At 49.7% G+C, this 66,262-nt stretch overlaps 1 protein-coding gene across 2 annotated transcripts; it reads left to right on the forward strand.

Annotated features, from left to right (window-relative positions):
* Positions 1-3,573: 3,573 nt before the first annotated feature.
* Positions 3,574-48,145, forward strand: FAM167A (family with sequence similarity 167 member A). 2 transcript variants are annotated; one of them, XR_013446579.1, is made up of 6 exons: positions 3,574-4,112; positions 10,323-10,424; positions 22,882-23,667; positions 42,688-42,935; positions 46,763-47,064; positions 47,756-48,145. XR_013446579.1 is itself a non-coding variant. In XM_036092330.2 (4 exons), exons 3-4 carry the CDS (start codon positions 23,299-23,301, stop codon positions 42,949-42,951), a joined length of 633 nt encoding a protein of 210 aa, XP_035948223.1. In that variant the 5' UTR covers positions 3,576-4,112; positions 10,323-10,424; positions 22,882-23,298; the 3' UTR covers positions 42,952-45,951. The 2 variants fall into 2 exon arrangements, 1 of the variants encoding a protein (XP_035948223.1); XM_036092330.2 differs by lacking the exons at positions 46,763-47,064; positions 47,756-48,145 and having other exon boundaries at positions 3,576-4,112; positions 42,688-45,951.
* The last annotated feature ends 18,117 nt before the right edge of the window (positions 48,146-66,262 follow it).

The raw sequence follows: 66,262 nt of genomic DNA on the forward strand, positions 1-66,262 counted from the left end.
ATCCTCATCTGGGCTTACACGGTATCCATCACCTCCCTGACTCCAGTTCTAAGGTCAAAGCTTTGTTAATTATCGTCCTACACTCATCAGCTACAGGCACCGTACCCCAATGCCTAGCACCCGGTGACACAGAGTGAGCCGCCCACGAACACTCATTGAACTAATGAGTTCCCCATAAGAGGGGACACTGCCCACCCCCCTCCCATCTCCCTTCTGTGTTCAGTCTGAATTAACCCCTCCGGAGAGGTAAGGGCAGAAAAGAGCCATTACTGTTGCCAGCGTCGATGCCAAATGACTGACACTTCCTGGATCCTCTTGACACCCTGGGCCCCCGGATGGGAAAGTCTCTCCTAAAGGCAGACGGTGGAAGCTGGTAGACTCTGGCCCAGGACCGCAAGTCCTCATTGCTGCCTAGAGCAGGAGAGGGTGTGGCCATACAATCCGGCCAAACAGAAATTTCTTCCTTCCTTCTCTCAGTCAGTGAATGGGGACCGAATCTGAATCACCCTGAGGGATCCGCAGGAGCCTTAGACAACGGAGTTTGCCCTTGAGTAGCTTAAATACGCCAGCAGGCCCAGGTGAGATGAATTTAGATAAAGCTTTGCCATGTGGGAGGGCCGAGCTGTGCATCCTGTGCATCCCCTTGGGAGGAAGGTGAGGCCTTACCATGGTCCAGGTCCACAGGATCTTCCCCAGTACCTCCACCGCGTCACCTCCCTGGTGTCAACCCCCACAGCTCTTGTCCCACCCCTCTCGGGACTGCTGGAAAGGAGACGGCTCCGTAACCCGTAAAGTACTGGGCTGATATCAGTGAGGCTGCTATCAGCCGGCATATGCGCTCACGAAGGTGCTCCAGACACTGGGGCCGGCCAGCTCATAGATCATCACGTCTTGCCCCAGGAAAGTCAAATCGGATAACCAGACCACCCCAAAAGGCAGCCCTAGAACGAGCGTGCTGTCCTGACTCATTCTCGCAGGCTTGGCCCAGCGTTCCCTGGTCCATGTGGCCAACTGCGGGGAAGAGCCCCAGATGGCCCCGCCGCTCTGGGCCCTGGGGATCCCCGACCCATCACCGGGCTTCAGCCTAGCCTCGCAGTGCCCCACGTAAAAGGCATAAAAGGCCGTAGAAAGCAGGAGACTTCAGCTACCCTAAACACAGGGCCGTTTTTAGTTCGTAGCGGTATTTCCTGATGTTGCTACTCACAAAAACTATTCATTATAGAAAACACAGAAAAAATTAATGCAAGTCTAGAGAAGAAATTTTAAATCCTGTTAGCCTACCACCCAGAGATATCCACAGCTCATATATGCATATACCCTCCTAATCTTTTTTCTCCACATATAAAAAAACTAGACGTTAGATATTAGAATTAAAGCTTTCATAATGTCTTACTTACTTGGACGTTTGGTATCCCTGCCCTGTTTACTTAGCATGAAATCAGTAGCATTTTTCTACATCATCAAATATTTTTTGAAAATATTTGTATGGCTACATACTACCCTATGCTAGAGCTCTAAACATAACTCATTTGACCACTGCGTAGGGTTAGATATTAGGGTTGAGACTGTTCCAACAGAGACCCGGTTCCTCCTCTTCTCCACGCCCCTCGCTGACTCTCCTGGTCTTCATCACTGACTACCTTCCTGCCTAGGCATATGCCAGGCTGAATGGGAGGCACAGGGTAAGACCCCATCGCTGCCCCGGACAGGCTGCCTGGCTACGTGAAGACAGAAGACAGTGCACTCATAAGCAGAGCGGGAGTCCCATGCCGACTGAGGAGTTAGGAGGGTAAGATGGTAGAAAAAGTTTCCAGATGCGGTGGGATGGCTCCACCAAGAAGATGCTGGAGCACTTACCACACGCTGCGGCCAGAATACTGGACAGCAGTGGGCCAAATGCTCCGTATTCAGCACAGGCCCGTGTGGCCAGGTACACCCAGCCCAAGAGAAGGCTGAGTCCCTGAGTCTAGACCAAGCCCTCTGCCTGCAAACATGGCTCCTGTCCTGTTCAGCCGACAGCCTCGGAGGGAGACAGATATTAATCAAATAACTTCACAAATAAAGATAAAAATTACAACTGGGCCACGAAGGAGAGATAGGTAGGGCTATGAGGACATATAACCTGGGGTTCCCGCAGGGGGCAGAAGTGTGGCCAGCCCCATGTGGAAGGAGCAGGTGTGGAGAAGGACCCAGAAGAACGTCTGTCTGGAAAGCAGAGCAGCAATGCAAGGTGGAACCCAAGGGGAATCCAGAGCCAGACCACGCAGGCCTGATGGGCCATGCTGGGTTTTAATCTTGGGAGGAACGGGAGCTGTTGGAGGGCTTTAAGCAGGGAGAAGCCAAGGTTGGATTTCCATTTGGAAGAGTGTGCTCTGGCTGTGTTCGAGTCCTGGCTCAGGGGCGGGGGCAAGAGTGGGTGCAGCACAGTCAGTAAGAGGCTGTGCTGGAGCTGGGGCAGGCTGGCGGTGACTTGGGCCGGGGTAGCGGCAAAGGGCATGGGAAGAAGTGGAGGATTGGATCGGTATTTCTAGAATCAAGGTGGGGTCGATGATGTGACTTTTCAAAAAATCCCTGTTAAGTACACTTTTGAGCTAGAAACATTAACCTGCTAGCATGAAGAGGTGCTCACATGAGCAGGATGTCTCCTCAGGCAACGTCCCTTGGCAGACGTCCTAGTGAAGGCAGAAAGGAAGAAGTGGGAGAGGGCCCAGACGGGGAGTTACGGTGAGGGACGGGGCACCAGGGGGCAGCACAAGGGGCTCAGCCTCTGAGTTGCCACGACCAGACCAGCCCACGGAACCGGGGCAAGTCACTTTACAGCCCCACACCTCAGTGTGTACATCTGTTAGCAGGGAAAACAACGCCTGCCCTGCAACCCCCCATCCCATGTTGTTGTGAGGATGGCAGATTAGATCATTTTGAAGGATCCTGCCAACCTCAAGTGTCTTAAGAAAGGAACTTGGCCATGTCCCAAGCCGCCCTAAGAATGAAGCCAACTGCCAGTAATCAGCCCTGGGGTCAGAGGTTCCAGGAGCTCTGGACCAGAGCCCTGGGTCTCCGGGCAGGACTGACCCTAAAGGCCAGGATGGGGCAGCCCTGGCTGGGTCCCGTATGCGTTGTAGGTGCCTGGAGCTGTAGGCTCTGGTGCAGCAGGGACTGGACCTTAGAATATAATTATCTCTAGTGGCTGACACAGCCCAGAGAAGTACATGCCGTAAGGCATCCCGTGGTTTGTGGGGAAAACACGTGCTCTGGGACAGGCCCCTCTGGACTACTCCCAGCTGGTCTGGGAGACCGATCTGGAAGAACGTCTGTTTCTACTTAACCTCTGGTTTCTACGGAGCCGCTCTGAGCCTCAGTTTCCTCATCCGTAAGCTGGAAATGCCCACGCCTGCCCTGCAGAGTCGCTGGGATGGTGCGGCATATATTAGGCACTCAGCAATGGGACGTGCTGCCGGGAGTTTGAACTCAAGCCGCCTGTGGATGGGGTGTAGGCTCTGGGCTTGCTCACGCGAGCTGCAAGGTCGTTCTTTTGCCCCCTCCACGCAGGCAAACTGCTGACAGCGGCAAAGCCACGTTGCCATGCTTGGGGGAAAGACTGCCTTGGTTTCAGGTTTAATAAAAAAAATATATATATATATATGGATATTTGGGTTTGGCTTCGTCTAGGTTTGGCAAACGCGTGTGGTTTGCTTCCCCTTGCGGCTGGGCGGGGGCTCCGGTTCAGGTCCTGACGGGAAGGAGCAACTAGCGGGGCTTTAGGACCCGGCTGCGCGTCTGCTGGACCCCGCGGGTCCCGGGTCCCCGGAGCAGCGGGCGGAGAGGCTTGAATGAGATGCTGGCGGGGATCGGACTGAAACCGCTCGCGGCGGAATAGCTCCGCCGTCGCCAGGCAACCGCCCTGACGCAACGCAAAAAAAAAAAAAAAAAAAAAAGTCCCTTAAAAAAAGAATAGTGCCGAGAATTCACGGGAGCAGAGAGAAAGGGAGGCAGAAGCCGGCTCAGCCCCCGAGGCCGGGGCCAAAGGCTGCGGCGGGCGCCGGGAGCCCGCGTCCGGAGGAGGCGGGGAGCTCGGTGACACCCTTGGAAAGGGCCTTGGCGCGCCTCGGAAGGTAGGTTCGCGACAGGGGCGGGGACGTTCCCAGGACTGGGGTCGGGGTCGGGGCTGGGCGCCCCGCTGGGGGTGGTGCGGCTGTGGCCCGACGCACCCGCAGGGGAGGGGGCTCGGGGCCGCAGGTCCCCAGAGCAGGCACTGGCAGAGAACAGCCTGGTCGGGGCTGAGGAGCACCGATACCACCCTGGAGTGGACACCCCGCAACCCGCCCGCAGGAGAGCAGGGTCCTGCCTCACCTTCCCTGGGGGGGCTCACTTGTCCCATGGGGAGTGGGACAGCCTGCTGGACTCCATCTCCCACCTCCTTGCTGGCCCGTTCCACGGCTAAGATCTGGCTGGAGATTTGGGGTACACCGTCTGAGAGGGAGGAGCCCCACTCAGTCTCTCCAGGTCTACTCTCAGACTGCTTGTCATCTCTAAGGCCACCCTGTCCCCTCCAACCTACTTCAGGCACGGTGACATCAAGTTCCTGCCCGAAGGAAGCAATCCCTAACTCAGAAGAAGTGACCCAGGACACTTGGGCCCTGGGTGTTCTGAAGGGCTGAGGCCAGTGTGATCAGAGGGAACTGCACAGCCCAAAGGGCCCCAGGGGAAGGAACAGGTCAGCCTTGAGACTGCCCCTGGCCCCCGGGGGAGGGGGGAGGTGTCACTAAGAGAAGGCAGGAAGGTCTATGGTCCTTGGCCAGGGCACAGGTGTCTCCCTCCACCAAGTCAGGTGGGATGTTCTGCTTTTAAAATAATCCCTTATTGTCTGTATCTGGTTTTCATTCTCTGTGGCGGGTGGTTCCTCCTGAGAAGGTCTGGAAGAGAGGCTGATTCTAGGTTGGTGGGCCACAACCTCCTCTTAAACCCACAGGCATGTTCTCCCAGATTAAGTTGCCATCCACTCCCAGCCATTCCTGGTGAATCCCAGGTGGGATGAGCCCAGGTCCCCATCAACAGGGGAATCCCCTAAGTGCCCAAGGGAGCCAGGGTCCCAAAGCAGCTTCCCTTCCGATGCCCCAGAGATGGTCCTGCCGCCAGCCAGGCAAGGGATGGAGAGGGGAGAGTGCTGGGCAAAGTCCTGGAAGGCGCAAGGCGACCATGGCGCCTCTAGCCCGACCGCGTCCGCTCGTTTCTGCTAGCATGTTTTTAAGAGGTTTGGCAAAGCAGCCCTGAGCTGTGCTTAGAGTGGATAGAGATGATAGCTCTTTTCTGAGTACATTTACCGAGCAGGCACTGCTTGAGAACCCTTCGCATCCACTGGTCATTTTATTCTCACCATGGCCCTCGGAGGAGACACTGTATCCCCATTTTGCCGATGGGACTCCAAGAGACTCAGTAACTCTGTTCGGCGCAGGTGGCTAGTGAAAAGAACCGGGAGAATCAGCCTCATGTGCCTGACTCCTAAGACAGTGCTCTCAAATGAAGGCTGCTTTAGGAGATCAGAGGGGAGAGGCCCAGAGAGGGGGAAGAAACCATTTGCACCTGGAGAAACTGAGCGCTGTGTGGCAGGGCTCATCCTGTGTCTGGGGACCGTCCCTTACCATCCTGAGGGACCCTGTGGAGCCCAGAAATTCATTTCTTGCATCAGGAGCCTGAAATGCTCTGCAGTCTGGCCTGGCTCACTTCATCGGCGCTTGCCTGAAGTGGAGAGAGGGGTTCTCCCTCACCCCCTTCTCCTCCCTGCCCACCCGAAGTCCCCCAACTTTTCATGCACTTGTTCCTGTCTTGTCCTCCCAAATACACGCATGGATTTCCACAAGATGAATGGTCCCGTTTCCGTATCTACCAGCTTGGCCTCCCTCCAAAAAAGGACTCTGGCAGGGAAGTAAATTAAGGCAATGTCTAACTGTCTGCTGAGAGAGACCCACAGAGCCCCAGGCCAAGGGGGAAGAAACTGCTTGTTAGGCTCCCCACACACTCGGGTGGTTTTCTCTAGGTAAATTTGGCTAGTGGAAAACTCCTGTGCCCCCACACGAGCATCTGGAATTTTCAGACCCCTCTGGCAGCTATGCTCTAACTGACTCTTTGCTTAACAGGGATGTTGAGCTACTTGCAAAGCTGGAAGATGAATGATAAGCTGAACGGTTTGCTCCCTGGTTTATAGAATAGGGTTGAGGGAGTTCTTACTAATTGGAAATCTCCTAGGATTAGCCTGGATGGCTCTCAATATGCAAATGTACCCTGGGATGTGGACTGGGGTGAGGAGAAAGGAAGGAAAGGGCAAATTCTGAAGCAGTGCTCAGGCCCACCTCGAAGGCCCAGGGAGGGGCTACAGAGAGGGTGGGAGCAGGGAGGATGAGCCAGGAGGTGGGAAAGGGGTTTAGCCAGGAACTTGGCAATCAGCCTGCAGAGTTTGGGCTGCCCTAGAGGGCCGAGTTGCCAACATGAGTTTGGAAGGCTGCAAATGTCAGCGTCTCCATGGTCAGCACAGTTGCCCTGGTGTGTGAAAGCCCAGAGCTACCCTACCGCCCACCCCCGTTTCTCTCTGGAGAAGTGTGGGAGAGAAAGGAAAGAAAAGGAGAAAGAAGGTGGGCAAGAGGAGAGGTTAGAGGCTTACACTCCCCACACCATCTGCTTTCCCCCTGAATGCTCTCTGATCCTGCAACAGCGCCCACCCAGGAAAAGCCCTTAGAGAAGAGAGCGCATAGGGCAGCCCCCACCTCCCTGTGGGCACCGCTCCTAGAGGAAGGGCTCTCATCTCAAGGGGTAGAGGAGTAGCGAGCACTCCAGCATCAGGGGCCTCCTCACCCCAGGACCCCTGCCCAGCAGCCTTTGCAGAGCCCCAGGAAGGGGCCAGGCTTCAGCTTATCAGGGCTACAGACTGAGCGCCATTTCTTCAAGACAATCTCTCCAATATGGCCAGAAATTACCCCCCATAAACACACCCAGAATCTGATCTAATTGTGGGAGCTAGTAATGGGTCCCAAAAGACTTCCTCGTAGGGCTTGTCCCTTGAGACCTCAAAGGAAAGGCCCAGCTCAGAGCTGGTTTTCCGGGTACATAATGGGCCCAGACCGTGGCCTCCGCTGCGGCCATAGTTTCGGGGCTTACTGAAGGCCGAGCAGCATTTCCTCATTCCAGGAAGCCAACAGAGCCTCTGAGCGTGAGCCGGCCACTTGGGGCCCAGAGGCCAGGGAACTCTCAGGGTGATGCGTCCTGGGTCAGGATCCTTGCCTGGGAGGACTCTCGGAGCCCTGACTGTCCCCCTCCCCTCACCCCCCTAAAGTGAAAAGTGACACCACCTCCTCAGTCCTGTGAGCATTGACATATGCTGTGCCCTGGGGACACTGAGTTAAGCCCCTTCGGTCATGACTCTAGGGTTTGGCTGGTTGTTGTTTGTTTATTTGCTGGACGGCAACCACTGCAAACTTTGAGGAAGGTGAAGGTGAACCTCGTTAGCAGGTTGGATGAAAGCAAGCCTCAGACTACATTCTGCCACATATGTAGACATTTTTTTTTTTTAAAGATTTATTTATTCATTTGAGAGAGAGAGAGCACAAGCAGGGGGAGAGGCAGAGGGAGAGGGAGAAGCAGTCTCCCCACTGAGCTCAGAGCCTGACATGGGGCTTCATCCCAGGACCCTGGGATCATGACCTGAGCCGAAGGCAGAGGCTCAACCGACTGAGCCACCCAGGTGCCCCTATGTAGACATTTTTTGAACAACTATTTGCAGACAGGCCCAGCAGAATTTATACAGCTTGCTCTGTGGACTCAATGAGGTGGCAGCCATCTGTCTCTCTGGGTGTCCTGACCCCCCCTCCCCTGAGGGCTCACTAGATTCTTTCACCCTGCCTTTCCAGGTCAAGAATGTCTCAAGTAATTCTGGCCAACCCACATATCTTGAATACCTCTGTTTTCACCAAGGAGAATGCATTTCTAACACTTACTCTGTTAATTATCAAATGCCTGGTGTTAAGCAGAGAGAAAGACAGCCAAAGCACCTGCCATAGCCCCCTCTGGAGCGCAGACCCTCTGCCTGAGGCTGCTGGCCGGGAGTGGGAGTCCCGATTTGAATGCACCCTTATTGCGGCTAGCCTAATGAAACCACACAGAAGGGTTTTAAGATCAATCATAGACATTGTATCACAGATAAGACAATGGTCTTGCCCTCAAGGAGTGTGTAGTCTGATCAGGGTTGCAGGTTAGAAAAGACAATTGGAAAAAAAAAAAGAAAGAAAGAAAAGACAATCGGAGCAACCCAGAATACTGAGCTGACAGGAAAGTGATATTCCGAGCATTCTGGAGCACACAGATGTACGTGAGCTAACTCGAATGGTTTGGCAGCCGTTCCGCCCTCCCTTTGATAGGCCAAGGAGAGGCGCAGCCGAGTGTTGTCATGGACGGGAGGGGACAGTCCTACTAGAGGCGTGACTAAGAATTCACGTACACTCTGTCTCATTGGGACCTTCCAAAGCTTTGAGGTAGTATGAACCCCATTTCATGGATGAGGAACTGGAGGCCTAGAGGATTAAACCAATTACCCAAGGTGGTAGAATTAGTAAGTGGTGGGACTGCGCTGTCAACCCCTGTCCCCCAACACTCAGCCCTGCCCCATCCCTAACCTGCTCTATCTCTTTCTCCCGCTACCGATTCCTACCCTCAGCTACGTGCAGCTCAAGTTGACATGAGTGGGGAGAAAGGTCACACATCCCACTTCCTGTTCTGCCTGAGCCAGCTGTTCCCTCCAAACCCCGGTGTGGGCACAGTCCTGCCCCTCGGGTTAGCTGCAGGCATGCTGGACATTGCTAGGCGGGCTGAGTTCAGGCTAGAACCACCCCCGCCCTCCATGCCCAGCTCCTGAGGACGGACAGGCCCTGCCCAGACACAGGGAAACTCTAAGGGCCCTTCAATCCCTGGAGAGGTCAGCACACCCAGACAGAGTATGAAGGTGAAGCGACTTGCCTAAGCACAGAGCACACCATGAAACTTTTTAGGAAGTCCTTGCTAAACCATTAGGCTTTGGAACTTGTAATGCAGAGCAAAATAGAAAGCCCATCATCAAAACAAATTCCCATTTGAGCTGGACTTTGTTGATTCTGCTTATTTGAAGTTGAAGCCAATTATCCTGTGGATTTGGATAGTTCTAAATCTGCCTTGTGTAGGGGCTGAGACACATCCTCGTCGGGAGACGCTTTGGTGGGCCGAACCCCACAGGGGGACGATGTACACCCCAGCGCCCCTAGCTGTGAAGTGGCACCCTGAGTTTCAGTCAGCTGTGAAATGTTCCCTGCTTTTATAGCCAGAACACCCGCCTGAACTGCATTCTACTTTGATGTCTGCAGATTGCTTTAAAGGCCACTCTGTGTCTGCTTTCTACCCCCTAATCCCCAGTGCCATGGCCTTTGGCCAGAAAAGTGCTGTGGTCACATGCAGCGGTGGGCTGGGGCGGCAACGGGCTGCCTCAGCCCCCCTCCCGGGCGTCTCTGCCTCCTCCCTGGAGGAGGGCCCCTGCTTCAGACTCTGCATTTCCCATGGCCCCTTCCCCCTTCCCCCCGCACTCCTCCCCCTCATGGGACTTGAGGATTCTCAGGCACCTTTCTCCCTGCCTGTCAGAGCAGAGCAGCCCTTTCCCAGGGCCTCGCAGCCTTGGAGGGGACACTGTGGCCTCGACCCTGGGCGGCCCAGCAGCCCCCTCCCTGCAGCAGCCCTGCGCTTTCTCCTCTCCTTTCAGTGAGGCAGTAAATTAGATCTGCAGGTCCGAGGAGCCGAGGAGCCAGGGCCTCTCCTGGCAGCAACAGGGAGCACAACTCTTTCTTGGTGATTTTCTGGGCAACTTCTTTCACTGGACAAAATGATAGGAAAGGTTTCCACGTTCCCAGCCCTGTGTGTGGCAGGAGGCCTGTGCATCTGCTCTGAGCAGCCCGGAGCAGAGCCCATCAATTATTCAGCACGGGCCGAGCACTTTAAATGTGCAAAGGTCTGAACAAGCGTTTTTTATAGAATCTTGCCTCACAATATCCCAGTGGGATGAAGCAAGGTTTCCAGGTATTCTAGACAGTAAAAGCTCAACTTGGAGTCAGAAGAGGAATCTGAGCCCAGACAACGCCACTAATGAAGTTGTGTGACCCCAGGCGAGTCTCGAGATGTCTCTGGTTTGCGGTTTGTCTGTGGTTGAAATCTCAGGAAGGCCTCTCCAGCCCAGACCATAGTGTGTGGGGAAAAACTCGTGAACTTTTGTGTGCAGGGTGATTTCAAAATCATTGTGATTGTTCTTGCTATTCCAGGTATGGAAACAGAAGCTCTGAATGATAAGTGAAGGTAACAACCATTAGCACTGGACGCTGGAAACCGAGCTTCACCGGGAGACACCCCCGGGGGGAGTGTGGGTAAGTGGGTTCCTCTGCTCCCCTACTCTCATGGGTGCAGCTCGGGGACATTGTGACCACCCACCAGCTGCTGTGGTCTAGACTCTGTGCATGTCAAGGTGGAAGGAAGTGCAGAGGCCACTGCACCCACATTGCACATTTTGCAGGGGAGAAGCAGAAGCCCTGAGAGGGGAAGTGAGTCACCTCAGTCACTCGGGATGGGACAGGGTCCCTGGAGCTGACTCTCAGGCCAGGGGCTCTTTTGTCTCCCACCCTGGGCTGGGTCTGTCGAAAATGACTGTCTCATTCCCATCTACCAGCAGCAGGGCTTGGACCCTGGCTGGGAGGCTGCCTGGGGGTGCCTGGAGCAGGAAAGTCCAGGGGAGTGAGGAACCCAGCCCAGTGAGCCTCCCTGCACCTCCCGGGATCCCAGACTGGGCCTCACCCCCATCAGCTCATCCTCCCACGCCAGCAGCCTCAGGTCTGGGCATCCCAGCTGCCCCTGGGACCGGCCTGGGAGCCACCAGGCCCCCAACAGCAACACCATGGTCAAAAGAAATGAGCTCTGTCTCCCATGCCAGGCCCGTCACTCACATTCCATGAAGTCATGTGACTTGTCCAGAAGGGTATCGCAGTCATGAACGGCAGAACTGTCCTGAGGCTCGGGTTCCCTTACTTGCCAGGCCCTCCCTGGAAGGCAGGCTCTCGCGCAGGAGAGAGACCCTCATGCGGCAGCAGTTTGGCTTCCCAGTGTCAGCTGGGCAGGGCGGGGGGGACACTTCAGTCTAGCTGCTTGGGTCTTTTCCTCCTCGACTGCCCAGATCGGTTTTATAGGAAAATGAAGCATTGCCATAAGACTATTTAAATGGCATTATCTGCCCCTGGGATTCCTAAGAACCTGGGCTTTAAAACACTGAAACCCTCTAAAGCGCGTATCCTGTTAATTTCTACAAATGAAGCCATTTGGGGGCGTGGCCACAATGGAGGAGTTGGGAAAACTTGGGCTCAAATGGTGGTTTCTTCACTCACCCGTATATGACCTGTCAGGCAAGGAGAACACTATTCCTATCTCAGGGCCATTTCAAGGGTTCAACTAGATGTTTGCACAGTGCCTGGCCCATGGTAGCCACTAGAAAATGCTTCTCTTCCCCTCTTCCTCTTGATTCTAGGATTTTGTATTTTTATTCCTGTATTCAGTCAGAGAGGAAACGGCCATTTATATATTTCTTTTATTTTCACCGAAAATATGTGTTAAACTTGAACTGGTGATGTATTCAGTCAGAGAGGAAATGGCCATTTATATATTTCTTTTATTTTTACTGAAAATGTATGTTGAAATTGAACTGGTGATGTACTCAGTCAGAGAGGAAATGGCCATTTATATATTCCTTTATTTATACCGAAAATATGTGTTAAAATTGAACTGGTGATACCAGACAAGTAGCTGTAAGAAGTATGGGGAAGATTTGGAATCAGACTGTTCCTAGACAGATCCCAGTTAGTACAGAGAGGTGGCTTGGGCCCCTCTTGATGACAGGGGACAGAAGTCCAGCTTCAATTAGCCCAAGCAAAGGAGAGAATGTATTAGTGCATAGAAGTGGGGGAGTTTCTGTCTTTGGGCACTGTTGGATCCAATGGCTCTGAAGATGTTGACTGTCTCTATCTCTGCCTCTCTTTTGGTTCTCCTTCCTAAAGGCTTATTCCTTTTCAATGTAAATGAGTTTTCTCCATGAGGCTGAGAAAGATGCATCCTGGAAATTCCAGGCTGAAAAGCCACCTTGTTTCTTCAGATGCCTATATTTAAATCCCATGAAAATATTCAGACTGGACTTGCCTGGCCGTGCACACATCCATTGGACCAGTTACTCTTGCCAGAGTGAGGGCTAAAACAAATAAACTTTAGGTCTGGGTCACGTGAGCATCCCTGGGGGTGGGGGTGATGGGCAGGGAGCTAGGACTCACAGTCCCTTCCAAACACTGAAATGACACTGGGATAGGCCTCACAGAAGGGATGCTGAAGACATCTGTCCACCTAACAGGTACATCAGAAATGTAACTAACTAATGCGATCCAAGCTGAGAGAAATGGCCAATACCTAGACTAGTTGGTGCAGAAAAGTCCTAAAAAAAATTTGTTAGGGGAAGAAGCAATCGGTTCCATTTGGAAAGAACATAGAAGGCTGTAGAATGAGGTGGTGTTTGAAGTATGCTCCAAGATTTGGTCATATTCAAACATGAGGTTATGGAGGAAGGATAAAACATCAAGTTGAGGCCAGCCCCCCCCCAAGCCACCCCACTTCCCAGCTCAGACTCATTCTGACCTTGAAAGTCTTACCTATGAACTTGCAGGAGGTCTTCTGCTGGGCAGATTCGGAGGTAGAACTACTCCAGCTGGAATGTGTTCACTAATTCACAGCATCACCATGCTCAGCATTTATTGAGCATCTACTATTTGTAGAGCCTTGCGTTCAGGACACAAGAGAAAGCAATGCTCTTCCTATTGAGGAGCTAGACGTCTGGTCAGGGAGGCAGGACACTCCCTGAGGAGTGTCGAACAGGCAAATGTGCGGTGAGCATGATGGAGGCCAGTCCCGGGGGAATTCAAAGAATGACCTGGTGGGCAAGGCATCCTTGGGGACTTTTGAGTGGAAGCAACCCCTTAGCTGAGCTTGAAAGCAGAGCTTTAGTCTTTGGGAGGAGCAGGGAGGTCCCAGACAGGCCATTCATCCATTCAACAAGGTTACTGAGCACCTAGTGTGTTTTGAGTGCTAGGGTCACAGGAATGAGCAAGAGAACATCACTGCCCTCGCGGAGCTTACGTTCTAGGGGGTGAAACACACCATAAACAAGTAAACAAATAACACATAACATCCGAGTTGTATGGTGAGTGATAGCAGCTACGGAGTAAAACGAAGGAGGATATCTCGGTACAATGGTCTCCGTGTGGAGGGGACATCTGAGCAGATGTGCGTGAAGTGGGTGCCTGCAATCAGGCAGAGGTCAGCCGACCGGGCCGAGGCTTGAGGGCAAGCAGCGGCGCCTCGGACTCTTAGACGAAATGGCTGGATTCTCACCGTGACTTGCTGCCAGGAGGAGTCATCCAGGCAGCAGAGATGACTTCCAGGAAGTGGGAAATGAAGGGTTCTTCTAGGGGGGCAGCATGCAGCCCCTGCAGGTGGGCTGTCCCCTGAGGTCTGTAGATCTTGGGGGGGGCATTTGAGGAAGATCCCACCTACATGCACAACCCTGGTACCGTCCCCCTTCCCTTGCTATCATCCCCCACCACACACCAAGAGCACACATGCAACAGTGTAACCCACCACACACACACACACACACACACACTGTCCCAGCGCAGTTCACCCACACCAGGGTCCAGTCTCTGCAAGATGTCATTCCCCCATCTCAGGAGCTCCCTCCCACACCGGCTCAGACCAAGACATGGAATAAAGATGAGCTCTGTAGGGCCAGACCAGCGGGTGTCCCCTCCTGCTTCGGTCACCATAGCAACCTCTGACAGGAGAGAAAACCCGCTTTCTGGCAGCTCCTCGAAGCTCCCTGGCTCCTTTGGGCAGCCCTGTAGGGCGCAGGGCTGTGTCCCCCCGCCTACACTAGAAATTCACAGCCTGCATGGGCCACCACGGGAGGTCAGGCCTGAGTCACCCCCCCCAACCCACCCCGGCTCTCCATTTAAGATAAGCATTGTGGGTTTATGATTAAACCTGGCTGGAAAAGCCGCCTTGTCAAAGCTCCGCCTCCACGCCCCAGACCTATTGACCCCTCACCCACCTGGGGGAAAAAAAAAATTAGTTGCTTTAGAAAAGGAAAGAAAAAAATTCAGGTGTGAGTTGTGGCTTGAGCTGCCCTGAATTTAAGCTTATAAGATGCATGATAGTCCTCCAAGCCCTTTCCCCTCACTCTCTCTTCTCATCCTTGCTCTATCTCTTCAGGGTGGACACTGCAACAACCCCACTTTCAAAACGGGGGGGCCCTGTGATTCTCAGCTGGAGGGGGCCCCACCCGCCTCTCAGGGGCACGTGGAAATGTGGGGAGGGGAGAGTGTTTTGGATGCATGCTGTTTTAGGATATTGCTGAGCCCTCAGGGATGGATTCTGTCTCCCCAGATGAATTATACATCCCCCTCTCCTTTCAGTTGGGGCTCTTGGTCTAAGCACCAGAAAACAGTGTTGCTGTAAGGAGTTCACAGAATTGGCGGGAGGTAGAGACCTAAAGGAGAAAACAGGCAGAACCAAGGCAGCTCCAGAAAACAGAGAGTGGGAGGCAAGGCCCTGTGAATTAAATGGTTTGTCTGAGACCGACTACGTGGGGTGCTAGGTTTTGACTCACACAATAGCCCCCAAAACACTTCTGACAACAGATGTGTGATTTTTCCACACCAAACAGCCCTCTGGCTCTCTGCAGATGCCAACTGCGTGTCCTACGATCTCCCTCAATTTTGACACCATCGAGCTAAAGTCAGTGTCAGACCCCGCAAGTGAAGGGGTCAGTCCCGCAGACTGTCCCCGCTTCCCACGCCAACTACAGGTCCCGGATTGTCACTGGTACCTCTGATCTACTGGCTCTTCATTGGGAATTGGCCCCCAACCCCCTCCTCTGATTCACTAGTTTGCTAGAATGGCTCACAAAACTCAGGAAGCATTTACTTTCATTCACCTGCCAATGAAGGGGTACATAAGGCAAGGTAGGAGGAAGGGGTGCAGAACTCACATGCCCTCTCCAGGTGCTCCACCCTCCCAGAATTTCCATGCGTGCACCAACCCAGAAGCTCTCTGAACCCCTTCGGGCAGGGTTTTTGTGGAGGCTCATTACATAGGTGCGATTGATTAAATCATTAGCTATTTGCGATCGACTCAATCTCCAGCCCCTCTCCCCTGACCTCCCAGGGCAGGGGCGGGGCTGCAAGTTCCAACCTTCTCATCACAGAGTGGGCTTTCCGTGAGTCCCCTCATTAACATAAACTCAGGTGTGGTTGAAAGGGGCTTGTTATGAATAGTAAGACCCTCCTTTCATCTCTCTGGCTCTAGAGCTATTTCAAGAACTAGGGACAAAACCCAGACATTGCAACAAGAAATATTCTTACTGCTCTCATCACTTAGGACATTCCAAGGGTTACAGGAGTTCTGTCTCAGAAACTGGGGTTGGAAACCAAATCTATATTTCTTATTATATATCACGTCCTCCAACAGCCCTTTAACAGGGATGATCTGGCTAAGATAGTGCCACCTCCCCTACACTTCACATCTGCCTCCAAGGCTCATGTGGCCACAAATGAATCCTAACCATTTCTGCTTCTGGGCCTCATGCACACCACATTCTTTTTTTTTTTTTTTTTAAGATTTTATTTATTTATTTGACAGAGAGAGAGATCACAAGCAGGGAGAGCGGCAGGCAGAGGGAGAGGGAAAAACAGGGGCTCGATCCCAGGACCCTGGGATCATGACCTGAGCCGGAGGCAGACGCTTAAACAACTGAGCCACCCTGGCGCCTCACACCCCACATTCTGAGGCCTGGGCCTGAGCATCTGACTGGTCAAGCTCAAGTCGCATGCTCTCACCTGGGTGTCAGGGCGTGGGACAGGAAGGAGGGAGGATCTGATCCTCTCTGCTCAGAGGAGAGGCACCCAGCCTGCTGTCCAGCACAAGATGAAGAGCCCCCTGAAAGCAGTGTATGGTAAACAAACAAGACAAATGCCAACAAATATCCACTGTGTTATTTTATATTCTCTGTCCAACACATGCTTATGTTGGTTATAAACGTCAGAAACATAGTTTCTCCCTGTGGTGACCAAGATGGCCCCCAAGAGCCCCAGGTCAGCATGGAACATGGCTGGTTTCTGGATAATTCTGGTACAGAAACCTAGGAGGACTCTGACTGGCCCGGCTGGGGTCATGTGACCATCTACTCAGGACGGAGAAGGCATGCCCGTCTTGAAAGGGTTTCAGGGTTCTTGTCTCACTGAGTCGAAGAATGAGTCTCGCAGACACAAAAGGGTGAAGTGAAGTGAAAGTTTATTCAGTGAAGGTGAGAACAGAGAGGAAAGAAGAAAAGCTCCCTAGAGTGAGAGGGGACCTGAATAGGGACCCCTGAAGGCTTTTATGGTCTGTCTCTTATAGAACACTGGCCAGGGACTTGAATCTTCTTGATGTCACCCCTGATAGCGCCATGATTACTTCTCCTTTGACTATCTCGGCTCTGCTGTTTAAGACAAACGAGGTGGTGTGGTTCTGTTCCCTTATCTCTGGTTCTGTTACTCCTCAGCATTTCTGGGATTTTGGGTGAGCCTGATCACCTAGCCCCCTACCTATGTCTCCCTACCTAGCCCCACCTGTCCCTTACTCAACAGGAAGCACACAGACAAATGCTCTCTCCGGAAGAGAGAAAGGACACGGGGTGGAAAGCACCTCATGACGCTGGACACAGAGGAGGTCCTCCGGCTGTACCCGTGATGCTGGATGGCCCGGCGTGCCAGCTCCCCGTCCTGGCACTTGAAACAGGACGAGGCTATTCCTGTCTTCCTAGGGCCTGACAGCCTGTGTCTGGGACTCGGAGGTCAGGGCAGGTCTCATGAGGACAGGTGGTGAGGGGAGCAGGTCCCCTCTGCTTCTGTGAGCCTGTCCAGACCGGCTCAGACTGGAGCGAGCACAGGCCACGGTGCATGGGGGGGGGGCCCAGGGGGGAATCTGTTCTATTTGCTCGTTCATTCTACAGACGTTGAGAGAGAGCAGCACGGTGCTAAGTGCTGCGTGTTCTCACCCTCGTGAAGCTCAGAGTCTGGTAAAGGAAGCATCAGGAAAGTTCCTTGTAGCAGTGCTATGGCTTGAGAGGGCCGGTAAGCCCAGGGCTTGACGAGCCAGCCCGGAGCTGGACTGCAGAGGTGAGATCCCCGCTTTCCCATTCATTAGTTCTGCTACTCAGCCTCTCTGTGTCTCTCAGTCTCCTCATCTGTGTAATGGATACAGCGCTACTTGCCTTGTAGGGTTGTTGGGAGGACTCCTGTGTTGGTACATGTAACACTGCTCGAACAATGCCTGGCGTGGTCTGCTCTGAGTAAACATTAGCTAATATTGTTGTGATGAGATCATTGTTTCTCTGACGTGCTCTCCTTGCATCCCAGGCACACGCAGCTGGGGCGAGTCAAGGAACACTTCCTGAAAAAGAAACCACCTGGGAAATGAGGGGTAGAGGGAGGGAAGGGTGTTCCAGGTGGAGGGAACAGCTTGTGCAAAGCCCTGAGGGGCTGAGAGAGCGTGCTGCTCCATGGGACAGGAGCGGTGGGGAAATTGCATAGTGTGGAGAAGAAATGAAACAGTTCTAGCGAGGAACCCCAGACAGTGGGGGGAGCAGGCACGAGCCTGGGGATCCAAACAGGGCGAGGGTGGCTTTCGAGTGTCTTAGAACGTAGAGCAATAGGGAGTGAGTGCAGTCAGGGAACGGGCTCATCTTCATGCTACCTTCACCCTTGAGAGAGACAGAGACAGGGAGAGACAGAGAGAATGGGTTAGCAGCCCCTGCACGCTCCCCTGCCCATGGAGCCCATCTAGGAAGTGGGTTTGAAAGTGGTCCAAGTGAACAGACTAGGTCATGATGACACAGGGCATAATTGGCCGATGACTGAGCTGCACCCACTGGCTCGTCCAGCAGCCGGGGAGTTAGCTCACGGCTGGCACAGCCTCCTTTGCCGAAGCCACCCTGGGCTGGAGTGAGCCAGGAGCGTGTTCGGGCAGCAGTCCTCCCAGGCAGCGCAGGTCCCCGGGCGCTGGCTTGTCTCTACCACAATAAGGTGGATGCGCCCCTGAGGCTTGTCTTCTGTTGCGGGAAATTTCGTGTCCCCCGGCATCTGGGTGGCCCGCCTGGCAGAGCACGCCCGGGCCTGGTGGGATTAGGGTCTGACCTTGTTTTTCTGGGCGCCTGGTTCTGCCAGCATCCTTTGGCTTTCCTCCCCGGGCTGTCCGCCTTTGCAAGGCTCAGAGGGAGAGAAAATGTGTTCCCCAGCAGCAGGAAGGACTTAGGTTAGATATAAAGCAAGCCCCTTCGCCCAGGTGTTGGAGGGCTCTTCCTCCCAGTGCCTGTGCTCCCAGATCCCTGGTTTGTGCAGAGGAAAGGGAAGTCCCTACTGCCCTTTCAGACCAGGGAGCCGTCCAGGGCTGGCTTCTGCTCCCTGCACCCAGCTGAGTGCCCACTAAGTGCCCACATCCCTGTGGTGACCTGAGTCGTGACATTCCAGCTCAGCCCTGGCAGCCTAGCTGGAGGGCAGGGGGAGCAACTCCACAGGGGCTCTCGGGCACCAGGGCATCCAGAGGGCCAGCGATCCCTGGGACACCACCTGAGGACCAGGAGAATGGAGAACGGATCCTGTTTCAGCAAATCCGCACCACCTGCATGTGCTGGGGGCCGTGGGAAGCAGTCTAGGGCTCCGTCCCTGCCTGCTACAGGTGACCACGCACCTCAAGTGGCGAGTCCCTGACTCAGGGTGCTCCACACCCCACACATGCCTTGATGCTAATAATAATCCTCAGGTGGGTACTGATCTTCAAAGGTTGTGGAGAGCTTTCATGCACCAGATTCCAGCTGATCCTCCCAGCATCCTCATGAGGCGGGTTAGGGTAGGAAGCCCCCTTGTACAGAGGAGGAAACGGAGGCCGAGAGGAGAGAGCTGAGCCCCAGCACTGGGTTCCTGGGGAGCACATCTGGGGCCAGAGTTGAGGCATTTAGCCCCCCTGCCTTTGCTCTTACCATGTGGATAACACACTGTCAAAGCTGGTCACTCCCGGGGCCCTGAGCTGTGGACAGGGGTGTTTAGAATAGGAGCAGGGAGGGAAGGGAGTGGGGCTATGGAGAATGGTGTTTTCCTAAGCTGGGCTTTTCTTCTCCTTCCTGTGGCAGACCTGCTAGTCACCGCTGCATGATGAGACTCTGAGGGGGAGACCTGAACATCTGGGGGGAGGTGGGGCCGGTCGACGTCATCTCAGTCAGCTTCGAGGGAAGGATGCAGGGTGCAGGGAGTGGCTCAGGCCACCCAGCAGGTCTGGGACGAACGGGGTGACTGGTCAGTGCAGCGCAGAGTAGTTTATCTGGTCACATGACTGATGTAGCACTGATAGGTTTCACCATCTTAAGAATAATAGTTTTAAAGTATAACTTTGTCTAGGGCTTACCGTAGAGCAGGCACCATGGGAAGGGCTCGATATTTGTTACTTCAATCCTTGAAATGGTTCGTGAAGCTGATATTATTACCATCAGGGCCGGCTTCATGAGCAAGGGACCCGGGCAGCCCCACTGGGCCCCATGCCTACATAAATGCTCTGCAGTTGCCATCTTGAAATTCTTCATACTTTTCCACAAGGAGCTCTGCATTTTCATTTTGCGCCTAGCCCAGCAAATTATGTGGACGATCCTGGTTATCCCCTCTTCTTAGAAGAGGACACAGAGGCACAGAGTGGTCGAGAAGGGACATGTCCAAGATCACAGAACGGGGTGCCCTTGCGGGGGGCTGTCTAACCTCTGGAGTAGACAGAGGCCAGCCAGAGTCCAAAGACTGTACCCAAATCCGGCTGCCAGCACCTGTCTGTGGTCAGGGGTGACTCACTTCACCTCTCCCCACCTCGATTTTCTCATTTGTGAAACGGGCCGATCCCACCTGCTCCTCGGGGCCACTGGGAGGCTTGAGAGAGAGGATGCGTACACGGGTTCTTTCACACACTCCCTGAGCTCAGCAGATCAAAGGATCATCATTAGCTGACTCACAGTGCATTGGCGCTCCTGTTAATGCCTCCACGTCTTTCTGACACCGTCTTCACAGGCCTTCTCTGGATTGCTTTAGAAACTGCCAATTAAAATAACTCCCCGTACCCTTGGAGGCAGCCTCATAAAGTCATGGAGTCATAGCTCTTTCCCACTCCAAAGGGAAGACCCTTCCCTAACAGGTTCTCCCTCCAGCCACAGCTGCCCCTGCCTTCTGCAGTGAAGTGTGCAGCTCAGGGAGAGAACAGTCCGTGTCATCTGCTCACACAACTGCGGTGTGGAGGGAGCACTACTTACGGTTTGTCTGCCATGAGATCCTCTCCACAAAGCTTCACTGGAAACCATCAGAGCTCCCCTGCCTGGGGCGGGGAAAGAATCCTGTAAGGTAGAGCCACCCCGAGGCACATTCAAAACATTCTGGCACCTCAGCAAACAGGCCTCCGGCGCCTGGGAGGGGCTGCTAATAGGTCTTTAGATTCTGAGAGATTCTAAAGAAGCCTGTGTGACCTTGAAACTGCACAGGAAGCCCCTCCTGAGAACACCCAGCATTTGCAAGCATGCTACACCTGCAGAAAGTGTGTACGAACCTTAGTTCTGCCAATCCCCCAAACCTAGGAGATTGGTATTATCACCCCCATTTTATAGGCAAGGAGACTGAGGCTCAGCAAGCCTGACAGCACCTACAGTTCGGCCATCTGATCCCTAGTCTAGTGTTTCTAGCTCAAGACCAGTGGTTCCCAGCCCTGGCTGCTCACTCACATCCCCTGGGGAGCTTTAAAAACACGCTGATGGCCAAGTGCCGCCCCAGATTAATTGAATCAGAACCCCTGGGAGTGGAGCCTGAAAATTCATTTTTGTGGAAGTTCCTCTGAGGATTCCCATCTGGGTGGCTAGAGGTGAGAACTAGGTTTCTCTGCCATTAGTTGGGATAGAATATTCCTCCTCATTCCTCAGGGATGCCCCCAAATGGGCCAGGCTCAGAGCATGGGGAGGACAGCCAGACTTCCTTTGGTCAGATTGAGTTGCAGGCGGGGATTATAGAAACAGTCCAAAAAACCAGCAAGCTCTGTTCTTCTTATTCATCTTCTTTTTTTTTAAGATTTTATTTATTTGAGAGAGAGAGAGAGTGAGCACAAATGGGGTGAGGGGCAGAGGGAGAAGCAGACTCCCTGCTGAGCAGGGAGCCCAACATGGGTTTCGATCCCAGGACACCCTGACCTGAAGGCAGACACCTAAATGACGGAGCCACCCAGGTGCCCCCAAATTTTATTTATTTGAAAGACAGAGAAAGGAGAGGAAGAGAGCATGAGCAGGGGCAGAGGGAGAGAAAGAGGAGTAGACTCCCCACTGAGCAGGGAGCCTGATGCAGGACTCAATCCCAGGACCCTGGGATCATGACCTGAACCGAAGGCAGACGCTTAACCGACTGAGCCACCCAGTCTGTTCTTCTTGAACATCTCCATTGCTGGGTGGGAGAAAAGCCCCAGAGCTTCCCTGGGGGGCTGAGTCTATGTTTTTATTTTGCCCCTGCCCAACTCTCTGCCTCTTCCTATGTCTGTCCACCAACACCCCGTGCCCAGTTCCCATCACCCAAACAAGTAATCAGAACTCTTAGTTTTAGTTTTTCTCCTTGCAGAGATCTTTTCAGGCTCATAGAAGTCAATAAAAATCTGTCCCTTCTCCTCCTTTTCCACACCAACAGTGTACTCTCCAGACTATGAATGTCTTGTTTGTTTGTTTTTTTCATGTTAGCTTTATCTTGGACATTATTCCACATGAATTCATTCTTTTTCTGCATGCCCTCAGCACATGTTTTTAAAGATCACCCTGAGAACCAAGGACTTCTCTCCTTGGTTCAAGTCAAATGTCCTGGACCCTGTGGGCGCGGGGATGAGGCTGGGAGGCTGGGGTCTCTCACTCGGACTCGGAGTTCCTTCTCTACCCTGTGCTCAGACCACCTCCCCAGAGATGGGAAGGCCAAATCCGATGAGAGCCGTGCCCTTGTCCATGAGGCGCTGCAGTGCGGGCATTTTAGGTAAATGTGGGAACCATCTTTCTAGAACGGTGAGTCACAATCCTCGCTCGGTTTAACAGTCCTCCTTGAGGGAGTTCGGCTCTTCCCTTAGCCGTTACAGGTTTATTTGCTTCCTCCTTGGAAGAAGTGAGGTAAGGTGTTGTTCTTGGAGGAAGAAGCTGAGAGTGTGCAGTAAGACCTGGAAGAGCCAGCGCCTGAGGACAGGGGCTGTGGGGGGCGGGGCGGGGCGGGGCCAGCTGTGTCGGCCTGGGGACCCACAGGTCACTGTCCCTCAGAGGAGAGACCTGACCCTTCAGAATCAGACAACCCAGCCTTGTCCTCGCTAATCGCCAAGAGCTCTCTGGTGAGTCATTCAACCTCACAGAGCCTCAGGTTCCTTGCATGTAAAATGGGGACAGAAAGAAGTAACTTACAGACTTGCCTTGGGGACTGAATGTGATAATGGAGGTGGAATCATTTCATTAGACGGTGAAACACTGTACAGAGCATTGATTTATTATTAACTTCTCTGCGTTGAGTTAAGGCTTGAACTCGCCTCACTTCTCGTCCTGAGTGAGCAATCGGCAGCCCTGTCACCTAACCTCTCTGAGCCTCAGTTTCCCCTCCTGAGGAGCTCAGGAACGTTGCAGGCCTCCTGCCAGGGGAGGGATTAGGACTGACATCATTTGCATCCTTCCTGCAGGGCCTCCTCCAACCAGCCGGCAGCCTCTCACCGCCTGCCCTTGCCCGTAAGGAGGGAGCTGAGTCCTGCTTCCCCCCCTGATCCGCCCGCACCTCCAGGACTTCTTGGCAAATCTGCCCCCAAAGATTCCTGCTGACGCTTGTCTGTTCCTGCCCTTTTGTGAAACATGGCACCCACAGGACTCCGGGAAGAATCTTAAATCCTGAGCCTCCACAGCGGCTCTGGAGGGCACTCCGTGTGGCTCATCCACCGTCTCTGTCAGCTCCGGGAGCTGCTCACATCCCAACAATGCCCTCAGGAGCCCTGACCCCAGCTGGATGAGACCATTCCTGAGTGGGACCCAACCTTGCCACCCACCAAGATTCCCACACCGCCCCCCACCACCTCCCACGCCCGGCTGCCCCAGCAGACTCTAGAATGTCTGTGCCTCAGATCCAAGTAGAAGAAGTGGCAGGTGGGCAAGAAGAGACGGCAGGAGAAGCCCTGCCTCCCGATGACCACCTCCGGAGCCTGAAGGCTCTCACTGAGAAACTGAGGCTGGAGACCCGAAGGCCCTCCTACTTGGAATGGCAGGCCAGGCTGGAGGAGCCAACATGGCCCTTCCCGAGGCCAGCTGCTGAGCAGGGGGAGCGTGGGGAGGAGGAGCCCTCATCCCCGGGGAGAGAGCCCAGGCAGCATCCCCCACCTAACGGGAGTGCCAGCCAGGACACTGGGCCCCAGCCCACCGGCAAGCTGGAAGGCTTTGAAAGTATCGACGAAGCTATAGCCTGGCTCAGGAAGGAACTGGTAAGAACCCCCGGAAAAGATGCTATTCTCTCTCTCTCTCTCTCTCTCTGTCTCTCCCTGTCTCTTCTGTCTTTGTCTCTCTTTATCTCTCTCTCTCTCCCCCATCTCTGTCCTTCCCAACTGCACGTCTGTCATTGTCCTATTAAATCCAGGGTGGACCTCATTACTATGTAGTTATAGGAGATCCACATGCCAGTCAGCCCCTAGTCACAGGTACTTATGGAGGAACTGTGTTTAAGGAGCTGCCCACAGGTTGGTGTGGTTGGATGGGGCCTGAAAGCTTTGGGCTAGGTCTCGGAGGCTGAGTGGGAGTCTGCCCAGAAGTCAGGAGCTGGGGGGGCATCCGAGGGAATGAGCATGAGCAATAGGTACGCTTGGGGCTGGGGGCCAGCAGCTTGACCTTTTCTCTGCCCAGGGGCCCAGCAGGCTCCCAGCAGGCTCCCAGCAGGCTCCCAGCAGGGACATGTCTAGCATGTGGGAAAGGGAATGGGTGTTCAGAGCTTTGTGCCCATAGCCCAGGGGAGAATCACTGGTCCCAGGCATAGGGCTCCTCGGCAAAGTTGGGCACACTGCTAATGCTCCCCGTGATCTCAACTCCTGCCCCTCCTCATCACCTGTGGCCCAGGTCACACCTGCCCAGCCAGGCCACTCTAGCCACAGGTGAGCCAGCAACCAACGGCCAACGGCCTTCGAGAGCCACTCATAACTCCTGTGTCCACAGGTTAGGCAGAGGCCTCCCGGTTTGTTCTGCAAAAGCCCGAAAAACAGATCCCATTTGGGACCTAGAATTCCTCAGGGGTTGAAATAAATCATTGGGGCAGGGGGAAGGGGAGGCTCAGGGACTCAGGTGTTCTGATGCATTGGAAATCTTTTTTGGTTTTCATGTTTAATGTTTAATGTTGAAACTACTTCCCAAAACACACCACTCCACGACGTCTGTCTTTAGTAACTGGAGTGTCAGTTGGCTTGCATAGCAAATGGGGCATCTGTGGATTCAGGCTGGGTCTCTGGACACTCCACTGCCACGGGGTGCTCTTGGGGGGTTTAAGAGGTGAGTCGAGAGGGACACGCGGTGGGCCTGGCTCTTTAAAGCTGCTCCTTAAACTCCTGAGGCTGAACTGCTTTAGTTGGTTTTCACAAAGAGAGCAAAAATATCCCCATCAACCAAGGATTCAATTACTGGGCTCTGGGTCCATTTGAGGTTTTATTGCTTCTGGGAAGGGAGGCCTTTGCTTTAGAAATAAATTAGCATTCCTCGTGGGCCCCCTTTTGGGGTAGAGAGTAGAGAAGGTATTCCCTGCGTGTGAACCAGGAGGGAGTTCTCTAGAGCTTGTCCTCCTCATCCTCTAGATGAGAGAGGTGTCTCTCAACCCCCGCTGCATATTAGAGTCACCTGGGAAGACTTAAAGTGTCCCAGAACCTAGATGCACCTCAGATCAATCAAATGAATGTCAATGCGTGGGCCCCAGGCATCAGTAGATTTTAAAGTCCCCCCCCCCCCCACCTCCTCTCTACCCCTGGCGCTTCCAAACACAGCCTAGGTTGAAAAGCATTGCTGTAGATCTGCAGGCTGTGCCCCTTTTCCTCGACCAGCCATTGCAAGCTAAGCCGCATGAGTGCGCAGGCCGGACTATATGCTGAGAGAAAGCAGATGGGCCAGGTCAAGGACAACCATGGGTAATGTAGAGAGCAATGCTCTGTAGGCAGAGAGAGAAGCGCTAATTGTCAGGACTAACTCAGCTGCCAAAGGCTGTCTGAAGTAAGTACAGGGAATGTCAGCATTAATAATGCTTTATATTTGCATGATATTTTTCTTTTTTTTTTCATATACAGTGTAGTAGGTTTTTTCCCTAAGTTTTTATTTAAATTCCAGTTAACATACAGTGTAATATTAGTTTCAGGTGTATAATATAGTGATTCAATACTTCCATGCATCAGCTGGTGCCCATCACAAGTGCCCTCCTTAATCCCCATCACCTATTTCGCCCATCCCCCTAACCCCTCCCGTCTAGTAACCATCAGTGTGTTCTCTATAGTTGAGAGTCTGTTTCTTGGTTTGCCTCTCTCTCTCCTTTTTTCCCTTAGCTGGTTTGTTTTGTTTCTTAAATTCCACATATGAGTGAAATCATATAGTATTTATCTTTCTCTGGCTGACTTATTTCACTTAGGAGTATACTCTCTAGTTCCATTCATGTCAAGATTACATTCTTTAATGTATTTGTATTGTAATGTAATGTATTACAAATGGCAAGATTACATTCTTTTTATGGCTGAATAATATTCCATTGTATATATACATTCACCAGTCAGTGGACACTTGGGCTGCTTCCATAATGTGGCTATTGTACACAGTGCTGCTGTAAACATCGGGGTGCATGTATCCCTTCAAATTAGTGTTTTTGTAGTCTTTGGGCAAATACCTAGTAGTGCAATTGCTGCATCGTAGGGTAGTTCTATTTTTAACTTTTTTTTTAAGATTGTATTTATTTATGTAAGAGAGGGAGAGCAGGGGATGGAGGGGAGTAGGGGGAGAGGGACAAGCAGACTCCTCGTTGAGCATGGAGCCCAATGTGGGGCTCAATCTCCCGACCCTGAGATCATGACCTGAGCTGAAACCAAGAGTCCGAGGCTTTAACCGACTGAGCCACCCAGGAGCCCCTCTATTTTTAACTTTTTGAGGAAACTCCATACTGTTTTCCGGAGTGGGGGCTGTGCCAGTTTATTTGCATGGTATTTACCACCCTTCCCGCCATTTCTCTGTGCTACCGGGGATGGGTAATAATAGTAATAATAATAATAATAATACCGAGATTTGTCACTAATTGAGTGTGTGTTGTTTGCCACACACTTCACATGCATTACTTACCTCTTTTGATTGTCACATCACTTTCCTGTCAACCCCATTTTACAGAGGAGAAAACCGAGGCTCAGAGAGAGAGTCAAAATTTGAACTCTGGCCCATCTGGTTGCGTTGCCCATGCTCTTCTTAGCCACCATGCTATGTAGTATCTTCGAAAGGCAATGGATCTTGCTGGGTGATTCCTAAAAATGTACATTCACAAAGATGCCAGCAGTGAAGAGAATGCCTGGGAGTGGGGGCCAAGGAAGAAATAAGACTGAACGAGAGTCCCAGTCCTCACACCATTTTTTCTTTGTCTTACGTCAGACCTATGTGATTGCTGTCACTGTCTCCATTTTACAGATGAGTAAAGTGAGGCTCATAGAAGTCAGATGCCCTGCGTAGGGTTGTATGACTAGGAAGTGCCAGAGCCAGAGCTTGAACTCAGCCTTCACCATTGAGGGTGGAGAGCTATGGGGAGAGAAGCAGGAGAGCTGGCCCTCCCGCAAAGGGCCCAGTTGGGCATGCTGAATGAGCAATGACAGGGGTGGATTTGTGCTCCAGAAATTCCTCTGGAGCACTTCTTAGAGCAGTGACTCCCAAACTAATGTGCATACAGATCACCTGGCTCTCCTGGTAAAATGAAGATTCTGATCCTGTTGGGTCTGGGACGGGGTCCACGATTCCAAATTTCCAACAAGTTCCAAGGTAATGCTATACTGCTGGTCCACGGACCACACTTTGAGAAGCAAGGACTGAAAGGCAGGCAGGACTGGGGCCAGGGAACCAACAAGGGACCTCAGAGGGAAGCCCCAGGGATCCCCAGGCCTGCACCCTGAGCTGAGCTGCTGCCATAGCTGCCCTTTTGGCTCAGGGCTTAGTCAGTCATGGGCCTGTGGGAAGGAAGTCCCAGCATCCCACACCGAGTTGTCCAAGAACCAGATTCCATCAGAGATTGTATGTCTGAGGTCAAAAGCAGCTCAAATGCAGACTGGCAGGCTGGCCAACTTGAACATGCAGTTCTGCCCACTTCGCTTCCAGATTAAATAGTAACAAAGGCAACTCGTAAAATCCTTGGACTGGATGGAAAACACGGAGTTCGATATCTGCACAGCAAACGCATTCTCACATTTTTAGAATTTCAGTCAAAACACTTAACTTCATGTCATTTGTTTTCCTAATTTGTCATCTGTCAACTCACTGCAGGTGTCGTTAAAAATTAACCTGTTTTGGGGGGCCTGGGTGGCTCAGTCGTTAAGCGTCTGCCTTCGGCTCAGGTCATGGTCCCGGGGTCCTGGGATCGAGCCCTGCTTTGGGCTCCCTGCACAGCGGGAAGCCTGCTTCTCCCTCTCTCTCTCTCTCAAATAAATAAATCTTTAAAAAAAAAAAAAATTTAACCTGTTTAAAGAACCCAGTGAAAGTAGTTTCAGATAACCTTTGTTTTATTTTAAGCCCAGAGTTAAGTTGTCTCTGTAGCTGGGTAGGCTCATAGGCAAATTTGTCTTTTCTCCCCATGTGGCTAAGGTAGCAGATTAAAAATCTGTAATTCAGACAATCGGGTGGCTGCTTTCCCTCCAGGAGGCCAAACCCTCAGTTTGTTGGAAGTTTTGGCTCCGGAGTAGGTTGTGCCCAGTAGAGGGCAGGCCCGGGACAGCTCTGTGATTACCACAGGGCTGTCCCAGGAGCTGTTGATAAAACCAGTGAGGCCTTGGTTATCATTGTTGACCCTTTCAGAGGCAGGCCAGGCTGGGTCTGGACAGACAGGCTAGTCCACCCCCTGTCTCCTACGAGGCCAGCTCAAAGGCAAAGAGTGACTGCCTGAATCTTATTTCCAAGGCAAGAAAGGATCCTAAGAGCTCCCTTGGGGGTTCACTCTCCCTCTCTGCTCTCACCACAGGGAAAATGACTAGTCACTCCTGACATGCTCCAGGGACTTAGAAGTAGGGCAGACACTTCCTCCAGTCTCATGTGTTGGAGGATATGAGGAAGGTGGAGATCCTCAAACCCTGTTGGCATTACTCCTCCAAGCAAGGAAGGCCTGACCTTTGGCTTCCCCAAGTATCCCGGGCCCCTGTCTCCATCTGGCTATGGCAGGCGGGGCTACGGCCTCTGTGTGCAGGGGACAGACCCGGAGCTCAGTCCAGTGGCCGTGGTGCATCTCTGCTTGTTCCAGACTGCTTATGTTGGCAGAAAGTCCCAGCCTCCAGCAACTTGCCTTTGGGGCGGCCTTACTAGGTGGCCAAGGGGTGGGGGCAGTCCTTCAGGAAAGAGTGAGCTAGAAAGGGCGTACCCCAGATGCTGTGGGACTCAGTTCTCTAGCTGAGTCTGGAATTCAGAACATTTCACAAACCTCTGTGCTTGGTCTCAGAACTTGCAGCACAAGGGGGAAAGGGATGCTCCCTTGTCTCCTCTCTTCAACCCTGCTAAAATGTTCCCCTTGCCAATCCAAAAGATAAAGAAAGGGGAAAAATCTTCCACTTGGCCTGCGTGGTGCCAAAACTAAAAACAGAACAGTCCAGCTTCCTAAGGGGTTGTCTTTGGGGCAAGAATCCTCGGGCGTGAGCAGATACGTTTCTTTTAGTTTCGTGCAGGTGTTTAATACCCACAGAAAGCCCCCCAAAAGGTGTTTATGGTTGTTAGAAAGAGGGAAGAGGAACCTGACAAGTTTTAATAATTCTAGGGCCTGCCGTGGCAGGAGGTCATGGACCTGAACTCAGCTGGCCCTTCTGTGGCCACAGCTTGATTTCAGCCTCTCCTGATGAAGCCTCTCTTGCCTGTGCCGCTTGGTTGGCAAGCACATGACTGGTGTGTCCCAGGCACGGCCAACAAGGCCAATGTTCCCTGTTTCCACTGAATGATACAGCCAAGCGGCAGTTCAAACGCACCGAGCATCGTCTGATGACAGCCACAATGCTCCCATCTGGGGAGCATGGTATGGTCCCCAAAGCACTTTTACATACAGTATCCTGGGAGAAGGCTTGGAGGTACTTGCTACTCCCATTTTACAGAAGAGAAGACTGAGGCTCAGAAAGACACTAAGCCTGAGAGCAGAGAGGTTAAGTGACTTGCCCAAGGCCATATGCAAGGATATGGCCAAATCAGGACATAGACCCACATCTCCTAGCTCTGGATCCAGATGGCTTACCTTTTGTACTAGGTATAGGTACTGACACTCAGTGTTCTAGTCAGTGCGGCCAGGAGTTGTCAAAAAGCCTGTATTTAAAACCCTGCTGGGCTCCTGGGTGGTCAGTTGGTTGGGCATCTGCCTTGGGCTCAGGTCATGATCCCAGGATCTTGGGATCGGGTCCGGCATCGGGCTCCCTGCTCCGCGGGGAGCCTGCTTCTCCCTCTCCCTCTGCCCCTACCGCCACTTGTGTTCGCTTGCCCTCTCTTTCTCTATCAAATAAATAAACAACATCTTTAAAGGAAATAAATAAATAAAACCCTGCTAATTACAGATCAGGACACGGGTAAAGGGTGAGCGATGCCTCATAACCACCCTATGGCAGGGCCTGGGACAGCTGTGGCCATTTTATGATTAGGATATGCTCAGAGCCATCCAGGGAGGTACTGGCTGAGCTGGGATTTGAGTCCCCAGTTCCTAGTCCAGCTGTTCCTTTGCCCGACTCTGAGTCTTCTCAGTGTAGCTGGGAGCTTTCAGCCTGCCCGGCACGAGCAACCTGCAGGAGGAAGGCTCCTGGCTACACACTTTAGTAACCCTTCAGTCCTTACTAAAGTATTTATAAGCAAAGGCACCAGCAAAGGCAATAGGACAAAACATCAGTGACCTTTATTTCTGAGTGCCAGTGTTATTCTTTGGACTTCTCTGTAGCTTCTGAGGTTTCTAAAATAGGAATACATTATATATCCTTAGGAAGGGAAAAGATTTAAAAATGAAAGGCAAAAAAAAAGAAGAGTTCCAAGCTCCTCTCTGTCTTGCCAGTGTAATTGGTACACATTCCATACCTTGTAATCTACAGGTTTTAAAAAAGGCATAGACTCTCCTAGACTAAGATAAGAAAATTGAGGCCTGGATCCCCAGAAATTCCCCCCTCACAGTGAGAGCTGACGAGGTGGGGACCGTTGGCCAGGGAGATGAAGCCGACTCCAAGAATCTGGTCCTGCCTCTTTCCTTCCCTTGACTGTCTTGCAGTTGAAAGGAGATGGAGGTGGGAGACAGAGGCCTGATGGGGTACCCACTGAGAATAGCAAGAGAAGGCAGCCCTGGAGCTGTAAGAGACAGGCGGGGGAGACCTTTGATCCAATCCTCTGTTCAATCAGTATGGCCAGAGTTCACCGAGTGCCTGAGTTTAGGAGCTGGGTGCAGGTGGGGGCCAGGGTGAATGGGACAGGGTTCCTGTCTTTATGGGGTTCTCCCTTTTGTGGAGGAGACAGACACAAAACACGATGACATGATGTGACAAGAGCCATACTAGAGGTATAAGTACAGTTCCAAACGGCTTTGGGGAGCTGAGGTGCACGCTGAGTGGTCACTGTGTGCCAGGCACAGCAGACAATGAAATTAACCAAAGGGAAATACACAAATCCCTGCCTTCTTCAGCAACCAGATCCATGTCTTTAAGTGTGGTTGACATTAGGCTGCTCCTTATTTCCCATCACATTTTTCCAATAATAAGGAAAACCCAATTCCTCTGATGGGCACCCTCTAGGTTATAATAACTACACAATATGTTAGTGTGTAGTAACTGCTGGAAGAGGTACCCAGGGCATTTGTTAAAAATACAGATCCAGGGACACCTGGGTGGCTCATTCGGTTAAGCCTCTGCCTTCGGCTCAGGTCATGATCCCAGGGTCCTGGTATCCAGTCCCCATCGGGCTCCTTGCTCAGCGGGGAGCCTGCTTCTCCCTCTGCCTGCCGCTCCCCCTGCTTGTGCTCTCTCTCTGACAAATAAATAAAATCTCTAAAAAAAAAAAAAATACAGATCCCTCTCAACCCTCCGTGGAAATTCAGATTCCATACATCTGGGGCGGTGTCTGGAACTTAACAAGTGCCTGTGGGTGATTCTAATGCAACTGGATCACTAACCAGTCACAGGTGGAGTGGGGAAAAGCATAGAATTTGTAACTAAACTAGACTTCCCGTCAGGTTTTACTATACCCTAGCTGTGTGACTTTAGGAAAACCGATTAACCTAGCCCCAGGTTTTGTTATTGTAAAATGGATCTAATAAATACCTACCTGGCAGAGTGTATATAATAAATACCTACCGAGAAAGTCAGGGATTCTGTACTAAATGTCCTGTGCACATTTATATTCATCACATCATTTAATACAGCGCTCTTTTAAGGTAGGCTCCATCCCCATTTTGCAGATGGGAAAACTGAGGTAAAGTAACTTGGCCAAGATCAACCAGCAGAGCGGGGGTTTGAACCCAGAGCTGCCCGACCTCAGAACCCCTGCTTTGAAAGGCTGCTATACAATCAATTGCTCTTGGAATCGAATGAGCATGAAGCCACTTTATATTTCATGAAGTTTTAGGCTCATTCAACACATCCTCTCAACCCCTGGAACTCTAGGCTGTTATTTTCCAAAATTCGCTTGATTTTGCACTTTTTCCAAGAATTCCCCTCTCCCTCTGAGAAATCTTCATTATTGTAATACAAAGGCCGGGTCTGGTCACACAGAGGTGCAGAAGGGACTGTTCAAGCCTGAGACATCCCCCTGGGCTGAACTTCCCCTTTCTGAGGGATGTACTATTTTATAAGCTTCAGGACCCACCCCTGTTCCCAAGCTGCCACCAGCCCCACCCCCCCCAAAAAAATCTGAGCACTGCCCAGAGGCTGTTGTTGGTCATGTCCCTGGGCTCAGGCCTGAGCCAGACACAGCCAGTGAACAGGCAAGAGCCAGGGAAAGGTGACAGAGAGGCTCACTCAAGGCAGCTGAGCCCTCGGCAGGGGAAATGGTTTCCAGGTCTGCACCTGAGTGCCTGGCCCTCAGGAGCCACAGCAACCCTGGGAGGAGAGTCCCAAGCCAGTGGGAAGTCCTGGCCTCCCGTACGGCACCCCTGCAGGGCAAGCGCGCCCACCAGCACCAGCGTCTGAGGAGGACCCCTCTGATAGAGCTAGTTCTAACAGTGCTAGCTAGAAGGATGCACAGAGCCCCCACATGCTAGAGCAGGGAGGAGCCAAAGGGCTGATCACCCTGGTTTTTCAATGAGGGCAGGAGATATGTGGAGAGATTCCATGGGTGCCCATCAGTCAGCTGCCACAGGCTCGGGCCCTGCCCTCCATCCCACCCCCTCCACCCCCAGCTCACACTGTGCCAACAGCCCCCAGGGCCACTGCTGGCCACATTCCACAGCACTCACCAGTTGGTGACCTTACTAAGCACCTGGGGCGTGTGGGGGAGGGGGAGGCGCTGGGTCACAGCCGCTTCCCAGGCAAGCAAATACTCTCCCGAGGTGGGTTTTGTGTTCACCCTGGTGCCCTAAGTTGCTGCGAGTTCCCTCAGGCAGATGAGGCCCAAACCATCTGTTCTTTCCAAGGAGGCAGGCTCCAGGTTAATGGAGTGTGAAATGACTTTGGAGAGCGAAATGGCCTCCATCATGCCTGGAAGGTGGGGCAGAGAATAGATTCGCCTCACTTCCTCTTGAAGGCACCGTGAGAATCTATATATAGAAACTACAGGTGCATGGGAGCCTTGATTACTCATACAAGCCCCAGCTCCAGAGAGCTCTTGTCCCACAAGCAGCAATCCTCACTCGTGGTCAGTCAGTGTTTCTGGCTGGTTCGTGGGCTTGCTCAGCGTCTGGTGTGAAACTCCCACTCCGTCCGTGTCCAAGCTTGGAAGCCCAGAACCCAGGAGAAGTCTAGAAGTCCCAACACGGGTGCTCAAGAGGTCTTCTCGGGGCTGTCTATGGAAGTCAGGGCACCTCAGCATCCTTCATTCAATTGACAGCTGCCCTGGCCACGGCTGATTGATCTCCAGACAATGTCTTAAGGAAGCGCAATCCCCGCCCGGGACTGGTAGCGCTCCCTGTAGGTACAATGTGAAGGCAGTGCGAGGAGCTCATGGGGGAGCAGGAACACAGTCCCCGAGCCAGCCCCCCCTGCAGTCTGGCTGGAAGCCTCGCTCCAGCAGCCTACCTTGAGTGGCACAGCCCTAAGACTGGCTGTCGGTCCCACGAGACCCCCCGCTGGCTATCCAGGGCAGTGGCCGGGAAGTTGGGGAAGGCCCCACACCGGCCAAACTAAGGACACCCTGCCTGGGAGGGTCCCCTGCCTCCATTTCAAATCCTGAAGTGCTTTAGCATTACCAGCTCCGTGAACCCAGATAAGCCACGTGATAAAGGGGATGCTAACGCCACCCTGCCAACCCCACGGGGCTGTGCTTAAGTGTGAGGAGCGACACAGGTGTCAGGTGTAAGTAATCATCTGCAAAGTGTGTGGGAAGCATGATTTGGCAACCAGCTCTGCTCCGGGCCCTGTTGGTGAGCAAAGAAGAATCATACGGGGCCTCGGCACTCAAGTACTCCTGTAACTTAGTAGGAGAGATAAGAGTGACATACAGGAAATAACTAAATGTTTAGCTCTGCAGTTCTGGGGGATAAAGTGGGACTAATACTTATGGAACCTCATGTCCTATACAGAGTGTCTTATATGTGTGTTATTCATGTCGTTCTCGAGAGCAGATATTATGATTATGCCCATTACGCAGATAAGGGAACTGAAGCTCAGACAGCTTGAGCAACTTGCCCAGAGTTGCACCACCAGTGAGTGGTAAATGGAGGACTTTGAACCCACAAGCTCTGTTCACTCTACTCACTGCCTCTCCGCAGGCCTGGAGGGTAGCCTGGGCAAGAAAGTCGTCCTGCAGAAAAACCTGCAGAGCTTGGGGGCTAGGGCTGGGCCTGAAGGATGACGGGATGGGAAGGAGTGGTTCTAGGGCAGGGAATAAGGACCCATTGTGACTGCCATGAAGGGTAAGAGGCTCAGAATGGGAGAGCTGAGGCTGGAGAGAGCAAGAGAGCCAGGAGGGCTGGTGGTACCTTTGAAATGTTTGAAGAAGGGGGAGACCTGTCCATCAGCCTCTTGAGCGTAGGGCTCAGTGCAGACAATGAGGGGGGGGAGCAGGAAGGAACCCACAGTGTGGGGTGAGGGGTGAGGGGTGACTGTGGGCATGCCAGTCTGGGCTTGTCCTTCCCAGCCCGGCCACAGCGCCCATCTCTTCTGCTCTCACTCAAAGAACACAGGATTCCTTTCCTGGATGTGCAGCTTCCAGGATCCACCTCATGTCCAGAATGCAGTCTTATCAGGTAGGGGAAGACGATCAGCATCCCCTTTCCATAAAGGGGTCACATCACGGCCCAGAGCCACTCATCTCACTAGGGGCTGATCTAGGACTGTGTCTTAGTCTCTTGATGCCACTGCCACAAAATACCCCAGCCTGGGTAGCTTCTCAACCACAGATTATCTCATTCTCACAGTCTGGAGGCTGCAAGGCCAGGATCAGGGGACCAGCACGGTCAGGAGAGGGCCCACTTCCAGGTCACAGACTTCTCGCTGAGTCCTCACATGGTGGAAGAAGGGGTGGAGGGATCTCTCTGGAGTTTCTTATAAGAGCGTTAATCCCATTCATGACTTAAGCGCATCCCAAAGGCCCCACCACCAAATACCATCACATTGGGCATTAGGGTTTCAACATGTGAATTTTGGGGTCACACAAACATTCAGACCAAAGCAAACTGGAACCCAGAGCCTCTGGGGATGGATCTGGGGGCTATTCAGGAGGCCAGCCTCGTGGGTGAAGATGCAGTTTGGCCTCGGACCTTCCAAGTTTGAAAATCAAAGACCTGGCCATACACGTAGAGCTTGACTCTTGCCACAGGGGACGGACAGTTCCTGGCAGGGTCCTGCTCTCTTCCCTGGCTCTGGGCTCTGCTCAAACTTTCCCTCCCAGCAGACAATGGCTCCAAGGGGAGCACAAGAGCCCCTCGGAGGAGCGGAGACAGACGAGTCATCTTCTGCCCGGTAATGGGAGCCGTGGTGCCCTTCGGCCCACCCACGCCCCGGGCCAGGGACAGCGTGGCACCCGCCCAAGGCCAGCAGCATCAGAGTGGCAGCCATGAGCTGCTCCAGGAAGAGTTTTCTGCTGCCACCGGCGGAGAGCCCTTTGAGAAGCATGTTCCAGCCTTCCCTCGAGTCAACAGCTTTGCTGGAAAATCAGCCCCCGAGCAGTTTGGTTTCTAGGGGTGTTTGAAAAAAATGTTTTTAATTTTTTCCCAGACCCTAAAGTCGCCTCCAGCAGCACATTTCAGTGACACCACTTGCTTGCTTTCCTAACAGCCTTATTTTGACTCTCTCTCAGAGGCCAAACCCAAGATCAAATAATGAATAATATTTTCTCCGGGCTTCTAAGTGCGTTCCTACACAGCACTGATGAAAACAATAAGCTGGACCTTTTGGTTAAGTTATATAAATCACCAGACAGCTTACAAAAACTATTTCTAAGGTTCAAGAATGAAGTCTCGTAGAGAATACAGTGCATTCTGCCCTTTCACGGGCGGCTTGAGAAAATGGCCTGGATTTTTCTACTCCGTCTCCCTTCAACATCAGTCAGAGCCTGATCGTGACTGTGGGACTGGGGTGGCTTAGATCCGAGCCTCAGAAATAGGGATTAAACTAAATGCACTTGAACAGCTCGGGATTCTTTCTGTCTTCCCAGATCTGTGCTAATCCCAATGTGCCTCAATCCAGTTCATTCATAGCCCCTCTGGTTTGCCCTGGGCATAGGGCATTCTCTGGGGTGAGCTTTAGAGATAGGTTTGGGGCGGGCAAAGGCGGCATGTTCAGAAGAATTGCTTCTTGTGCTCCTGAAGGTCTGCTAGTCACCAGTCTTTTGTATTTTTTCCAAACTCCTTAAATCTTCAGGGCATTTTAGACTTGCAGAGAGCAGACCCAAGAAAGTGTTCTAGCACATCCCACAGGCAACTAGGAATAAAGGTATTAGCCAGAACCTCGTGCTTTTAAGACTTTATTCAAGAAACGGACATACGAGCTTCCCTGGAATGCCAAGACATCATTCAGGGTTTTAGACTGAGCAAGTGAACACAGGGCAAGTGGGCAAGGGGTGCTGGGGAAGGAAGCAAATGATCCAGATTGCCACAAAAATGCCACTTCTCCAAATGCCGCAGCGGCCGTTGCCAAAGAACGAAACACTCTCTTCCCGTTGCGGGTTGGTCTGAGCCCCTCCTTCTGTGGTCCCTGCTCCTCCAACCTACCTCAGAGAAGCCCTCAACCTCCCAGACCACTGCGCCCCCTTCAGGGTCTGGTGGGTCCCCAGTGCCACCCGAGTTAAAGAATGCGTCCCACAGACAGACAGGCCTCTGGCCAAGAGGGGTCCTTCTCACCAATGCCTGCAGCGTCCACACGTGCCACAGGGAGGGGGTTTGCCTGCAACTGGGGAGGCTTCTAGGACATGGGACTCGGGGGGCTAAAACTGGGAAGGTCCTGGGCAAACCAGGTCAGAGTGACCACCCCAAATGTGTAGCTTTTGTTGTTTCTTTAATGGTGGTAAAATATATGTATATTATATAAAATTACCATTTTAACCATTTTTAAGTGTACAATTCATTAGGTACATTCACAGCCGTTACCGTCCATCTTCAGAAGGGCTTTCTTCTTCCCCAGCTGCAACTTTGTCCCCAGTAAACACTCACTGCCCATTCTCCTATCCCCCCAGCCCCTGGCAACCCCCATTCGGTTTTCTGTCTCTGTGAGTTTGACTACTTAGGTACTTCATGTAAGTGGAATTGTAAAGTCCTTGTGCCTTTTGTGGAAGGCTTCTCTCACTAATATATCATCCTCAAGGTCCCCCATATGTCAAGATGGCGGAGTGACACGCCACTGTACGGACAGGCCATGTTTTGTCTATCTGTACTTCCATCGATGGACACACGGGTTACTCTCACCTTTCGTCTCTTGTGACTAATGCTGCCATGGACACGAGTATACAAGTCAATATTCAAGCCCCAGCTTTCAATTCTTGCAGGGAGATACCCAGAAGAGGCATTGCTGGATCATATGGCAATACTATGTTTCATTTTTTGAGGAACTGCCTCCACATCAGTTTACTGCAACGTTGGCTTTGACCCCACCCCACCCAGAGGCAGGAGTCAGCCTGTCTTCGAACTCCCCCTGAGACTCGGCCACAGAGACCTCCCAGCAGAGCGCTCTCCCATGAGGTCCTTCCATGAATTTCCTCGGCTGGCCATCCCTGCATTGGCTCCAGCCAAGCACCCCTGTTGCTACGAGGCCACCGATCGGCCACCTTCTCCTTCATGTGCTTCCTCACCCGGTAGGAACACGCCCTGTCACCACCACACACTGACATTTCTCCCCCTTTCACCAAGTACTCTGCCCTAATTACAGGATTAGTGCAATTGTAGGCACTCTTCCAAGGATCCAGCAGGCGCCTTTATTCTGCAGGAACAACAGGCCACCCTAGGAAGGGGAACTAGAAATCAGCACGTCCTACAGGAGTCTGCCAGGGAGAGCATTAACCCACACTGAGAGTTGAGTCACCAGGACCAGGCTTTAGGGCCAGCATCTCAGTTGCTTTAATAAAGTCTTGAAAGTGGAAGGTTCTGGCCAGTTTCTATGGTCTGCACCTTGGCACAGAGAGAAAGAGCTTGAAGGATGAACCTCTTACCTCTGTTTGACTGGCAGCGATCAGCTCATGTGGCTACCACTTATTATCTACTATGCTTCTCATAGTCCTTGGAGTAGACAGCATCTCTTCTCTCTAGATGAAGACACAAGTTCAGGCAGTGTTAGTGACTCACCCAAAGCCACACAGCTAGTGAGGAGGGGGCTCCACTGGAACCCAGAGTCTAACCCCAGAGCAATGGGTTTCCCACTTTTACTGCTTCTGGGACCCAGCCCACCTCCAGATCAGCGGAAGCCATGGAGAGGCCCCCAGCTCTGGGCTCTGATATGTTCCGAGGGCACCACACCCCGGCTGGCCAATCCTGGACAGTCCCTTAAACTTCTCTAAGCTGGTTTCCTCATCTGGAACACAGATCGAAATACCTCTCATCTAGAGCTGTGAGCAGATGCGGTGAAGTAATACGTGTCAAATGCACCTGACAGTAGGTGGCAGAAGATAGGGTGTGAGGTCATTGCTGCCTGGGTGCCTCCTTGGCAGAGAAGAAAGAAAAAGGCAGGAGGGCCTCCATCCCCAGCCCAGGCCCCATCCCAGCTCTCCCACCTTCCTCGGGAGCTGGCATTCTTCCAACTCACAGCAAACAGGAGCAGCAAAGACTTATGTTCACTGAACATTTCTGAAAAGATTAAAATCTAAAAAGCCTCTTAGCTCTATGAACCTTGTGGACATGATGCTAAGTGCAATAAGCCAGTCACAAAAGGACAGATTCTGTATGATTCCACTTATATAAGGCACATGGAGCAGTCAAATTCATAGAGACAGAAAGTGAAATGGTGGTGGTTTTGGGGGGAGGGGGAGGGGGAGTTTAATGGGGACAGAGTTTCAGTTTGACAAGATGAAGAGGTCTGCAGGTGGATGGTGGGGATGGTTGCGTATCAATGAGAATGTGCTTAATGTCACTGAACTGCACACTTAACAGTAATGAAGATGGTAAAAATTTTATGTTCTGTGTATTTTACCACAACAAAAAAAAAATTCGGGGGGGGGGTCACCTGCACATTTTGCTTAGGTTTTTTTTTAGCTGTGGGAGCTCATTTCTGTATGGATTTGGTCTGATGACAGCAGAGTTACATTTTAAGAGGTGGGGGGCTCAAATTAATGTTTAAGGCACAGAATCACCCTTGGAAAATCCCTTAGTGAGTGAGAATAGGGCCAACACGGCAGGTTTTCCCTGTGGTGTTGGAACACTGTTTCTCTGAGCATCAGATGCAGCGGCTGATTTACATTCAGGGATCATAACAAAAGATATGCTCTGAGTGACTCCTAGGGCAGCTATTCACACTGAGGCGCCCTCAGAACCAGGGTCTGCTGGGAAAAGAGCAGGTTCCCAGTCTCCCTCCTGGTGCTTTGGGGCACCAACAAGCAGAATGGCCAGAATCCTCAGCCCCGTTGGAAGTGTGGTCTTATTTCTCTTCTTTCCCTCATGCAGAGTTGAATGAATCCAAGCTGAATGAGTGTGTGAAGTGGCCCTACCAAGGTGGCCTTTGTCAGTCAAAGAGAACTGGACACGTGCCTTACACTAACCCCTCTTTCCAGCTAACTCTGATGGAATTTCAACCCTAAATTGTTCTCTGACCTCTGACTGGATCTGTTGGCCACAGAAAAGTAGACCTCTTCCCCCACCAGGCACCCCTGCAGGCCATATCTCACAGATGCTCCCAGACACCTGCTCAAACCTGAAATTCTCCAACTTTAAAGGATCTTTTCAGACCTAAGATCCAATTCTTGGGACCAAAATTCAAACCTAAACCATGAAGTTCCCATCTTTTCAAAGAGCTCTATCTTCAAATTATAAAATACCCCCAGAGAAGTGGTTCAATCAAGACTCCTCAAAGACCCTATTAGATAAAGCAATGGGTATGAGCTGGCATTGTCTTTCAGACAAATTTGACCACCATCTCCTTCACAAGGGTTTTAGACAACACCTAGCTCACTTCCAGGCATGACTAAGGGCTCCATAACAAATGAATGAATGACCAACTGCCCTGGGATGAGCCTGCCATCATTAATTTGGTGCTATTCTAAATCAATAGAATATTCTTAAAGATTTATTTATTTATTTTAGAGAGAGAGAGAGCAGGGGTGGGGGCAGAGGGAGAGGGAGAGACTCTCAAGCAGACTCCCCATTGAGCGTGGATTCCAGGACCCCGAGACCATGACCGTAGCCAAAATCAAAGTTAGATGCTTAACCGACTACGCCACCCAGGCGCACCAATATAATTTCTGATTGGCAATAAATTTGGGTTTTTATGCCCAAGGATTGAGAAGAAACTAAAAAACTGGGGGCTATGAACTTTAATCCCAATTTTGCCATTAAATACTTTGCTGATCTCCGTGCAAGATTTTTTATCATGATTTTTCTCATCTGCAAAAATGGAAAGAAAAGGGACTTGTAGAAATACATTAAAAAATGAAAGAGAAAAAAAAGAACAATAAAATGCTTACCGGTGAAGTCACTTATTTTTCTACCAGGCAATGCACTGAATTCCAAACCTTAACAGGGGAAAAGTGAGACCGAGACCATTTGTGTTCAGTTGCATAACAATGGAAAGAGTCCCTCTGGGATCTCATGGTTAATTTCTCCACGTCAGTTTGGTTCCAAGCACCAGGTGAAGGACGTGGCTGAGCTTGAAGACACAAAACTGTGAAAACAATAACCCTTTGCAATGACAGAAAGAGTAAACAGTGAGAAGGAATCAAATATCGTGTCAAGTAGGAGGAGCTGAGGACCTGTCTTAGTGACAAAGTGTTGTTACTGGAAAGGGCTCTGTGCTGGGAGACTGAGATCCTGTGAGCTCCAATCCCCATCTCTGTCATGGCACAACTGTGAAACTGAGAACGCACTGACACTCTTCCAGACTTGTAAACTACTCAGCCAAGCTGCCCTGCTAATCCTTCGGGGCTGGCTGTTCAGTACTAACAAAGTTAGCACACAGATGAATTTTGGAAACTGTAAAGATGTTAGACCAGGTGTGGGGTTATTATCACTTCGCTTCCTCAATAGAAAAAAAACACTGAGGCACTGAAAAGATCATGCGCCTTTTGTTAGTTCACTGAGCAGGGACTAACTCCATATCCCCGCTACTCAACAGTACCTGAAGAGGCAGGACTTCCTTGTCGGTGGCTTGGGCTCCGGAGTCTGATTGTCTGGGTTTCTCATCTCAGCTCTGCCATTTATACCCTTTGTGATTTGACACAGTGACTGATTTCGTGAGCTTCTGCCTCTTCATCTCTAACTTGTGGATGATGATGGTGATATTACTTAACAGAGTTGCAGTGAAGAGTAACTGTAGCATGTTGATATACCCGTTATAGACCGAATCTTTGTGCCCCACCCTCCAAATTCATATGTTGAAGCCCTTACCCCCAGTGTGATGGTATTTGGAGGTGGGCCTTTGGGAAGTAATTAGATTTTGAGGTCATAAGAGTGGGGCCCCCATCATGAGATTAATGTTCCTATGAAAAGAAAAGAAAGCTAAGCTTTCTCTCTCCATCATGTGGGGATACAGCAAGAAGATGGCCATTTGCGAGCCAGGAGAAGGTCCTCAGTAAGAATATAATCAGCCCACCCCTTGATCTTGAACTTCTTGACCACAAGAACTATGAAAAATAAATGTCTATTGGTTAAGCTTCCCAATCTGTGGTTTTATACGGCAGCCTGAGAAGACTAATACATACCTGAAGAGCTTAGAACAGTGCCTGGTTCATAGTAAAACATTCAGTAAATATTAGCATATATTTACATATTTATTTGGCTTTTTTGAAACTTTATTAAGAAATATTACAGGCAGGGGCGCCTGGGTGGCTCAGTGTGTTCAGGGTCCAACTCTTGGCTTCGGCTCAAGTCATGATCTCATGGTCATGAGCTCCAAGTAGGGCTTAGCGGGGAGTCGGCTTGAGGATTCTCTCTCCCTCTCCCTCCGCCCCTACTCCTGCTTGCTCTCTCTCTCTCAAATAAAATCTTTAAAAAATATATTGGAGGTATTCTAAAATGTTTAAAGGCTTAAAGAATGATCTAACAGTATACCCACCACCCAACATAAGGTATAAAACATTACCCATACAGCTGAAGCCCCCGTAAACCTTCCCCAACCACCTTCTTTCCTTCCCACCCAGCGGTAATCATGCTCCTGAATTTGGCACTTACCACTCCCGTGCGTTCCTTTATACTCTTACTCCACCTGTATGTATCTGTAAACAATGAGACTGAATCTTTAAGCCAGGACTGGCATGTGCCTCTTCCAGAAGGATTTAGGCATAGTATCTAGCCTAGCACAAAGTATTGTTTGGGAAACCCATCTGTCCCCATTCATCATCTTGCTGTGTGTGTCTTTTCACCTTCCTGAGCAGGGAATGTGCCAATATCTCCAGGTGGACCAACTGATGATGCAAGCCATTAATTAGGTCTCCTATCAGCGGGTCTGTGTTTGTCAGAGGCTATGGAACTACAACCCCCAGCCCAGCTCTTTGCTGATGCCTCCCCTCCTCCCTTCCAGATGGAGATGCGGCTGCAGGACCAGCAGCTGGCCAGACAGCTCATGCGCCTGCGCAGTGACATCAACAAGCTGAAGATCGAGCAGACCTGTGACCTGCACAGGAGGATGCTCAACGATGCCACCTACGAGCTGGAGGAACGGGACGAGCTGTCTGATCTCTTCTGCGACTCCCCGCTCGCCTCCTCCTTCAGTCTCTCCACCCCACTCAAGCTCATTGGAGTCACCAAGATGAACATCAACTCCCGGAGGTTCTCTCTGTGCTGAGAAGCCCTAGAAGGGGGCGGAGGGACCAGAGCAGAGTGTCTGGGAGGCGGGGAGGGGGCATGGGAAGGGCGTTGAGGCTGCGTTACCCTGAGTGGGTCTCCCCAGAGGCAGGACTTCCCTGTGGCTGGTGAACCGTGGGCCCTCAGACCCACGGCAGGTGCTCTGTCAGGGGGCCCCGACTGTGGAGCCCCACAACCCTCTGACTGTCCGTGACCCAAAGTGTTCTGCAGAAGGGCCGCTCCATCCAGATCTTCAATGAGACCTGGCTCCCAGCATGACACGTCTCCATCCTCCCCTCACTGACCCCCCATTCCTGTTTCCCGGAATCACTGGTGCTATGATCTGGGATCCCAAAGGGGGGCCCCCAAACACTGTGATTCTTGCAGAAAGCTTCCCCAAGGGCACTGAGCATCCAGGGAGCAGGTGATTAGGTATGTCAGGTGAGCCCATCTGCTGTTGCTGTCTTCTAAGTACGGGCTCAAATTCATCATAGACAGGTGACTCAGCAGCCCTGACAGGGACCCACCAGGAAAGGAAAACCAGGAGCAACGACAAAGTGGAGCTCGGGACCGCAGGCCCTACAGCCGCCGGGAGCGCCTCTGCTGGGCAGCTGGTCCAGGCTGTGGTCACTCTTAGACCTCGGCACTACTGGTGTTACGTCAATTGTTTTCAGCGCGTGCCAGGACACCCGGGCAGCGTGGGCGGGGCAAACACAGATACCCTCTCTGTTGCCTGCCCTGGCTGCACACCCCAATCCCAGTCTCCAAAGAGCCCCTTTGCCGCCACCCTGCACCTCCAGGGGAGTGCCCGAGTGACTAGGCAAATCTGTCCGTGGATTTCCCATCACTGAATTCTCCTGGTGGCATCACCTTTGTCCCCTTCTTGCCCCACCCCGCCCCCCCAGAAAGACTCGAGGGAGCTCGGGAGCTCACCCTGAGCCTCCTCTGACATTCTGTGCCTGATTTAAATCACTAGTTTTAATTGAATCAGACTGTTACTAATCTGTTGCTAACTTGTTCACAACTGTTTGATTTTTGTCCACATGGTGATGCCAGTTGGGTAGGTCAAGTTCAGTAGTTTAGGATTTGATTTGAAAAGGTTCTCCCTACCGACAAGCATGAGGCTCAGCAAGGTGAGGACTGAGACCTCAACAGCGAGGAAAGTTAGCCTCGTGGAATGCCACGTGGTGCAAGTTCTCCCCCCAGCTGGGAGTACCTTTTGACGTCATCTAGTTCAAGCCTTCTTGTTCATAAAGGAGTAAAGTGAAACCAGGGAAAGAGGATGACTTCCCTCAGACTACACGGCTCCTTAGTGGCTACTATCAACAGGTTAAATCATTATTAAGAATGCCTAGACAGATCACGTATCAATGAACTTGAACCCCAAAGACGGTCCTAATGTTTTGCCAAACCCACAAACTGCCAAGCCCTCTCCTCTCCACCTCACGCAGCCCCAACATGTACCTCTCACTTTGCAATTCAGAATATTTGGGTCCAACTCAGAGCAATGCCTGGAAAGTGGACCCACAGAACACGTATTACCAATCACACTTCCATGGTCGGAGTAAGGTGTCCTGATGTTCTTTCATGTTTCATCCTCTCGTATAGTCTCACTGGGGCCCGTGCACACTTCACACACACACACACACACACACACACACACACACACACCCTGACCCACACTGGGAAGGTTGTTTTTCTTTTATGGGCTGGCAGTGCGAGGACGTGAATGAATGGTCCCTAGTTAGAAAAGAACTTGGTCTTTTCCTTGTGATTTCAAAGAGCCAGAGGCTTTATGCTTCCTTTGCAAAAGGTGTAACAACGTAGATAAGAGGTGTTTTCTGCCTGACTCTGAGCAGTGACTGAGGACCAGAGGACTGGTCCACAGAAGAGACCTGGGTGGGCTGCCAGACCTTTTAGACCTGCTCCCCCTGAGGCAGGAAGGGAGGGGTATTTTCTTGACCCCGAGCTGTCTCTCCTCAGGGATTCTGTACGAGGACTGCCAAGTCCTACTGAGGTATTCTCGCCAGTCTTCTCTGAGATACGTCCTTGAGATGGCAGGGGTCAGGGTGGCCTCCACACGCCACCTGCTCTGGAGAGGCACAGAGGTACACATACACCCACACAGGAAAGCCCATTCCATCTTCTGAAAATAATGCCAAATTGGCTTTTTTTTTTTTTTTCCTTTCTAGAAATCAGTCATTACAGGAATTGAAAAAATTGGATTCAACTGAAGTGGCTTTAGTTGATTTTGTCGATCCAATTGAATTGGTGTCAACCTCGGCAATTTAGTTGTCCAGCTCACGTAATGTCCCCTTCCTTTCTTTGTTCTCTGAGAGCAAACTGAGATCGAGGCACACTTTTTGGAATAGGTTAGACATCTCAGCTCTTTTGCTTAGTTCACCCCCGAGAGAATTTAATTTGGGGATGAGGATGGAGGAGAAAGAAGGGACCAGAGATGAGAGTGGAGGGGGGTAGCCTGGGTGCGTCTCCTTACTCATCATCCAGTGTCTGTTAGCTCCCTTATTCCCACAGGGAACACAAATAACTCCGCACGTCAGCTCCCTGTTGTAAAGTCCCTGCTATGGGGGCTCAAGCGATGTCTATGGGTCCCCTGCCACCTAACCTGTGTTGCCAGCATCCTGGGGCCACCTTCTGGCCCACCACGTGTACACAATACTGTTTGTAGTTTAACTCATCATCTGCCCATCTCTGTGTCACCCCCAAGGACCGCGGGTGTAAACCACGAGGTCTCCATTGACTCGCCATGCACGGCAGTGTGTGGTGCCTTCATGGACTCAGCAGAGATCACAGAGGCCCGGGGAGCCTGGGGAGGCTTGTGAGGGCCTGGGCCGGCCCCGGGGCCTCCTCCCTGTAGCAATATCAAGTGCTATTACATAATCGATGGACAATTTATAATCTTATTTTTTATGACTCTTTGTTTCTATATTGCTGTTAGAAGAAGTGAAATAAAAATATTTCAAAAGAAGATACTATATAAGGGGGAGAAATTTGTTTTCTTTTACCTCATTCCTATTATAGCACACAGAGAAAGAAAGAGAAAGAGAGAGGGAGAAGAGAGGGAGGAAGGGAGGAAAGATGGGTTTGGGATTTACTTTGGGACATGCTTTGGGACAGACTTTGGAGGTAAAGCCAACAAGATACACCAACAGCTTGGATGTGGAGTGTGAAGCAAATGGAGGAATGAAGAACCACCCTCTGGCCGGCAGCTGGATGGAGGGAGTGCCATTTACTGAGATGAAGATGCTTTGAGGGGAGCATGATTGGGGCAGAGGGGCAAGACCAGTAGCTATGTCTCAAGCATGATACATTTAAATGTCTATTAGACATCCCAGAGGGGAATGAGTAAGTGGTTGGCTATAGGGACCTGGACTTCAGGAAAAGGCCAGTGTTGGAGACATAAATTTGGGATTCTGGATTTGGGTATTTGGATTATAGTAAAAGCACCATGCCTATATAAATTCCTCAAGGAAGAGAGAGAGGACATAAGAGAAAGGCGCTAAGTACCACGTCCTGAGACTCTGACTTCTAGAGGTCTGGAGACCGAATGGAAGGTGATGAGCAGACTTTGGGGGGAGCAGAAGTGACCTTTCAAGGCTGGTGCAGCTTCTCCATTCAGGGACACAGCCTGACACTACGCTAGCTGCCCGGTGGCCCTAGCCAAGGGTATTCCTCCGGGACTGGTGACATCGGTCACCACAGTGGATTCCAGATCCTCCTGCAGATCTTACCTAGCTTATTTAGAAAGGGGATTTTGAACTCTGTTGACAACATTCCCTTTGGCTTCTCAGCAGGAGCAGAACCCTGTCCCCCCTCCTGACTCTCCGGCAACCAGACGGGCACTGGCAGCGCGGGCAGACTCCCCGGGCCAGCTTCACAGAGGGCACCCCCCCCATCACTCCCCTGCCTCTCCGCTTCTCCACACAGCGATGGCTAAAATGCTAAGAAAGGATGACTTGCCAGAGAGCATCCAGGGTCCCAAGGCAAACCTGAGTGAGGGAACGACAAGCCAGCCTCCTCATCTCCCCCTGCGGGGCCTCGCCTCCCCAGGCTGCCGGCCTGGGCACCCAGGGAAGGGTCCACCTGCCGCACGGTGAGTCTCACCTGGAAGGGTGGCATGGGGCGGGGGCCGAACAACCCTGTCCATCCTGTCCCACCTGTACCAGTCAGGGTTGGGGCAGGAAGGAGGAAGTGGCTGCCAGCATTCCAGGAGGGGAAGGACCTGACACAATGAATTGGGGGCTACAGAATCATTGGAAGGGTCTGGAAGTGGTGGCTAGGAGAGGTCATCCTGAAAGTGCGCTGGATTTCAGCAGGCTCGGCAGGTGCCCTCGGCCGGGAAATAATGGTCTCACACGCTGTCATGGGCTTGACTGTGTCCCCTCAAAATTCAAACATTGAAGTCTCGGTGCCCCGTAGCTCAGAATATGACTGTATTTAGAGATAGGGCCTTGAAAGAGGTAATTTAGGTAAAGTGAGGTCACTAGCCTGGGGCCCAATCCAAAAGGACTGGTGTCCTTACGGGAAGAGGACATCGATTGGGACACAGACACACTCACAGGGAAGACCGTATGAGGACACAAGGAGAAGGCGGCTGTCTGCAAGCCGAGGGGAGAGGCCTCAGGAGACCCCCCCCCCCCCGCGATACCCTGGTCCCAGACTTGCTGCCTCCAGCACTATGAGACAGCACATGGCTGTAACTGAGGCCACAGGTCTGGGGGACATGGTATGGCTCCAGCAGACTAAGACCCTTGCTGTTCCTCTTTATCTCCCCCTTCCTCTAGCCCTGGCCCTTGCAGCTTGCACCTGGAAGTGATTCACATCACTTCTGCCCACATTTCTTTGGCCAGAACAAGTCACATGGCCCCACCAATCCTCCAGTGGGGGAGGAAGTGCAAGCTTACCACATGCCCAGTGCGGAGGAGAAGTGGAATGTTCGGGACCAGCGTAGGAATGGCCACACCCATCATTCTTCCCCACGTCACCCTGAGCCACCTGCAAAACCCCATCGGCCTGTAACCCTAAGGACACCTTGGCCAGCAGACTCGAAGCGCTGGGACAGGCACCTGGGAGTGGGGTCGAGAAGAAAAGATGAGAACTTCTGTGAATATCTTTCATCTCTTTCTTTCTATCTTCAGTATGTTTTAAATGGGCATAATGCATTGGTACAGTAATACATTTTGTGAAGTGTGAATCTGTCGGGGGTGGGGGCATATGCACAAAACTTCTTACCAATGGAGCGCAACATCAAGCACGTGGGCCTTAGCCTGCAGACACTGGTCCTGGATCTTACCCTGCTGCCCAACACTAGACTGGGCCACACGGGACTCAGGGATCAGTGCTTTTCTCCCGAGAGGCCATACAGGGATGTCCTGTGACAAAGGTCCCTCTGTGGACACCAGCAGCTGGTCACTGCACTGGAGTCCTTTGGTAAAAGATACAGCATTCCTTCCAGTTAGTTCTGGGCTCTGCGCCCCTTGGCCACAGAGCAGAAAACAGAGGTGGGAGAGGAAGGATAGGGAGGAAGAGAGAGGGGAAAGGGGGAGAGGCCAAGAAAGAAGGCACAAGAGAAAGCGAAAGAGGGGAGGATTTTCTAAAGCGAAGAGTTGGCACCAAGTCAGAGAACATGAAATCCCCTCCCCTTCCTGCACTGAATCCCCCACCTTTTTAATAAGGTCCTGGTCGATTCTTAGAACAGGGCCCAGAAATCATGGTTTTGGAGATTGAGTCCTGGGGGGCAGGCATGGATCCAAGGCCCATCAGCCAGAGGAATTGCCAGGCACCCCACAGCCTCTCAGAGTCCACACCCCAGCTGGAGCAAAGCGGCTGGTCTCAGGGCTTGCTCTTCCTGTCTGCCAGGCCTTTCACAGGCCACCTCCTGCACAGTGTCCCCAGGGCCCTGCTGCAATGACCAGAGCTCAGCCCACAGAGGGAGGGGCACCTGGAAGCCCCGGAGAGCCTGGGGGCCGGCCACAGGGAGGGAGGAGGTCCCCACTGCTGCTTCCTGCAGGAGACAGAGGAACACAAAATGTCATCAGCTGAATCCCCCCTCCCCCGCCCGCACCCCAGCCTAAAGTTGGGGTGAGCTCTGCTAACTCTAAGGAAAGACAAGACTGAACGAACCGTCATAAAAATGCTGCCCCAGGAGGTGGAACTAGATTTTCTAAGAGCAAGTTTCTGTTAGAAGTTTCCAGCCACTTCTATTTCTAGCAGGAGACAGTGAGTCTCCCTTAGAAAAACCTCCTGAGTGGTCCCTTTCAGGAAGTAGATGAAAGGCAAGTCAGCAAGCACTCCTCTCGGGGAGGGTGAGCCAGGACTCTTGGCAGTGACAAAGACCATCCTCCCCAGCTCCCGCTGTGACGGCTAGGAAGGAGTGGGCAAATTGTGTTGAGGTCTAGAAGCCTTCCAAAGAAAAAGGTCTCGACACCTTTATAGATTCTAAAGTATTGAAGCCTCTCTGATACCTCTAATAGCGAATGTCTGACTCCTCTGGGGTAGGGTGGGGGGAGGCTGGATGTCATCAATCACAGACGTGCAGAACTGCAAGACGTCTGTGCGGGGAGGGATGAGTCTCAGGAAAGAACGGAGAGGAGAGACACAGACTTGCCATGATGAAATGGAGCTCAGAATTAAATCCTCCAAAATATAAAAGGGGCCTTATACCGACCCCAAGCTGCTGCTGATACATCACATGCGGTCAGGTCAGAGGGCTTTAGGGATCAGAGCACGATCTTTTCCTAGTGCAAACAAAGAAGCAGGTCCAGGAGCTGAAGTGGCTGGCCAAGGTCACTGGCCAGTTGGTTCACAGCTGGAAATGCATCCTGATCCTGGCTCTTCCCAACACCCTCTCTTCCCTGCAGCCTTTCCACCTCCCCATCGCCTTGTCAGAACCTCGTCCCCTTGCCGGAACCTCGCAGAGGTCTGAGAAAACAAATCTGTGAAGTTCTTCCTTCTGGAAACAAACGATTTTTTCATTTTTGTCATGGCGACCCATTGTGTTACAGAAACCCTAAAGTGCCCTCTGCTGGAGAAGCTGAGGAATCAAGTCACATGTGGATTTTTTTTTCCCCCAGAGTTTCTGCAACACCAGGCATCTACACCTTGATGGTTGCTGATTTTCTTGGTGTGTGCGACCGTCATCACTGTCCATGTTTGCTAAAAAATTCAAAGTTCAGACGCTATTTCCGCCACTCAAAACCCAAAATCTCTAGTTGGAGCACTCTGTCACCATGTAATCAATCTGCTAATATTTTTTAATATCTAGTTTGTTCCAAGCACTGCGTCAATTCCAGGAAACAAACACTTTGGTTTCTTTCACTCTATCTAAAGTGAAACTCAGGACTCCTGCGTGGCTCAGTCGGTGAAGCATCTGCCTTTGGTTCAGGTCATGATCCCAGAGTTCTGGGATCGAGTCCCACCTCAGGCTTCTTGCTCATCGGGGAGCCTGCTTCTCCCTCTGCCTGCCTCTCACCCTGCTTGTGCTCTCTCTCCCTCTCTCTGACAAATAAATAAATAAAATCGTTAAAAATAAATAAAGTGAAACTCATGTTTTATCTCCATTCCAGAATGCAATGCTTCATAAAGAAAATAAATTAGCCGCTAACCTGAAAACAGTATGTGAAGTTTCTAAATCTATTGTTTCATTTGGGGCCTTCCTTCTCACTTTTCCAAGCTACAGTTCCTAATTATTGGGGCCATTTTCCCGATTACAGATAAGAAGGGAGAAAGCTTTCCATCTTTCGGTCACTTGTTCTCTCAAAATGCCTGAACTACTCCAGGTTTTTCCCCTCACGGGCTTCACTCGGTTTCAAAGCTCTAGCAGTCTTCCTCGGCCTGCAGCTACAACCTGGCTTTCTCCCCCAGAGAGACAACTTTCTTTTTTTTTTTTTTTTAAAGATTTTATTTATTTATTTGACAGAGAGAGAGATAGCGAGAGCAGGAACACAAGCAGGGGGAATGGGAGAGGGAGAAGCAGGCTTCCTGCCGAGCAGGGAGCCCGATGTGGGACTCGATCCCAGGACCCTGGGATCATGACCTGAGCCGAAGGCAGACGCTTAACGACTGAGCCACCCAGGCGCCCAAGAGACAACTTTCTAAGACAATGACTCAAGCAATTCAATTTGCCCCTTCCATCTTTCTACTGTCCCCCCGCCCCCCACCCCGCTCTGTCTTTCTTCCCATGAGTTAGAAACAAAATGATTACATTCTCAAGCCCTTTCCCTTCCTTATTGTGTGTTTCCTCGTGACTAATTGTGCTCCGTTGGATGTGTCTCAATTCATTTTGATTTTACAGTCTTGCTTGCTTTATTTTGTTTTTTTAACCTTTAGGAGAAGACGCCTCTCAGATTTGCACCCCTTGCTCCAGATGGCCACTTTCCTTTCCAACAAACAGCATATTTTCACCTTAATTGGCCCTGGCAGCCAACCAAGATCTAAATTAGCACCACAGCAAAGTCCACGTGATACATTACTAACAGAGTTAAAACAAAGTGTGGGGGAGGGGCTTTCTGGAACTTACTCTGAACCCGAGTTCAAGAAATAAGGCAATTTATACCTATCATTTTTTCTCAAAACCTGAATGCAAAAATGATTGAAAGGAAGGTTTAAACAACCCAAACCATCCAAACAACCTCTATAACCTCAGGCGTTAGATGTGTGATTGTCTCTTTCTAGACCAGCCCAAATTCCATATTGATGTTTGCCACCAAATGTTAAATTGTTAAGTGTGAACATCTTGACTCTAAGCAACAAAACTGTACAATAACTCTTAACATCAGAATATTTCTGACCTACTCTCTAGATCAGTGATTAATGTATATTAATATGTGTGTGTGTGATTTTATCTCTGCCCCTTTGCGCATTTGATCCTCTTTTCCTGTGCTTATCCTGACTCCACAATAAGACTGAAGTTTCCTTTTTAAAATCCTAGTGCCCAACTCAATACCCAGAATGGTCAGGGTCCTGAATAAACGTGAGGAAAATGAATAGGTCCAGAATTATTTTATGTCTCATCCACCTCAAGTGTTTGCAGAATGCGGCTATCTGGATCCTGAGAAAGAATAGCATTGTCCTATGGTTATGATTGAGCTGAGCCAGAAGCAGGCTGGATGATCACTTCCCCTGGCCTGAGTCTCTGGCCCCCTCTGCTGGTGCTCCTTCCAATTGTCCATGTATAAGGCAAACCAAGACGGCCTTCTAGGCATGGCCAACCTCAAAGTATCCTTGGTATGAAGACGTCACACCTGGCTCTCAGAAGAAAATCAGGCTTAGAAAACATTAGACATCTACATCATTTTAGAACACATTAGAGATAACTGATAAAAAGAAAAGTCTTGAGCGTACCATGTCTTAGAGGAGACAGAAGGTGTGAGAGGTAAACCAAATGAACCTGTGCAAATTTGTCCTTCCCTAGACCTACCTATTTGAAAAATCCCCAAATAATTGGAAAATTAAGAAACATACTACTGAATAGCCCATGAGTCCAAGAAGAAATCAAAGATGAAATCAGAAAATATATTAAGCCAAAAAAAGAGAAAATATATTTTAAGTCAAGCAAAATGGATACATGATATATCAAAATTCATGATATTCCAGTTAATGCAATCATTAGAGGGAAATTTGCTTTAAATATTTTTATTGGAAAGAAATAAAATTCCTAAATACATTTTCTAATTGTCTACCTTAAGAACTTAGAAAAAAAAGAGCAAATTAAATGTGATATAAGCAGAAAGAAAACAATAAATATTAACACAAAAATCAATTAAATAGAAATGGAAAAACAATAGAGAAAAAATCAATGATATTGAAAGTAAGTTAATTGAAAAATCAATAAAATTGATAAACCTCTAGCTAAACTGACCAACTAAAGAGAAAGGGGGAGAATACACACAAATTACCAATAGCAGGAGTGAAAAGGAACAGTACCATAGATTCCTATGGAAGTGATAAGAAGGGGACATCATGAAAAGACTTCTACCTAAATCTGACAACTTAGACGAATGGAAAAACTCCTTGAAACACACAGATTATTAAAACTAACTACAGTAAAAACAGAAAATCTAAATAGCTCCATAGCCACTACAGAAATTGAATTCATAATGAAAAGTCATCCCACAAAGAAAACTCCAGGCCTAATTGGCCTCATCAGTGAATGCTATCAAATACTTAGAAAGGAAAAGAAGAGCCTCCCCACCATCCTATGGAAACTCTTTCAGAAAATAAAGAACACACTTTCCCACTCATTGTATGAGATCCTCATTATTCTAATATCAAAACCAGACAAAGACATTCCAAACAAAGAAAAAAAGTACAGATTAATATCTCTCATAAAAAAAAAATACTAGCAAATTCAATATAGCAATACACAGGAAATGAGATTTATCCCAGCTATTTAAGATTGGTTAAGATTCAAAAATCACAGTTCGCCATAACAGGATAAACTTTGTTTTAAAGATTATCTTCATAGGGCGCCTGGGTGGCTCAGTCGTTAAGCGTCTGCCTTCGGCTCAGGTCATGATCCCAGGGTCCTGGGATCGAGCCCCACATCGGGCTCCCTGCTCAGCGGGAAGCCTGCTTCTCCCTCTCCCACTCCCCCTACTTGTGTTTCCTCTCTGGCTGTCTTTCTCTCTGTCAAATAAATAAAACCTTTAAAAAAAATAAAATAAAATAAAATAAATAAAGATTATCTTCATAGATGTAGGGAAAAAAATTGAAAAGATTCTGTTTTCATTGATGTAAAAAACTTAGCGAATTAAGAACAGAAGACTTCTTCAAACGGATAAAGGAATATGAAAAACCTAGAGTTAACCTCATACTTTTTTTAAAATTTTATTTTATTATGTTATGTTAATCACAATACATTACATCATTAGTTTTTGATGTAGTGTTCCATGATTCATTGTTTGTGCATAACACCCAGTGCTCCATGCAGAACGTGCCCTCTTTAATACCCATCACCAGGCTAACCCATCCCCCCAGCCCCCTCCCCTCTAGAACCCTCAGTTTGTTTCTCAGAGTCCATAGTCTCTCATGGTTCATCTCCCCCTCCGATTCCCCCCCTTCATTTTTCCCTTCCTACTATCTTCTTTTTTTTTTTTTTAACACACAATGTGTTATTTGTTTCAGAGGTACAGATCTGTGATTCAACAGTCTTACACACTTCACAGCGCTCACCATAGCACATACCCTCCCCAATGTCCATCACCCAGCCACCCCATCCCTCCCACCCCCTACCACTCCAGCAAACCTCAGTTTGTTTCCTGAGATTAAAAATTCCTCATATCAATGAGATCATATGATACATGTCTTTCTCTGATTGACTTATTTTGCTTAGCATAATACTCTTTAGCTCCATCCACGTTGTTGCAAATGGCAAGATTCCGTTCCTTTTGATGGCTGTATAATATTCCATTGTATATATATACCACATCTTCTTTATCCATTCATCTGTCGATGGACATCTTGGCTCTTTCCATAGTTTGGCTATTGTGGACATTGCTACTATAAACATTGGGGTGCATGTACCTCTTCAGATCACTACGAGCTAACCTCATACTTAATGGCAACAGACTGGAATGGCTTTCATCCTATGTTTGGGAACAGGCAAAAAATGCTTACTCTCATGGCATCTCTTCATCAGTAAACTGGGAATTTTAGCCTATGTAATCAGGCAAGAAAAAAGAATAAAAAGCAGAAAGAGTGGAAAATAGAAAGTAAAATTATCTTTTGTGCAGACTACATGGTCATGTATACAGAGAACCCTAACAAACCTACAAAAAAACTACTAGATATAATAAATGAGATAAACAATGTCTCAAGTTACAAAGTCAATATAAAAAATCAATTGTGTTTCTGTACATTAGCAACTAGAACTTGCACCTTTTTAAATTAGCATCCCAAAACATGAATAATTAGAGAGAAGTTTAACAAAATATGGCTAAGACTTATAACTGAGACATATAAAACATTGTTGAGAGAAACCAAAGAGGCCCAAAATAAATGGAGACATACACCATTTTAATGGATTAGAAAACTCAATCTCCCTAACTAATCTGTAGATGTGATACAACTCCAAACAAAATTCCAGTAAGGCTTTCTAGTGGAAATCGACAAGTTGATTCTAAAATTTACATGGAAATACAAAGGACCTACCACTGCCAAAATAAACTTGGAAAGAAGTACAAAGTTAGAGGCCCTCGTGATCTGATTTCAAGACATTGTGTAGTGACACTAATTAAGACAGTGTAATATCAGTGTAAGGATAGACATATAGATCAAGGGACAGAAGACGAAGTACAGAAATAGACCCCCACATATAGGATTAATCGATTTTCAACAACTAGCCAAGGCAATTCAGTGGGGGAAAGTATAACCTTTTCAATAAATTGAACTGGAACAACTGGACACTCATATTATTCATATAGAAAGAAAAGTGAATGCTAGCCTTCACAACATACATAAAAATGAGAATGACTGAAATTTAAAAGACCAATACCAAGACAATACCGAGTGTCAATGATGTGGAACAAACTCTCATACACTGCAGGTGGAACTGTAAATGGTACTGCCACTTTAGAAAACATTTTGGGAATTCCTTATGTGATTGAACATATACTTACCACATGACCTAGGAATTCTACTCCTAAGTATGTGTCCAAGAGATATGAAAACAGATGTCCACACAGACTTGTACGTGAATGCTCATAGCATCTTTATTCATAATAGTAAAAAAAAAAAAAGTAGAAACAATCTAAAATGTCCTTTAGTAAATGAATGGATAAAAAATTGTGGTGGGCACCTGGGTGGCTCAGTTGGTTAAGCGTTTGGCTCCTGATTTTGGCTCAGGTCAGGATCTCAGGGTCCTGAGATTGAGCCCCGCATTGGAGAGCCTGCTTGGGATTCTCTCTCACTCTCCCTCTGCCCCTCCACCCTCTGCTCAAGCCTGCTCTCTCTCTCTCTCAAAAAAAAAAAAAAAAAAAAAATGCGGTATACCATGGAATACTACTTAGCAATAAAAGAAATAAACCACTGATACAATAACATAGATGAATCTCGAAAAACATTATGCTGAGCAAAAGAAGTGAAACACAAGAGTACATGCTGTATAATTCCATTTACAAAAGAGAAATTCAATTTACGGTGACAGAAAGCAGATCAGTGGTTACCTGGGGCAGAGGCAGGGATTAACTGGGGATGAGACACAGGGTATTTGGGGGGTAAGAGGAATATCCTGTAGCAGTTGCCGGCTGAGCCCACACAGTTACAATCACCATCACCGGGAGCCTTCCCTAGCCACAATGGATCTGATGGTCCGTGACCAGATATCTTCCCATACGCTTCTTATTCGACCCTCACATCCGCTCTTGACTTAGATACTATAGTGTCATCTCCGTTACTACAGAAAAGGAGCCTGAGGCTCAGAGAACTGAGTGACGTTCCCAAGATCGCACAGAAAACAACAGACCCCAGATTCAAGTCCAAGTGCCAAGGAACTTGGTTTTCCGTATTCTCTCACGCCCCCTATCCTTGTGTCCCTGGGAAAAGTACCTCGGTTGTCACTAATTAGTCAGACTCCGCAGCAACAATAACACAGCAATCACAGACTGATAACAGACCTCAGAAGTACAGCTCTGATACAACATTCACTTTCTTGCTCAGGCGATTCCACATGTATTTCTCAAAGAAGGGAGTGACTATCACTCTGCTTGCTTTACTTAGTGGTTCAACTCAACAAATATTCTGTGGGTGAGGCATCATTAGAAGCTGGGCACTCGGCAACGGCAAGGAATAAGACACGGTCTTTACCTTCCAGGATCTCACCAGTCAGTACTAGACCCTCCTGAGCAGCTTAGGCCTGTTTTCTCCTGTGCGTGGTCCTAACACCAACTATTACTTCCTACCGAAATCCCATGAGCTCACTCCCAGTGACTCACAGAATGGGGAAGATAAAGGTCCGTGTCCAGATTTTCTGTTTTCCAAGAAGTACCATGGTGTTGTCCAAATCCAAATGGAAGCAGGATCTGACAAGTACAAGAGCAGTGGTGGCCACAAAGGAAAGAGTAATTTAAATCAGACGGAGCATGCAGAATCCAGAACAGAGTGCTGTTCTGTACGAGGCTGTAAGCCTTGAGCCCGACATCCTCAAGCTACTTGAGAATTGCTAATGTTACGTTTGGGGTGGTTTGTCAACGTAACTGCCAAATCTGGTACGTCAAGGAAACAGTCCACGGGTCTCCTTATGTCTCCCCCTACAAATTTTAAAACACCTCTGTTACGTATGATCACATATACCTCGAATCACAAACATTTTTCCGGGAAAGGAGGTGGTGAGACAGACACTTTAGTGATAAGCACCATTCCTTTTATTTCTGCCCAGGCTGTTGAAGGCAGGGGAAGGAAAGCTGAGGTTGTCATTCCTGTTTTCCAGGATGAGAAGCTCAGACACCAAGAGGTAGTAACATGAGGACAGAGTGGACACGCCTTGGTTTTGTGGGTCTCAATCCTTTTTAACGTTTTGACATATTCATCTTTCTTTCTCTAATGCTACATCACGCACATTTATTTGAAAAATTAAAGTGAACTACACCTGACTTTTATTACATCATAACATGTAAAATTGGGGTGCCTGGGTGGCTCAGTCAGTTCGGCTCAGGTCATGATCCCAGGGTCCTGGGATGGAGCCCCTGCTCGGTGGGGAGCCTGCTTCTTTCTCTCCCTGTCTCCTGCTAACCCTGCTTGTGCGCTCTCTCGCTCTCTCTGACAAGCAAATAAATAAATAAAATCTTTAGAAAATAATAACATGTAAAATTAATAACTTTGGGTGCATTTTCTTCATGTGAGACACGTATGGAGCAGAGAGCATGACACAAACCTGAGTTCTGGCTTCCTCAGACACACACGGTTCCTACACAAGTGGTTCCGTGCTCATGACACACAACATAACCTCTGCCTGTCTTCTCACAGCCAAGATCAGCACACAGCAACCCATTAAATCCTGTCTCTGGCAGGGTCCACCTGGGCCACACTGGGGTGTCCCCTGGTGGCAGAGGCTTGTATAACTTTCAAACACCAAAACTTCAAATTTTATTTTTTTTGAAGATTTTATTTATTTGACAGGGAGACACAGTGAGAGAGGGAACACAAGCAGGGGGAGCGGAAGAGGGAGAAGCAGGCTTCCCGCGGAGCGGGGAGCCGGATGCGGGGCTCGATCCCAGGACCCTGAGATCATGACCCGAGCGGAAGGCAGATGCTTAATGACTGAGCCACCCAGGTGCCCCAAAACTTCAATTTTTAAAAAGTCACACCGTATTTGATTATGTTCTTTCGCCTTGATGTAAGGTCCGTGAAAGACAGAATCTCCTTAGCTCCCTGAAGTATCCCTCACAGTTAAAACAGCGTCTGGTACACATAGGTGTCCTGTAAATATTCGCTGCATGAAACAATGAGGAAGCTCTCCGGCGCACACCTGGCTGTCCAGTGAGCCTGCTGTACCAGGCCCTTTCGTGTGTTTTTGCTGGTATTCGTGTGCAGTGTGTAGCTGAAGCCCCTCTCCCAACTTCTCATTTGAAACTCAGCCCCAGCTTCTCCTCAATGAAATGAGCTTCCTGTGCCGCTGCAGTCTGGAAATATTTAACAGCAAGAATGATCACGTAAATCATATGCAAATCAAATCAGCAAATATACTATTCTATTTCATATCTAGATAAACAGAATTATATGGATACCACAATGGCTTATCAAGAGATAGAAATTATGATGAAAATAAATCATCAAATCATTCTAGTAGTTTCCAAATCATGTATTCATTTTTAGAAGTTTTTGCAGGGGCACCGGGGTGGCTCAGTCGTTAAGCGTCTGCCTTCGGCCCAGGTCATGGTCCCAGGGTCCTGGGATGGAGCCCCATATTGGGCTCCCGGCTCGGCGGGAAGCCTGCTTCTCCCTCTCCCACTCCTCCTGCTTGTGTTCCCTCTCTCGCTGTGTCTCTCTCTGTCAAATAAATAAATAAATAAAATATTTTTTAAAAAAAGAAAAAGAAGTTTTTGCAGTAATTTCTTTCTTTCTTTTTTTTTGTAAATGGCTACTTTCCAGATGATACCCTTGCCTGAGCTGTAATTCAACTTCGGGAATCACATGAAACTCTTCCAAGAACTTCCACATTAGGTTGATATTTGGTGGTGGCTTTTTGTCTTAATCAGTCCATTTCTCTTAGCACCAACAATTTAGTTTTTGGTGCTGAGTCTTTTCTTGGCTTCTACTGAAATCCTGGGAATTTCACTAAACAACTTCTTAGCCCTTATCATACTGTTTGATATTCCTGCTTATTCAATATTTCTATTATCAACTGGCCATAAAAATTTTAGTGAAATGTCATATTCAAGAATTGGTTTAGGGGCGCCTGGGTGGCTCAGTCGTTAAGCATCTGCCTTCAGCTCAGGTCATAATTCCAGGGTCCTGGGATCGAGCTCCGCATTGGGCTCCCTGCTCCACGGGAAGCCTGCTTCTCCCTCTCCCACTCCCCTTGCTTGTGTTCCCTCTCTTGCTCTGTCTCTCTGTCAAATAAATAAATAAAATCTTTTAAAAAAAAGAATTGGTTTAATTTTATCAACTTAGGTTCATCAGCAGCTCACAGAGCTTTGTGAACATCGGTCAGCTACACTGAAAGGACTTAAAATTCATTAAGACTTGTCATCAAAAATGCATTTACATACAATTTATTTTAAGATTAATAACATTTTTCTTATAATCGATATTTTCTTTTATTTTAAAATGACATATTTCTTCACTATTTCCTCATTTATTATATCTTCTGCTTCCTTTCTTATTTTCTCTGTTTAAACTGACAGGTTCGTGATTTTATCAGTCATCACAATAATCTATCAGCTTTGATACTAGAGATACATTTCTTATATAGCTAAACAAAGTTTTGAGGTTTGTAAGAATATTATTTACTTAAGCCAAATCACTGATCAAAAAAAATTTTTTCCCAAACATGTAACCACTCTTATTTTACAGTTTCTATGTAAGTGACTATTTGTACATCTTTTTTTTTTTTTTTTTGAGAGGTGGGAGAGGGCCAGAGGGAGTCTCAAGCAGGCTCCACGTCCAGTGCAGAACCAATGCGGGCTTGATCTCATAACCCTGAGATCATGACCTGAGCCAAAATCAAGAGTCAGATGCTTAACCGACGGAGCCCCCCAGGCGCCCCAACTATTTGTCATCTTAATGTGATTTCCAACCTGCTTTGCAACGCCAGCAATTCAGGTTATCACTTAAGGTTATTGAACATTTCAAATATCCCCTCCTCTTGTTAGGAAATCTAAGCACGTTATCTGTAGATCCACGCATTGGAAGAGTTTTCTGCTCTGTAGGAACTGTGTAAGTTTCATATTTGGATCTGGAGTCCTCAACTATGTAAGCCAAAGAGCCCTTTCCCTCCGTAAATTGTCTGATCATCAAGCAATACTCAAAAACATGGGGCCAGGTCACTTGTACCCGTTGGCTTTGCAATAGGCACGGTGATAATGGGCCAATGCTAGGTACCCCGTGCCTGGATGTATCAGTCCTGGGCCTGGCTGCGCTCAGATTCATTCCTCACTCTTGTCCTGCTCTGCTGTATATTAAGAGGGCAGCCTACAGCCCGCAAGCCCCCATCAGCTGGGTTTAGCCCAATGGGAGGCACTGGTGGGAGGGGAAGAGAAGCCAGGGTATTTCTTTCCCTCCCTGTCTGACCCTGGTTCCATCGCCAGCAGCATCTACATGCTGCCAGCAGTCTCAGGCCTTGTGGGGCTCAGGTTCTGTCAGGGGACCCAAGCCCCTGGCCTGATGACCCTCATCACCTCTTCCCTCTGTCTCTCAGCCTAGAGATGGAATGCCTTCCCACTGCTCCTAGTCTTGCATTGTCCCTGTTTGGTTTTGAGCCCCTCCATCATCTGGATAACCAATTCTCTGCATTAAATCTCCTTTACTACACATAGGTTTTCCTGGTGAATCTTTGGCTGATGTGTTTTGATTGCAGATTCAAATAATAACATCCCATGAGGAGGCTCTGCCCCTCTCCCTCCCTGGCCTCATCGTCTCCCTTCAACGCCTCCCACGGCTTGAGTCTGCCCATTTGCCATTTCTGTCCAACTCTGCTTTCAGCAACATCCTGTTTGTGGTTGGAAATTGCCCATGAAGGGAGCATTGACACCATGGAAACCTGCCAACGCTATACACCAGGCCCACCCTGCCCACCCCCCACTCCACCAAGAGCCAGTTGTTGACCATTTACCAGCACACTACTAGTTGAGCTCTGGATGAGTAGTGTAACGGACACTTGGCCCTTTAACTAGGGACAGGGCTTCCCTGTGGAGGTCGGTTTTCAGCTTGCCCCACCTAGTCTTTAAAGAGAAGTGGCCCAGTATGAAGACCACTGTGTGCCCTAGGGAGCCCTGGTTAACCACTATCTCTGGAGCAGGGTCAGCACTATGGTGAGATAAGACAGGAATTTGCCTCCAGCACAGAATTTTAGAAGGCATCCAAAAACCCAGTTACCAAGATGACTGGTATTTTAATGCAATATTCTCAAAGGTCAAAATTAATGCCCCCAAACCCATGGTAAACAAAATGTCACATTTTTAAGTAAAAACAGGATTGGACAGGGCTGAGGTGAGTAAGGTGAGTGATGCAAGTCCAGGTGGGATCCTGTGTCGGTTAGATTATTTTTTAAAAAAATTTTTTTTAAAGATTTTATTTATTTATTTGACAGAGAGAGACAGTGAGAGAGGGAACACAAGCAGGGGGAGTGGGAGAGGGAGAAGCAGCCTCCCCGTGGAGCAGGGAGCCCGACGCAGGGCTCAATCCCAGGACCTAGGATCATGACCTAAGCCGAAGGCAGACGCTTAATGACTGAGCCACCCAGGCGCCCCTCGGTTAGATTTTGATACTTTGTTCATATGGGGGATTTTGCATTAATTTGGATTTTTTTAATTGCATTTGGCAATGATTTCTTGGCTATGACACCAAAAACACAGTCAACAAACAAAAAATAGATGAATTAGAGCTCATGAAAATTGAAAACTTTTGTGCATCCAAGTACTCTATTAATGAGATTAAAAACACATGCAGAATGGGAGAAAATACTTGCAAGTTACATACCTGATAAGGAATTAATATCCATAATATATAAAGAGCTCCTAAAACTCAACAACAAACAAGCCAATCTAAAAAACGAGCAAAAGATTTGCATAGACTTTTCTCCAAAGAAGCTATACAAATGGCCAAATAAACACATGAAAAGATACTCAGTATCACTAATCATTAGAGGAATGTGAATCAAAACGATGATGAGATACCACCCCACACCCATTGATTGGGATGACTATTATTAATAAAGAAATTAAAAAAAAACAACAGAAAAAAACAAGTTTTGGAGGGGTGGAGAAATTGGAACTCATGCATTGCTGATGGGAATGCAAGGTGGTGCAGCTGTTGTGGAAAACAGTATGGCGGTTCCCCAAAAAATTAAAAATAGGGGCACCTACGTGGCTCAGTCGGTTATGTGTCCGACTCTTAATTTCAGCTCAGGTCATGATCTCAGGGGTGTGAGTCAAGCCCTGCGTCAGGCTCTGTGCTGAGCATGGAGCCTACTTAAGATTCTCTCTTATTCTCCCTCTGCCCCTCACTCTCCCCACTCACACTCTCTCTCTCTCTAAGAAAAAAACAAAAAAATAAAAATAAAAATAGAACTTTTAAATTCCACTTCTGGGTCTCTAGCCAAAATAATTGAAAGCAGGGACTCAAACAGATATTTGTACACCCATGTTCATAGAGTTCAGCATTATTCATAATAGCCAAAATGTGGAAGCAACCCAAGTATCCACTGATGGATGTAGAGATACACAAAATATAGTCTATCTATACAATGCATATTATTCAGCCTTAAATAGGAAGGACACTCTGACACAAGCTACAACATGGAAGAACCTTGACATAAGCCAGTCACGAAAAGACAAATACTGTTTGATTCCACGTATATAAGGTTCCTAGAATAGTCAAATTCATAAAAATATAAATTAGAATGGTGGTTTTCAGGGGTTGGTGGGGAAGAAGAAGTGGGATGTTAGTGTTTAATGGGGACAGCGTTTCAGTTTGGGAAGATGACAATGTTCTGCAGTTGGATGCTCGTGTTGGTTGCACAACACTGCGAAATGTACTTAAAGCCACCGAATTATACATTTAAAATTGGTTAAAATGGTAAATTTTACATTATATATATTTTACCACAATTTCTTAAATACTACCTTAAAATATTATTTGTCTTGATTACTGAGGTCTTTTTGGCTCCTCCTTAAGTTGTGCGCCTGTGAAGAGTACCTCATTTGCCTCACCCTAATCCCAGGCCTGCTCTGGAACACTTGTCAGGCAAATGTAGACAGTTTTCTGGTTTTCTTATTAGTAGAATGACGCTTGTCCCCGACATGAGCGTGGCCCGTGGTTGTTGGTAACCTTCCGCCCCCAAATAAAGCAGCTGGGGGGTGAGGACCTGGTTTGGGGTCGGGGTGGGGAGACGGAGTGTGGCTGATGGTGGATTTGGAATGCTGAGTGATGGACCAGCTTCGGAGAAGTCTTTGAGACAAGATATAAGGTGCCAAGGAGAGAGTGGGCTTATGGGAAGTGGCCCGTTACAAATGGCTGCAGGAGGGGCACCTGGGTGGTTCAGTGGTTAAGCGTCTGCCTTCGGCTCGGGTCATGATCCCAGGGTCCTGGGATCGAGCCCCCATCCATCCGGGCTTCCAGCTCAGCGGGGAGCCTGCTTCTCCCTCTGCCTCTGTCGGCTGCTCTGCCTACTTGCGCGCGCGCGCGCGCTCTCTCTCTCTCTCTGTCAAATAAATAAATAAATCTTTTGGGGTGTGACTTCCCAGGTCAGCCTAGGATCAGTGTCTCCCCACTCTTTCCACCTTGTGGCACACCACGAAGATGAGAATACACACACCACATGCAGGAGCCCAGGGGGCAGTGCTGCAGCCGAGACAGCGTGCTGGCCCCGAGTGTCCCTGAGTGTCCCCAAGGGTCCCCAAGGGCCAAGGGTATCTGCACATTTGTGTCGTATTCCCAGCATCCTAGTTGAGAAGGCTTGGATGGAGATTCTTACCTTCCCTTTGAGGACACTGGTTTCCCACACATTTTTTTAAATTGAGGAATAAGAGAAAGGTGCAAACCAGTATGTGTTAATAGGTTACTTTTATGTTTAAGAAAAAAAAAAAGGTGTAGTGGGTAAAAATCGAGTATTTGATTTGCTTGGATTTGCATTTTTCAAGCTCTGGAAAGATAGAATAAAGTTTACCAAGGGGGGTGTGGGAACTGGGCAGCTGGAGAGCCAAGGTAGATATGACACTTGTCACAGTATCCTTTATAAGAAGTTCTAATTCTATGCAAACAGGTCTCAGAAATTCCCGGCTGCTTATGGAAAAGCAGAAATATCCCAATTGGAGGGTTATATAATGGTCATGAGACCTCAAAATGGCAACCCTTTCTGGCAGGGGTTTACCTTGACCTGCCAATGACCACTGCCTGTTTTCTGTCTTATCTCCCTTGAAACCCAGAATGAGCCCTCAGGCCAAGCCAGCAGAGCACTTTCCTCTGGAAAGAGTCCCACTCCCTTGAGAGGAGCGGGGCCAGGGGCCAGTGCACCAGCTCAGCTGGGAAGCTTCCCTTCGGGGTCAGTTCCATCTTTCTCCTTGACTTTCTGTCCTCTCCATGGACATTCTTGCATTCGGTGATCGTGCACTGGCCAGTTCCCAGACCTGCTTGCCAAGCTCCCCTTTATCTACAAGGAAAATTCAAGGGTCTCCCGTCTCAAGTTTTACTGAAGGTTGCCCACACCTGGAACTGTCAGGGAACAATGAGAAGGTGAGGACGGACACCCCCAGGGCCCCTGACACAGAGCTCAAAAAAATGTGTGCTGAATAAAAGAATAAATGAATGATGAGAAATGCCACAAAGAGAGAAAAATATAGGGACCCCTGGGTGGCTTAGTTGGTTAAGCATCTGCCTTTGGCTCAGGTCATGTTCTTAGGGTCCTGGGATCGAGTTCTGCATTGGGTTCCCTGCTCACCCTCTCCCTCTGCTGCTCTCTCTGTCAAATAATTAAAATCTTCAAAAAAAAATAAGCTACATTTTTGTTTTATGCACTTTTCTATATGTGTGTTGTACAGTTTTTTTTTTTTAAGTAATTTTAAAAAAGGCAAACGTGTAGAGGCTGCTTTTAGGCAACAGGCTTGAGCGATGGAATGTACAAAGGGCCCAGAGCCCCCACCTGGCTGAGGTGGGGCAACCACCTCTAACTGACTCTAACAGGCTCTAACTGACCAGTGGGCTACTTATAACTAGGCACAGATACCAAAAAACGGAAAACTCCGTATGTCTCCCTACCTCCTCACCTTCCGGCTTTAAGAACAGCCCCCACCCACAGCCTCGTTGCAGGAGTCCCTCCTCTGCTCTCTGGCCCACTGCTCCCTAGCTGTGTATTCAATAAGCTTCCACCTCCTTTGTTCTGCCTCAGGTGAATCCCTTGACCTCCCGTGCCACCAGCTTCCACTTGATCGGGTCACCCCACATTTGGCCCCCATCCGATCGGGAGAGACCCCACAAAACCTACAGAAGAAAATGTTACATGCTGAATAAATACTACTTTAGTCACCCCCCCCCACCCCATCCCAGCTCAGTTCTTGTCTTTCTTAAAAATCCCTTTGATTCTTGGAGGACCTGGGTGGCTCAGTCAGTTAAGCATCTGACTCTTGGTTTCTGCTCAGATCATGATTTCAGGGTCATGAGATTGAGCCCATGTCAAGCCCCTCATCAAGCCCTGTGTCGGGCTCCACATGCAGCTCAGAGTCAGTCTGCTTGTCCCTCTCCCTCTGCTCCTCCCCACCCCCCACCCCCACTCTCTCACTCTCTCGCTATCTCTGTCATAGAGAAATAAAATATTTTTTTAAATGCCTTGGATTCTCTACTATTGCAAATCTTTTCCTTTTCCCAGCTAAGCTCCAAAATAGCTAATCCAGACCGGCCACTTGCACTTGTCTCTCCCCTGTCTTTTCGATGAGCCATCATGGGTGTCAGGCAATGCCTTGACAAATCTATTCCCCACCACATTTCTGAGGCGCTGCACCACTGCAAATGGCCATGGCCATTGGGAGAGTGTCTCTCTTTCCCACTGCAGGGTGTCTCACCTTCCAACACCGGTCAGCCTCATCCAGAGGCTCTCCAGGGTGCTCTCCCGGCACCATTCCAGGTGTTTGGTTCTTTAAGTG

This window comes from Halichoerus grypus, chromosome 3 (assembly GCF_964656455.1).
Source record: "Halichoerus grypus chromosome 3, mHalGry1.hap1.1, whole genome shotgun sequence".
In the NCBI taxonomy this organism is placed as follows: domain Eukaryota; kingdom Metazoa; phylum Chordata; class Mammalia; order Carnivora; family Phocidae; genus Halichoerus; species Halichoerus grypus.

Excerpts from the sequence above, each read along its gene's own strand:
- FAM167A (XM_036092330.2), top strand. The coding sequence starts at position 23,299 with ATGTCTGTGCCTCAGATCCAAGTAGAAGAAGTGGCAGGTGGGCAAGAA. Across the intron at positions 23,668-42,687 it reads CCTGGCTCAGGAAGGAACTG|ATGGAGATGCGGCTGCAGGA; the intron begins GTAAGAACCCCC and ends CCTCCCTTCCAG.